The sequence below is a fragment of the Lontra canadensis genome, unplaced genomic scaffold (assembly GCF_010015895.1).
Source record: "Lontra canadensis isolate GAN:19392208 unplaced genomic scaffold, GSC_riverotter_1.0 scaffold36, whole genome shotgun sequence".
NCBI lineage: Eukaryota > Metazoa > Chordata > Mammalia > Carnivora > Mustelidae > Lontra > Lontra canadensis.
The window spans coordinates 9,105,744-9,177,832 of record NW_022631030.1 but is presented as its reverse complement, the minus strand read 5'-3'; the positions used below and the strand labels follow the sequence as shown (position 1 = coordinate 9,177,832).

At 43.1% G+C, this 72,089-nt stretch overlaps 1 protein-coding gene across 9 annotated transcripts; it reads left to right on the top strand.

Moving 5' to 3' along the window:
• Nucleotides 1–36,656: 36,656 nt before the first annotated feature.
• Nucleotides 36,657–68,410, top strand: MSANTD2 (Myb/SANT DNA binding domain containing 2). 9 transcript variants are annotated; one of them, XM_032868814.1, is made up of 5 exons: nucleotides 52,568–52,674; nucleotides 52,845–53,323; nucleotides 56,743–60,833; nucleotides 62,418–62,478; nucleotides 66,869–68,410. In XM_032868814.1, the coding sequence occupies exons 3-5, from the start codon at nucleotides 60,758–60,760 to the stop codon at nucleotides 67,719–67,721; spliced, it is 990 nt and encodes a 329-aa protein (XP_032724705.1). In that variant the 5' UTR covers nucleotides 52,568–52,674; nucleotides 52,845–53,323; nucleotides 56,743–60,757; the 3' UTR covers nucleotides 67,722–68,410. The 9 variants fall into 9 exon arrangements, with proteins under 9 accessions (XP_032724711.1, XP_032724710.1, XP_032724703.1 ...); XM_032868812.1 differs by lacking the exons at nucleotides 52,568–52,674; nucleotides 52,845–53,323 and adding an exon at nucleotides 36,698–37,584 and having other exon boundaries at nucleotides 60,734–60,833; XM_032868811.1 differs by lacking the exons at nucleotides 52,568–52,674; nucleotides 52,845–53,323 and adding an exon at nucleotides 36,698–37,584 and having other exon boundaries at nucleotides 60,578–60,833.
• Nucleotides 68,411–72,089: the final 3,679 nt, after the last annotated feature.

Genomic DNA, 72,089 nt, shown 5'->3' with positions numbered 1-72,089 from the left:
GGGAGAGTGGTTCAGATTCAACAATAAAGAGGAAGGAGTAGACTTATCCCCCTTTAGGACCAGTGGTACAGGTTTGTGGAGGAAAATCCAGCCTCGTTTTTAGGTCCTCTAGTAATTTTAAAGTTTTCATCATGTAGATCACAAATGATCCTTGTTTGTTGATTCCAATGTTTATTATCGTCATGTTACAAATGTACACAGGGTCTTTCTTTTGGACCCTTCTCTTCTCCATATCCCCCTTGAACTCTAAGCTGAGTGTGCCCCTCCTGTGAGTTTCTGAGAGGTATAGCCTCAGCTCTGCACCTCCTGCCCTGCTTGCATGCCATTACCTTACCATCCCTCATTCTGGCAACGGCAAACCAATTCCCTCATCCGGTCTTGCACTGAGAATCCGTTCTCCACACTGCTGCACACTCCTATGGTTGTTCAACCTCCATTTAATAAGCGCCTACAAAGCACTGAGTTACATGCTCTACTCTAATGTTCGAATCTGATCATATCCCTCACTCACTTAGACATTATAATGGCCCCTCAATTCCTACAGGATAGATCCCACACAAGTGGCACTGAGGTGTGGCCATAAACCGGATGCTGTCTGCCTTTCCAAGATCTGCTCCATCACCCCAACACTTAGCCCCTCCTTGCTGGCCATCCATATCCCACCCCCAACTTACCTTACTTACCTTACTTCTGTCAAGTGTGGTGTTTCCCATCGCCTATTCCTGAAAAGGCCTCTCCCCTCCATTCTCCACCTGCTGGGTCCCTTTCATCCCCGCTATCCAGCTTTAGTCACCGGATTAATGAAGTCTTCTCGGCTCTCCCATATAGATTGCAGTGTCCTCCCAAACCACTTGGTTTATTCCCCTACTGTATCACTTAACCTACAATGTTTTAATTATTTGCTTATATTCCCACAAGGTCCAAGTTCCCCTTAGAGAGAGGGACTCTGTCATCTCTTTTTGTATTGCTGGTGTCTAACTTAATGGGCAGTGTGTAGTCAGTGCTCATCTAACGTTAAAGAAAACATGAATTACGGTAGATAGCATTTACTGTAAACGTACCATTGCTAGGGCTGTTCTCAGTGCTTTACTCGTGCAATTCTTCTAAAACTCTATGAACAGGTACTGTTGTTACCCTCATTTTACAGATGGGGAGACTTAGGCACAGAGTGATCAGATAACTTGCCTAAAGTTACTTGGTTAGTAGAGGATCCAGTATTCCAACTTGGGCCAAACCTACACCTGTCTGCTTAGTCCATCACATTTCTATAAAAGACCTGCATCTGGGGCGCCTGGGTGGCTCAGTGGGTTAAAGCCTCTGCCTTTGGCTCAGCTCATGGTCCCAGGGTCCTGGGATCGAGCCCCGCATCGGGCTCTCTGCTTGGCGGGGAGCCCACTTCCCCCCTCTCTGCCTGCCTCTCTGCCTGCTTGTGATCTCTGTCTGTCAAATAAATAAATAAAGTCTTAAAAAAAAAAAAAAGACCTGCATCTGAGGACAGCAGAAGGAAGACTCCCCCTGTTCCTCCCCGCAAAATTCTACTCTTCTATATAATTCTAGTAACAGAGTAACTTCTACAGTCACATTATTTGAGTATAATCCATTAAGACATCCAGGTCTTTTTCTCCCATTCTGTTTTTAGTTCCTAAATTCCTTAGTCCCTGTTACCTACCATTATCAAACATACCACTCTTTATATTTGCTCACTTCTCTAATTCCTTTTTTAAAAAAATATATTTATTTATTTGAGAGAGAGAGAAGGAGAGCACAGAGGGAGAGGGAGAAGCAGGCTCCCCGCTGAGCAGAGAGCCTGCCCTGGGGCTCAATCCCAGGACCCTGAGATCATGACCTGAGCTGAAGGCTGACACTGAACCAGTTAACAGACTGAGCCACTCAGGAGTTCCTCATTTCTGTAATTCCTGATACTTTTACAATTCCAGGGAAGTCAGAAATGGACTCTGTTCTTTATCTCTCAATCTATACATGAACATTAAATTCATAAAGGAAGAGACTAATTAAGATCTTCAAATCCCCTGCGCCCAACAGAGGATGTTCCATTTTTCAATTAAAGAGGACTGTTCCCTTGCCTCTAATGATTTACATTCAGAGGGAAATACTTTTTGCGTTAAATATATATGTGAACGGTTTCCCACCTTACTTTAGTCTTTATTTTTCATGTTTCTTTGGTTGCATTCATAGACTTGTATTCATAGACTTGTCTATGTTTACCTTGAATACTAGACCCATCTCCTTTACTTGCAGGGATCGCTCTGCTCTGGATTCCTTCCTTCCACTGTTCTATACTGATCCTTGGTTTTCCGTACCATAAGGGGCGCCTTTTCGTGACATATCCTGGAGCTCAATTCCTTGGAGGGGAATGACCAAGATCTCTTTGGGCTCCCACAGAAGGACAGTCTGACCTAGAAAAGTTCAACCTCATTGTGACCTCATTCCCCATCTAGATGATGAGTAGAGATTTGACTAGATTTTAAGAAGCAGCAGAGAAGTCACTATTCTTTCTTTTTTTTTTAAATAAGATTTTATTTATTTATTTGACAGACAGAGATCACAAGTAGGCAGAGAGGCAGGCAGAGAGAGAGAGGAGGAAGCGGGCTCCCCGCAGAGCAGAGAGCCCAATGCGGGCTCTATCCCAGGACCCTGCAACCATGACCTGAGCTGAAGGCAGAGGCTTTAACCCACTGACCCACCCAGGTGCCCTGAGAAGTCACCATTCTGACCAGTAATGGGAACCGAGGCTGCCTTTCCTTCCTTCTTTTCATGTGGCCCTCTCCTTTTCCCATGTTTCTCTCCCTTTCTGTCCTCCCTACTCCCCTCCTACTGCCTGTCTAGGTCCTGATTGCATAGCTTATAAATATTCAACATTTCCTAGAAGCAACCATTGAATGATATTTCACTGCTCAGTGTTATTCCTTCATCTAATCAGAAATGGGGCTAGACTTTTCATAGGGTCACTTGCCTCCGCCCCTAAGCCCTGCACTTATCAGCATGGGGGGCCTTATCTTCCTCTCCATGATCTTAATCATAAAGGGATTGCCCACTGTAACTTTGGAGCCCCTCATGGGCTCCAACCTTGATAGACCCTGAGACTCCTATGTCTAAATGTGAGAATTCTCAAATATTCCACGATGAGAAGTTTTGCCTATTCTAGGGCAATAGTGGAGGAGAAGATAATGAGTTATGACCAGGGTAGAAAAATTAAAAGCACAGTGCTTGGCAAATATTTTCATTGTGTTGAATTATTTCCTATATGCATACGGAAAGGAAAGAAAAATAAGGCACAATATAAGGAATGTTTGGTTAGGTGTGAAGGGCATATATATGATTTTTCCATCTTTTCTCCTTTTAAAAATATTTTGTTCACTAACAGTGGAAAATATAAAATTATCATTTCAAAGGTGCTAAACAGAGGAAGGAGGCAGGTAGATTATGGGTCCAGGACTGTCCTCAGGACAAAAACTCCCACTTCCGGGGGCACTCAAGAGCAGCCCAAGCCCAAGGCAGCAGCCAGTCTCACCTCTCCTCCACTGGCTTGGAAAAAGGATCAGCAAAGCCACCACTCTTTGTCTTGGGGCGAAGGAGGCAACAGAGACACAGGAATAGGAAATAAATGCAGGGAATCAAAGAATGGTAGGTCCTTTTGCAAATATCCTCCCCAAACCTCCCTTTATGACATCTTAAACAGATCTCATCCAGTCCCGGCTTGAATCCTTCCAGAGACACAGGGCTCAAAACCTGGTGGGGAAGCCAAGTCTGAGTGGAAACAGCTCCAACAAAGAAAAGAGGTCTTGCCGGTGGGTATCTGCCACAGTTCTAGCTCCCAAAATAATTGGTTGGGAAGTGGTTCAGAAGACAAATAGGATCGAGAAACAGATGGCATCAACCCAAGAATCAAGGAAAAGAAATCTCTAGCTAAGGTTCTAATATTAGTTGAGACATTGGAGACTCAGGGACAAGCTCACCTTTTTTTTTTATTCCTCCAAAGATTTTATTTATCTATTTGACAGAGATCACAAGTAGGCAGAAAGGAAGGCAGAGAGAGGGGGAAGCAGGGTCCCTGCTGAGCAGAGAGCCCGAAGTGGGGGCTCGATCCCAGGACCCTGAGATCATGACTGGAGCCGAAGGCAGAGACTTAACACACTGAGCCACCCAGGCGCCCCATCCAAGCCCACCTTATAATGGTCTGCCCAAAACACGCAAGAGGACCTATGTTGGCAGAGCAATGGCTTGGCCCAGTGTCCAAAGAAGCAGCTTCATGGCCCCCACTTGGGTCCTATTTTGGCACAGCTTAGGTTGGAGAAGGGAGTGGGAAATATTCTAGGGCTATTTCAAAAGGCTAGGGCTGCTGTCAGAGGAGAGCTGTAAAAAAAGTGTGTGTGTGTGAGGGGGGAGGGTCGGTGTGGGGACAGGGCCCATGTGTTTTGGGCTCTATTAACTAACTCCCTCCCATCCATCACAGCCTCCCCCCGGGGCCGCTGCAGCCCTGGCAGCTGGGTCACCCCGGGGAGGCTGGGCTGGGGGTCCCTAAAGGGAGCCAGGCTTCAGGCAGAGCAGCGGAGACACATGTGTGCCTGACTGGGTTGGGGCTGGCGCCTCATTGAGAAGGGGGCTCTCCAAGCTGGGCTTCATTAGGGCAGTGGCACTAATAGGGGAGGGGGTGCAGGGGGCTGGGCTGACAGCCAATTACTTGCTCGTCTGCATTATGGATTAACCCATCTGGGCCTGGGAGATTGGCTCTGAAAGGGGCACAAAAGGGGGGGAGTGACCACAATCACACACTGAATTATCCCGTCTGAGCACAATTGTCCACCCACAAACGGGGCCTCAGGATGGGTGACCCCCTTGGGTTCTCTCCATCCCCCACCCCTCGCCTCACAGGAAGAGCCAGAGATAAACGGCTACCTGGTTAAAAGGCAGGGTCTGGGACAAGGAGTAAAGGGATGCCATTCCAGAGAAGCAGGGAATTTACGGGAGGAGGCTGGGTTTGAGAGGAAGTCAGAGAAGCCAGGAGCCAAGCAAAAGTTCCCTCAACAGACTTTTCTGCTTCACTCCTCCGCCTCGGAGGAAAAGCCTGACAGAAGAAACTCACCTATCTGAAATACTGAGCAGAATCAGAGGGCCTCAGCAGAGGCTAGGGGCCAGGGATGAAAGCAAGGACCCTCAGAATCAGGTGTCTTGTACTCACCCGTCACCCCTTCTAAGGTTAATTGATTCCAGACATAAGGGGCCCTCAGATGGGGTCTTGGAGGACCCCTGCCCTGCTCTGGCATCTCTGATGCTCTCCCAGTGGGAGTGCCCGTACCCTCCCCCACACCCTCTTTTTCCAGGAATAAGCACGCTTGCTGGGTGATGGAGAAAAGAATGGGAGGGGGCAGCAGGCAGGGGGGCTCTCTCTGGCTAATCCCCTCATTACCATCTCATAATCAGAATCACGCTTTCAATGTAAATGGGGATGTTAAATATTGGTTTCTCTAGACACAAGCTCCTTTGGAGAAAATTACTGATGCTCCCCCTTTTGCCAGTGCTGGCCCACTCCCACAGTGAGGGGGGTGGTGTGAAGTATGAGTGAGGGCTGGGGGCTTGAGTCCAGGGGTTGGTGGGGAAGGTGGAGGGGTCTGACAAGAGGGGACAGATTGATTTGTTTTTAGTTGGCCTGGCTAGCCTCCATTTTCCCGACTCTGCAGAAGAAACTCATCCAGAGGAAACTGCTTGTTTCAAACTCACCAAGACTTTGTTGGAGCTGACTGACTTCTGGTCTCAAATCACTCTTGACTGGAGATCAGTATGTAATTGTAGAGCCCAAAGTCAGATTACTGGGGTAAGGGAGGGGTATTCATTAGGGAGCTCGGGCGCTGTTGTCCGTTACTGGAAACTCCTGGCAAACCCCTGGGAAGGGACCTGGACTTTCCTTCCAACCATTTCCAGATAGAGAGCACATCAAGTTACAAGGGCTCTTCAAGGCAGAGCTTCGTGACTGTCCTTTCCCATCAGCCCCATGAAATAGGTATGGCAGTTATCATTCCCAGTGGGCAGACCTGGAGTCCTCAAGCAACCCAGCCAAGTCCACATGGCTGGTCAAGGGCAAATCCGTGTTGGAACATGGTTCTTCTGAGTCCAGCCCCCTCTGCTCTGTGCTCTACCCTTGAAAAGTGAGGCCACTATTCCTATGCCACTAGTGGGGACACAGAGAACACTTGGTGTGGGGACACAGAGAACACTTCTGGTGACCACAGAAGGGTGTGCATGGAGGGTAGGTATGGGGGTTCAGGCAGAGGTCATTTTCTGCTCCTCTCTATCTGTGTATGTTAGGACACAAGGCCACAGACTGCTGGGGAGACCATCATACCGTCTGTTCTCTCTCTGTGTCAGGGGCTCCGTCCCTCACTGCTTCCTCTCCACCCTGGGTTCAAAACTGGGAACGAAAAAATTCATATCAATCATAGTGGCTTCTTCTCAGTTTTGCTTAGCATTTCACAGTTTTCAAAGTCCTTCCCGGAGTCAGAGGATTAGATCCTTACAACCACCCTGTGAACTTGCAATATCACTTCGTGCTTCAGGACACAGGTTCCCAAGTCCCACGGTAGATTTACTCGCCAGCCCTACTGTTCAGTAGGACGGTGACCTTGGGCCAGTGGTGTTGTATTTCCTGCCTTGGTGTCCTTATCTGTGGAACGCAGATGATTATAACAGAGTCTACTTCCTAGAGTTGCTGGGAACCATAAATGGGATTAGACATGCCAAACGCTTAGACTAGGGTCTGGCTTATACAAAGTTCTCAGTCGAGGTCAGCCATTTGGGGGGTGGGGTGGGTAAGGAGCGTGACCCAATTTGACAGACGCAGCAACTGAGGCCCAAATGACTAGGAATTCATTTAAGGTCCCTCGGTTGGTAAGGGCAGAGCTGGCTCTGCGTGCCGGGTGGGAACGAAGTCTGCAGGTGCTCTGGGACTTCTGCTCGACGACGTTCCTCAACGTGAAAAGAAAAGGTTGATCTTCCGAGGTCCTCTGTTGTGCTGTAGACGGCGAGGGCAGGCTCTCTTTCTGTTTAGCCAGGGTAGGCCCACGCAGAGGAAGGAGAAGCGAGCTCCCCACTGCGGCCAGCACGCGGCGGCGGTGGTGGCGACCCCTCCTCTCCCCCGGCCGGAGGCGCTGGCGGGAGCCAGGGACACCATGTGGCTTGCGCTAAGCCTCTCCCGAAAAGAGAGGGCGGGAGATGCCTTCGGAGAGACCCCTCCAGGGCCTCCGAGACGGCTTCCGCTGCTCCGCTCTCTCCGTTTAGCTTTCTCCTCATTAACTCCCCGGCCTCATTAATCAGCCCCGATGAAATGCGCCCCCGGGAACGCTGCCCGCCAGCTTCACCGTTTGGCGCTTTAATTATCCTCCCAGCGGGAGGAGGCGGGGTGGGCGACGTGCGCGCGGGGGCACGCGCGCTCTCGCACACACACTGCCCCGCGGTGTGCGCACCACACACACACACACACACACACACACCCCACACTCCCCCCCCGCCCCAGCCCGAGAATGGCCAAGCCCAGGCAGGTCCTGGGTCGTGACCCAGCCAGGGCAGCAGATACCGGGCTCCGTGCCTAGGATGCTGCATCGGCCCCAGGTAGCAGCCAGCGTCTCCGCGGCATCTGTCCAGTGAGTCTACTACGGACCTGTCATTCGCATGAAGTTCCCTCCCTAGGACAGAAGGGGGAACTTCTGCCCCCCAAACCCCACCAACCTTCATCTCTCTCGTTTAATTTCATTTACTCATCACATCCTCGCTGAGCGCCCGCAGTGTGCTGTGGTTTGGGACGTTGGACACATAGACGCAGTGACTTCAGGGACTTCCCAAACCATCCAGGAGGGACAAAAGAAAAAAAAACCCAGTCCAACTTGAAAAAGCAACACCAAAAACCCACCATGGCAACGGGAGGTTCTTAAAGGGAGCACAGGACACCACATTAGAGCAGAGCGGGACAATGGAATGCAGCTGTGGCCTGCCTGGAAAGGTTTTCCTAAGAGGATCAAAGCTTGAAGCGGGACTTCAACTCTAAGTGGGAGTTAGCTGGTGAAGGAGTGGTGCCTAAAGAAGCAAACGGCAAATACAGAGGACCAAAGCTAGACTGCACTGTGTGTGTGCAGAGCTCTGCGTGTGGGTAATTTGATCCGGCTGAAAGACAGGGTCCAGACCAGGGGACAGCAGGAGGAAAGGAGGCAGATGTGGTAAGACCCAGGTGAATAGGGGCCTTGTATGCTACGGAGAGAAGGTAGATTTGTTTTAACCTAAAGGCAATGAGGAGTTACAGAAGCATTTTACAGCCAGATGGGGACATGGTTAGACTCCTGCTTTGGAAAACCTCTTTTCCAGCGAGGAAGATGATTTGGAGGGAGACAGGAATGGAGGCAGGAAGGCCAATTAGCAAGCAAGGGGACTGAGTGGGCGTGGGAGGAGAAATGGCAGGGGGAGTTCAAATATTTCCCAAGTTTCCTCTGCAAAGGTTTTGGGAATTGGGAGGAAGATGATACTGAGATATTCCAAGGTGTCTGACTCATTTCAGATCGGAGGGAAGTCAGAGTCTAGATACTTCTCCCCTCATGGGAAGCTTATCTGCTAGTCCCAGGTAAATAATTTACTTCATCAGTTCCCTCATCTGTAAGATGAAACATGAGTTCAATCAGGCTTACAAACTCATACCTACAGGGTCCAGGAAGATTAAAAAAAAAAAAGATCTAAGAAGACCAGGGTGAGAACAAATGCCCACTGAAGGCAGTCCCCTTCAACCACAGGCTACTCCAGCCAGGCCGGAAAGGGTCTCCGGCTTGACAGATCATCTACAGGACAAGCCAGAGCTCAGTATTTTTAATATGGTATCTCCTAATTTAAAAACACCCATGCAATCAAAACATAGTTGGTGTAAAATACATCACATGTATTGAAATCCATGAAATCATAATGATATATATATATAAATTTTAAGTCATTGCTCCCCTTTAGAGCACGCTAAGTAATCAACTTTCTTTAGAGAAGTATTCCAGATAATAAATGAAGAGGGAATCACAGAATTATTGCCAAATCACAATTTGGCAAAGCCTAATGAAATAATGGGTCTAAGCAATGATCATTGCTGGTTGTTAAATATAACAACAACAACAACACGACAGACAAGGAGCTATTTACTCTGGGCACAAACAGTATTGCCTATGAAGAATTTGTGCAAAAAAAATCAGACATTAATTGATCTAGCTTCTATATCTAGCAACCAATTTACAGAAAATATAGGGGCAGAAGAACATGTTAAATGGCACCATGGGGATACATTCAACAAAATCCAGACTGTGGAAAATTCTACAGAACAAATGACCCAGTTTTTCAACAAACAAATTGCAAGGGGGGAAAAGAGATTAAGTAGAGAACATCAGATTAAAAGAGTCATTGCCCTGGACAGATTCATTTGGATTCTAATCTGAAAAACAATACCAAGAAGACAAAAAATTGAGACAATTGAGGAAGTTTGAACATTGATTATATATAATGATACATGGTTGATAATGGTATTGTCATTACACTACTAAATGAGTCGTTACTTTTTAGAACTATATTGAAATATTTACAGAAGAAATATGATTTCCAAGATTTGCTTCCAAATCCTGAGTGGAGAATGGGGGTATAAATGACAGGAGATTGCCTTTGAATGTTAAGTGCTCAGTCTGGGTGATGGATACACTGGGCTTCATTCTATTATTCTTTCTAATTTTGGATGTGTTTATTATCCACAATATACTCTTATCCACAATAGAATGTTATATATCTATAAAATAGACTATATATATGTGCACACACACACACACACACACACATGCATACATATACATACACACTGTTTTAAAAATACTTTCTGGGCCAAAAGGTGTCTGTTGCCTCCCCTGGGTTCGTGGGCAGCCAGGTTGTGGTTCCATTCACCTGTAAACTGCCCATGATCAAAACCATCAGTGGTGAGAACCCTTATTACTAGACCTCATTTTCCCAAACCTTTTCCTGGTTTTCAGTTCCTTTCCCAGAGGTGCCCATCTCCCAGAGAAGACGTGATGGTGTTTAGAGAGGAACATTAAAGAGAGCCATAAACACTAGGGCGAGTTCCCTGGGACGGAAGACACACGGGATGAGGATGTGTGGAGCTGGAAGTTAGGAGCTGTCACACTCTAGCAGGCTTCCTTAAAACCCCTGCCAGCGCCCTTCTATCCTTGCCTCTTCCCCCTGTTTCACCTCAACCTTAAAGGTGCACACAACATCCGGCCGACCTCCCACCTTCTACCTCTGCGTTCCAGAACCCAGACAAAGGCATCCACTGCCCAGGAAAAAATAAAAATAAAAGGCGGGAGTCTCCCCGGAGCAGTTCGGGTTAGAGAAGAGGGCTGTCAATGTGGGGAGTGAAGGAAGACCCCTTATCCACCGACACGCGTGAGGGACAGTGTTGGACCCAGGCTGTGTGTGTGTGCGTGTGTGTGTGCGCGTGCAGTCTCTTCTGGCTGCATCCCCTCCTGCCTCCACCCCCACTTCTCCCTCCGCAGTGGACGACCCTTCCCCCGGCACGTGTGTGCGGCGCTAACTGCTCATTTAGAGCCGAAGGGGCGGGCTGGGAGAATGAATTACGCGAGCCGGGAGCAAGGGGAGGCTGCGGGGCCGGGACGCTGGGCGCCAGGCTGGGGTGGAGGGGCGACGGACAATAGGCAATCAGCGGACCCGTGCGCGGCGGGTTGGGGGTGGGGGGGAGACGCCTACAGGGAGCGTGCTCCCAGAAGAGTCCCGGCCCTCCGCAGCCCGCAGGCCTCTTTTTGTCCCTTGGCTCCTCCTCCCGCCCTGCCCTGGGGGCCCAGCTTGGCACCCTCTGTAGGCGTTCGGCGAGGGTCGCTCCAGGCCGCCGCTAGACCAGCGTCCTCGGTGCAGACCTCGCCCCTCCGCCCTCGCGAGCGCGCAGCGGTCTGCGCGCAGTGGTCGGGCAGCCGTCCTCCCCTGCTCCCGCCTCTTTCATCAGCCGCTCCCCGGCCGGTCCCGGTAATGAGCTCCTGGCCCCCGCGCCATTGTGTGCACGTTAGAGTGAGGTCGGGTCTCCGCGGTGCGGTGGAGGGTGACCGCGCGCGCGGCTGCGACCTCCGCTTCACACCTGCTCCCCGCCCCCAGCCCGGGGCCGGCGCGGGTGTGTCCTCGCCCTCCCCGCGGGAGGGGTCTCAGCTGGGGCTGCACTTGGTAAAGAGGCCGTGGAGAGGACGGCGGCGGCCGGAGGAGCAGCTATAAATTTGGAGCAGATGTGGCCTGACAGTCACCCAGCCTGGGGAGGTGGGCGGGGCGGGGTGTGGGGGGCTCCGTGCCCCTCCCAGGCCCCATCTTCCAGTGTGCAGCTGAGTTACCAGCACCTGGCCCGAGGTGACCCGGGACTGCGGACACACGGAGCCTGTCCCCCGACTCACACCGGCGATTGGGCTCTTTGTGTGCCCACGTGTGGGGAGGAATGGAGGTCAGGGAGATGCCCTAATCAGCTTATTCCTTTTTCCCCTTAAAGAAAAAAAAAAAAAAGTGTTTTTTGTTTTGTTTTGTTTCTTTTTCTTTCTTTCTTTCTTTTTTTTTTTTTTTTTCATAAGAGACAAGCAAAGTCTGCACCCCTGGCTCTGAGCTGCCACTTTTATGCCAGCAGCTCCAGGAAAATGAGGAAAAATAGCAGAAGCAGGCTTCAGTTGTTCTTTCTACTCTTTTTAATCAAGTGCCCATTTTGTGCAGGAAATACCAGGTCAGGAGGCACAGGCAGACAGGATGGTGGTGGGGTCGGTGGGGAGACTGGGAAAAGATAGCAACACACACCCACAGAGTTAAGGGCCAACGCCTGCCCTGGGTACTATATTTACAGCAGTACTGTACCTTTAAATAGCACTTCCGTTAGTAGGTAGTATTCTCTCCATCCAACATAGGGAGCAGCCTGCAGAGTGTCCCCGGGAGTGTGGTGGAGTTAGCATTCAATGCAGGCATCCCCACACTAGTGTGTCTGTGTGTTGGGACGGGAGGAGTTGCCGGAGAGGGCGCACCACTATACCACACTGCCACGGAGCTACCCAACGGGGCTTCCGTGGACCTGGGAGAGTGAAGAGACTTGGAGCTGAGCCTGGGTAGGGGTGGGCGCATTCTTGGGTCAGCCTGCCTGGCCCAACACTGTCTGGGCTCCCTCTCTAAAGCAGCACGAATGGAAGGAGGAGTCCATGAAGTTTACAGCATGAAGGTCATGGTACCATAACCAATCTGACATAGAGTAAATTTGGGGGTTAGTGTCCACAACACAGACTCCAACCTGAGTTGGCAGAAACCTCTACAATGACTCTGTGGTCCCTCCTTGTGGCTGCCCCTCTGCCTCCTCTAACCCTGTGGGGCTCATTCTGTGTGGCTTGTAGGATCCATTGCTCTTTCCCTCCCTTCCACTCTCACTGGTCTCCCTGGTCCACGCCCAGATGGTTTACTAGACCGGTGGTTCTCAGACTTTAACTTGCATCAGAATGCCCAGAGGGCTCGTTAAAACACTCCCAGCTTCTCTGGTTCTTTGAAAGAATTAATAAGATTGATAAACCCCTGGCCAGACTTATCAAAAAGAAAAGAGAAAGGACCCAAATAAATAAAATCATGAATGAAAGAGGAGAGATCACAACTAACACCAAAGAAATACAGACAATTATAAGAACATACTATGAGCAACTCTACGCCAACAAATTTGACAATCTGGAAGAAATGGATGCATTCCTAGAGACATATAAACTACCGCAACTGAACCAGGAAGAAAGAGAAAGCCTGAACAGACCCATAACCAGTAAGGAGATTGAAGCAGTCATCAAAAATCTCCAAACAAACAAAAGCCCAGGGCCAGACGGCTTCCCGGGGGAATTCTACCAAACATTTAAAGAAGAACTAATTCCTATTCTCCTGAAACTGTTCCAAAAAGTAGAAATGGAAGGAAAACTTCCAAACTCATTTTATGAGGCCAGCATCACCTTGATCCCAAAACCAGACAAGGATCCCATCAAAAAAGAGAACTACAGACCAATATCCTTGATGAACACAGATGTGAAAATTCTCACCAAAATATTAGCCAATAAGATTCAACAGTACATTAAAAGGATTATTCACCACGACCAAGTGGGATTTATTCCAGGGCTGCAAGGTTGGTTCAACATCCGCAAATCAATCAATCTGATACAACATATTAATAAAAGAAAGAACAAGAACCATATGATACTCTCCATAGATGCGGAAAAAGCATTTGACAAAGTACAGCATCCTTTCCTGATCAAAACTCTTCAAAGTGTAGGGATAGAGGGCACATACCTCAATATTATTAAAGCCATCTATGAAAAACCCACCGCAAATATTCTCAATGGAGAAAAACTGAAAGCTTTTCCACTAAGGTCAGGAACACGGCAGGGATGTCCATTATCACCACTGCTATTCAACATAGTGCTAGAAGTCCTAGCCTCAGCAATCAGACAACAAAAGGAAATTAAAGGCATCCAAATCGGCAAAGAAGAAGTCAAACTATCACTCTTCGCAGATGATATGATACTATGTGGAAAACCCAAAAGACTGCACTCCAAAACTGCTAGAACTTGTACAGGAATTCAGTAAGGTATCAGGATATAAAATCAATGCACAGAAATCAGTTGCATTTCTCTACACCAACAACAAGACAGAAGAAAGAGAAATTAAGGAGTCAATCCCATTTACAACTGCACCCAAAACTATAAGATACCTAGGAATAAACCTAACCAAAGAGACTAAGAATCTATACACAGAAAACTATAAAGTACTCATGAAAGAAATTGAGGAAGACACAAAGAAATGGAAAAATGTTCCATGCTCATGGATTGGAAGAATAAATATTGTGAAAATGTCTATGCTACCTAAAGCAACCTACACATATAATGCAATTCCTATCATAGTACCATCCATTTTTTTCAAAGAAATGGAACAAATAATCCTAAAATTTATATGGAACCAGAAAAGACCTCGAATAGCCAAAGGAATATTGAAAAAGAAAGCCAAAGTTGGTGGCATCACAATTCCGGACTTCAAGCTCTATTACAAAGCTGTCATCATCAAGACAGCATGGTACTGGCACAAAAACAGACACATAGATCAATGGAACAGAATAGAGAGCCCAGAAATAGACCCTCAACTCTATGGTCAACTAATCTTTGACAAAGCAGGAAAGAATGTGTCCAATGGAAAAAAGACAGCCTCTTCAATAAATGGTGTTGGGAAAATTGGACAGCCACATGCAGAAAAATGAAATTGGATCATTTCCTTATACCACACACGAAAATAGACTCAAAATGGATGAAGGACCTCAATGTGAGAAAGGAATCCATCAAAATCCTTGAGGAGAACACAGGCAGCAACCTGTTCGACCTCAGCCGCAGCAACATCTTCCTAGGAACATCGCCAAAGGCAAGGGAAGTAAGGGCAAAAATGAACTATTGGGATTTTATCAAGATCAAAAGCTTTTGCACAGCAAAGGAAACAGTTCACAAAACCAAAAGACAACTGACAGAATGGGAGAAGATATTTGCAAACGACATATCAGATAAAGGGCTAGTGTCCAAAATCTATAAAGAACTTAGCAAACTCAACACCCAAAGAACAAATAATCCAATCAAGAAATGGGCAGAAGACATGAACAGACATTTCTGCAAAGAAGACATCCAGATGGCCAACAGACACATGAAAAACTGCTCCACATCACTCGGCATCAGGGAAATACAAATCAAAACCACAATGAGATATCACCTCACACCAGTCAGAATGGCTAAAATTAACAAGTCAGGAAATGACAGATGCTGGCGAGGATGCGGAGAAAGGGGAACCCTCCTACACTGTTGGTGGCAATGCAAGCTGGTGCAACCACTCTGGAAAACAGCATGGAGGTTCCTCAAAATGTTGAAAATAGAACTACCCTATGACCCAGCAATTGCACTGCTGGGTATTTACCCTAAAGATACAAACGTAGTGGTCCGAAGGGGCATGTGCACCCGAATGTTTATAGCAGCAATGTCTACAATAACCAAACTATGGAAAGAACCTAGATGTCCATCAACAGATGAATGGATAAAGAAGATGTGGTATATATACACAATGGAATACTATGCAGCCATCAAAAGAAATGAAATCTTGCCATTTGCGACGACATGGATGGAACTAGAGGGTATCGTGCTTAGCGAAATAAGTCAGTCAGAGAAAGACAACTATCATATGATCTCCCTGATATGAGGGAGAGGAGATGCAACATGGGGGGTTAAGGGGGTAGGAGAAGAGTAAATGAAACAAGATGGGATTGGGAGGGAGACAAACCATAAGTGACTCTTAATCTCACAAAACAAACTGAGGGTTGATGGGGGGAGGGGGGTGAAGGGGGTGGGGTTATGGACATTGGGGAGGGTATGTGCTATGGTGAGTGCTGTGAAATGTGTAAACCTGGCGATTCACAGACCTGTACTCCTGGGGATAAAAATATATTATATGTTTATAAAAAATAAAATTTAAAAAAAAAAAACACTCCCAGCTTCTGATTCAGTGGGTCTGTGGTAGGGTATGAGAATCTGCATTTCTAGAAGTTTCCCAGGTGATGACACTGCCAATGCTTGGGACCATACTTTGAGACAAGAAGATGGGAAGCAAAAGTAGGAGCTGAATACTGACGTACGTGTAGTACTGGAAATGGTTACTGGCAGTTCAAGCTCCCAAGGGTACTGGGGTCTCCTTTCTCTGTAAGGGAGAGATAGGCTAAGTCCCCAAGGAATTGTGGGCATGGTTTGGAATTAGCCCAGTGCCTGTGACTTTCCTGGGGACTTAGCACTCCCCCTAATGGACTGCAAGGATTCTGCGCTTTCTTCCACCTTAAAAATGGAAGCAAGAATGACCCTAATTTATTTTCCCAACCTAGTTTGTTCATCTCTTTGTCATTAGAGGAGCAGGGGTGCTGTCATATACGTTTCTGTTTGCAAACTAATTAGCACAGGTTTTTGGTACTCAGTAGTGAATCAATGAATGTGTATGAATAAATCAATTATGCTTTTTTTCTCTCTTTAGGAGAAACTTAACACTTATAAGTCCCCTCCTCTTCACTCTGCTCCTCCCAGCTGTTCTGAAACAATTTAAAGGTGATTTAAGGTGGTCAAATTCCAGATATTTGCCCCCAAAATTCTCTTTGAGGTGTCAGTATCTTTATCATCAGTTAGAAGCCTTTGGCACGTGGCAAGCAAGCAAGACTTAAGCCAGAAACTGAGCATGGATTTGCAAAAATTGAATTGACAGAGAGAGGGAGGGAAGGATGGACAGAGTGGGAGTAGGGAGGGAAGCAGGGAGGGAAGAAGGGAGTGAAGGAGAGGATAAGGGAGAAGGAAAGAGGGAGGGAAGGGGGAAGGGAGGGAGATTGGAGGAGTCGAGCAAGTGGCTTTTCACTTCTTACCACCAGGTGGCAGACCTTTCCTCAGGAATGTGAATAACCCTACATTTATTTGAAGCCCGGCCTAAACAAACTTTTTTCAAATCAGAGCTAGGACAAAAAGGGTGTTTCTCTACTTAGAAGACTTGGGAATTGAGGCAGGAGAGCAGTTGCTTGTAAACACCTTTGTAACTGCAGCCAGGGTACTTGAGTGATTCCCTGAGGTTCTTTAACAGTCAGAAAGGGATCAATGAGACGTTCCAGTTTTTCCTTCTGGGAAAGATGTACACCCTGTTGCAGATGTAAGAAAATGAGTTATTTAACTAAGAAAAATACAAAGAATGTGTTGTTGTTGTTGTTGTTGTTGTTGTTGTTTTTTTAGAGGAAATGAGGTTTTTTAGAAGAATGAGGTTTCTGGTGCCATAAAGACATGTGGCAGCCCTAAACCACTTTATAGGCACATTGTTTGGCTTCCTTCTCCTGGCCATTGTTGGGGAGGTACCCCTCTATTTCCTACCATCCGAGAGTGCTTTATTCTGTTGCTCATACTGAACTTTTTTCAAACAAACAAACAAACAAGCAAAAAAAAAAAGAAAACAAGTTTTATTCTAACTCTAGAATCCGCTCAGGGGCCCTCTTATGAAATTCCAGCTTGCAATCTAATGGACACTTGCATGGTCTCTCTTACACCCCAAATGATCGTGAGCCTCAGATGATACTCAATAGTCAACAAAACCTAAATCCTACAATAACTAAAGCAAGAGATACACACTTACAACAAGAATATATGTATGGGGGCACCTGGGTGGCTCAGTGGGTTAAGCCTCTGCCTTCGGCTCAGGTCATGATACCAGGGTCCTGGGATCGAGCCCCGCGTCGGGCTCTCTGCTCAGCAGGGAGCCTGCTTCCCTCTCACTCTCTCTGCCTGCCTCTTTGCCTACTTGTGATCTCTGTCGAATAAATAAATAAAATCTTTAAAAAAAAAAAGAATATATGTATGTGGGGAGTCTGGGTGGTTCAGTGGATTAAATGTCTACCTTCGGCTCAGGTCATGAACCCAGGGTCTTGGGATGGAGCCCCTCATAGGGCTCACTGATCAGTGGGAAGCCTGCTTCTCCCTCTCCCTCTGCCCCTCCCCCTGCTTGTGCTCTCCTTTGCTCTCTCAAATAAATAAATAAAATCTTAAAAAAAAGAAAGGATATATGTATGTATCTCTTACAGCAGAACCCAATGAAAGTTTTGAGAGAAAGTAAGGTGAAGATTTCTGTTTTATACATCTTATCTCCTGTGTAGGAACAGCAGATACTGAGAATATAGTAGTATCCACCCCAATGCCAAAGTCAGAGCAAATCTACTGCTTACATAGAAAACAGGAAACTGTATATACCAGTATCAGGCTCTCCAACACAGGTGGGATATTATCCTGTTAGCCTGCAGGGGTCCTTAAGTCTCTCAGTTGATCAACATGAGGCCTTCTCCCCCATTTGGGAGTGCTCAGATCCCAGGTGCACACTGAGGGTCTCAAACTAAGCAAAGCTCCCCTGCCCAGAGTCCTTCACTAGTCAGTTCTCTGCCGCGGGGTCAGCTCCCTTGCTCACCCTCAATATTTATGGATATGGGTGGTAAATACAGAGGCTACGGAGAAAAAGCATTATTTAAATAGTACACATTTGGGGGTGTGTGTGTGTGTGTGTGTGTGTTCTATGTAGGTGAACAGAGTCACTCAAAACATATTTATGGACTGCCTTCGGGGCACATTGCATGGCACTTCACCCTTCATTGAAAATCCATTAAAACAATTACCAGGTCATGCTTGGAAACTTTTTTCCACAAAGGAATTTGCTTTAGTTGCTCAGTTAGCAGAAACTAATTTGAGATGCAAATTTAACAACCCCGTTTGCACTAAGAAGTCCTTACGTAAACCATCACACAGTGAAAGAATATATGTGAATTTATTCACACCTGTATCTGAGCATATGGACTTAAAAGCTACAAATCAGGGGCGGCTGGGTGGCTCAGTGGGCTAAGCCTCTGCCTTTGGCTCAGGTCATGATCTCAGGGTCCTGGGATTGAGCCCCACATCGGGCTCTCTGCTCCGCGGGGGGCCTGCTTCCTCCTCTCTCTGCCAGCATCTCTGCCTACTCGTGATCTGTCAAATAAATAAATAAATAAATAAATCTTTAAAAAAAAAAAAAAGGCGCTACAAATCTAACGCGGTAGTGTTCATGTGAGGGAAGAATAACTTTAGAAGTTAGCAAAGCATCTTCTACTAATTCCCCAAAGTTAAATGTTTACCTGGAAGGTTATGCCCTGGTTATAGGCCATCTAAGGCCACCAATAAATGGAAGTGGGTTCACATCTGTAACACTTACGGAATGTCCTATCTTCTTGACTCTCATACCAGGAAACTAGACTCAAAAAAACAAAAGAAAACAGACCAAAACCCCTAATTTTTACCGAGCTAGTGTTGATCAAGGCAAATATCTAGACTCATTCAAACCAACATTTGGTCTTTGAAATTAATTTATAATTGTTTTTTCCCATTGCTCCCTTTAACAGCCTTTATTAGCATAATACACCAACGTGGTTCTGTCTTCTTTCAATTACTCATTTAAAGGAATTTCCACTGCCTACATAAGGGACGAAAATGGAGCTTTCCCCCACATCTTGAAAAGCCTAAGTTATCCAGCAGAGAGATGCAGTTTGAAGGAGTTGTGGGAACTTGTTAACGGTTCCCAGTTGCAGTAGGACCTCCTGCCATTCTATTCCTGGCCCTTGTTTCTTGTCCCAAATCTCTGCCACCAGTGCTTAATCCAGTGTCTAGTCCTTTTTAAGGCAGGAGGAGAGACAAAGAGTGGAGGTGGGCAGAGGGTCTTACTCTGCCTTGAAAAGATACATTTTCTAGCAAATGGCGGAACTGACATAAGGGAACTGAAATAAGGAAAACAGTACAGGCATAAGCTGGCATCAGACAGTCTCTGGTCTAGGGTGGAGATCCACCACTTACCAGTGATAAGATTTGGGGCAAGGAACTTGTCTGAGAGTTGGCTAACTTCATTGTAAAGTGAGGCTTTACATTTACATTATCTTTACATTATTACATTTACATTATCTTTAAAAAAGATAATGCATAGGAAATGCTTCATATTCTGTCTACTAGAAAGCATCAGCGAATGAAAGCTCTTCGTATCTCCAGACCCGAAGCTCCATGATGATAGAAGCCTATGTAGTTCACTCCTGTGGCTTCAGATGGTTCTGGCAAAGCTTCACCTGATAGAGTATGAATGGACCAGCAGAACAGCAGAAAGCCCACTGAACCGTCAGGAAACCAGGGTCTTGCATTATAGGAACTTTCTATTCTGGAAAAAAGCTCTGTTCTGAGAAAGAGTCAAAGATGTTCTGAATTGTTGGTCTGTTAGGTGGGGTCCTTCCAGAGGTAGATACTGAGACAAAGATTAGAGGGCAAGGAGCTCATTTCAGAGATAGAATTACCAGTAGGAAACTAGAAGTGTGGGAGAGAAAGGAAGGAAGTCTGTAAACGGTGGGTTGTGGGCAACAGAGTGTAAGCCCATCAGGGAGCTCTGGGAGATGGCACAGGACACATCTCAGAGTTATACCATGTGAGGAGCAAGGAAGCCAGGATATTTATTTACCAATTCTCTATCCAGCATTGGTTAAGATCTGCTGCTGGGAACATTAAAAAGAATGGACGTGCAGCAGAGCCCTTAAAGGTCTATAGGGCAGATTTCCTAATGGAGCTTGCCAGACACTGCGTGGCACGGACACCCATGATAAACAAAACCAGCACCCTGGAATCTACTAGTCCTGTGACCCAAGCAGCAAGGCCACCTAAACTGCAACCAGAACCTGTTGCAGCGTCTAGTCTTTCTCTGGCTCCCCTTCAAAACTTGTTACTATAAAGATGGGAGCAGTATTCCTAAATGTGTATCACCAAAGTCTGAAGAGGCCTACCCAGTACTGGATCTCTGAGTGGTAGGAAAAGCAAGGTACTTGTCCCCAAACATGGTGTGGATGTCTTGGGATTCTTCAGACAACTGGTCTCCTAAAACCTTCACTGATATAGTAGACTCCCCCCACCACCCCGCCCCAATCATTTAGGATTTATTCGTTCCCCTTTGGTATTCCAGTGATCCAATTAACATAGTGCCATCAAAATAGGGGAGCTTCATGGTGTTCTGTGTTATATATATGGTCTTTTTAGCAAAGATTTGAGGCTGCTGTGGGAAAATATCCTTAAGATCTCAAAAGCTCTACTTGAAACAGTCCTTTAGGCATTACTTAAATCATTCAGGGGTCTGAACAAGGGTCCTTACAGCCATACCCCTGGTTTATTTTTCGCTTCAAGAAATTTTTACCAGATGGGAGAACTGGGGCAAGAGTTATATTTTCCAAACCAGCAAATCCTTGGGCTTCTAGATGTGCTCTAGAATCTTCTTCTAAGTTTCATAGTTCCTTCTGTTGCTCATCTCTCTCTTCTTGTCCATTGTCACGCAGCTAGAAGAAGCCAAAATGGCACTTTTAACATCCTGTCTGGAAATCTCCTGAATCATATTTTTAAAAAGGCTATGAGGTACATTTTCTAGCTTTCAAGTTTTCACAGGCGACATTTTGCCAATGATTGCATCACCACATAACATGAGTCGTCTCCCCCTTCGGCCTCTGATAACGATTTTTTCACTGCATTCCCAGCCTCCAGCAACTGTTTGTCCACCATTCCTCCAGTCTTTGCTAACAGCCTTTTTGGGGTTTTTCCAGCTTCTAACCACCAACTGGTCCAAGGGCAGAATTCCAAGAGCATGAGAGTAGAAGTTACAAGCCTCTTGAGGTTAGGCTCTGGAACAGCATCACTTCTGCTACACTTTACTGTAGCAAGCCACAGGACCATCCCAGATGTAAGGAGTCCAGGAAAGACTCATCTCTTAATGGAAAGAGCTATGAAATATTGTGACAATGCTTTTCAGCCTACAGCAGACATCTTCACAGTTAACACGTGGATACATCTTTAGAATTCCTAAAAGTGAACTTGCTGAGTCAAATGCAAATACCTATTGGTGAAATATTGCCAAATCACCCTTCCCAGAGGTGAGACAAATTTTTAACCTCACCAGCACTGTATGGTGCCGGATGAGGGTTCTCCAGATTGTACAACACAATGTATTTTCCAAATTATTTTTTTCTGCCAACCTGACAGGTAAAAATGAAATCTTCTTGTAGTTTTAATTTGTATTTGGCGTATGATGAGTGAGATTGGACATATTTTCCTGAGAGCCAATTGTATTTTCTTGAGAGCAGCTAGTCATATGTTTGCCATTTGGTTTGTAGGCATGACTTATCATCTTTCAAAGCCTTTGAGAACTTGCATATGTTAGTAGTTGGAGACTTGGATACCAACTCTGGGACAGGTTCTCTTAAGTCTCTGAAATAAAAGATTCCTGACATACTCAATTTGGGTTTTTCTGACGGTAACAAATTTTCTCTCTTGGGGAGGGCCATTCATAGGAGGAGATCAATATGTCATTGTCTAACTGGAGAAGACCCAGGTTTCTAGATATTTTCTCCTAAATCTCACTGTCCCCAAAGGAGAAGATCACATAGGTGGGAGAGAATCCTGAGTCCTAAGTCTAGAGGGACCCAGTTGCCTTGTTTCCTGCAAGGTGTTAAAGCAGAACTGATCATAAAGATACCCCCCTGTGCAAGTGATGTAACCCACTTCTGCAGTTTGTGGGTCCTGGTGTGAAGAGCTCTGCAATGAAGCAGAACACCTGTGTTTGAGTCTAATGACTTTGGGCGAGTATCTCCCCCTCCACTTCAGTTTCTTCACCTGTAAAAGGAGGGTGACACTACCTGTTTTGAGGCTCAAAGATGAAAGCAATTTGCAAAGGTAAGATATAAAAATATATGGTGTTATGATGTTTACCTAGAGGTTCTAGATGCCATCCAGGATCTAACGCAGGATGTGGAAACTCAGTAAACTAAACCACTGTTGCCTGTAGGACACCACTATCTTTCCCAAGCCGAGATACTGATACTCCTGCCTAACCTCTTCTAACACCACCATGAGTAGCCAAACTTGAGGTTAAGCGTACAGTCCTCCAGGCTGCCAAGTGTGTCCAAGAATCCAGGTACTTGCTGCAACTTTGGGGACACCTAGGTCCACCTTTACTTCAGATTGGCTGGCTACAAATTAGGGGGATCTCATGACCACCATCAGGTTCAATAATTTGCTAGAATGATTCCCAGAACCCAAGACTTATGATTGTAGTTTTATTATAATGAAAGGATACAAATTAGAGCCAGTCAGAGGAAGAGACGCATATGGCAGAAGCTAGAAGTGAGAGGGTTCCAAATACAACCTTTAGTATCTTCAAGAATACGTTTCACTCCTGGCATTAATGTGTGGTAATAGGCAAGCTACTGACAACCCCATTCACTCACCCACATGCTTTGTATATTCTAGAAACAGCAAGGAAGCCAGTGTGACTGGAGCTGGAGGCTGCAAAAAGAGATGAGGTCAGACAGGTAATGGAATGGAAGCAGGAAGACCATGCAAACAGTTCTTGAAATCACCTACGCAAGAGATACTAGTGGCTCGGAACACTGGTGGAAGCTGCAGGAAGTCATATTTTGAGTAATTTTGAAGGTAGACCTAACAAGACTGGTGGATAGCTTGCACACAGAGTGAGAAAGAGTCAATGACAGTATCATCCTTTTGAGGCTGAGCAACTGGGATGATGAGGAAAACACTGTGTGTTTTGTACACACAGTGTGAGAAGCCCATCAGGTGACCGCATGGAAATGTCAGGCAGGCAGCGCATTACATGAGTGTGTGGCTTGGAAGAGAGGCCTGGCCTGGAGATGCTACTTTTGAGAGCCACCAGCCTATGGAGAATTACTGAAAACTGTGAGACTGAAGGAGATCACGAAGGAAATGAGTGCAGATAAGAAGGACAAGCAATCTAAGGACTGGTTCTGAGACACCAGCAAAGGAGACCGAGGAGGAACAGTGAAGGTGGTGGGAGGAAAACCGGGAAGCAGGGGAGTGTCGTGTTCTGAAAACAAAGTGATGAAAACATCCAAAGGTGGGAGACGGGATCAACTGTGTCAAATACTGCTGGCAGGTCAAGTAGGATGAAAATGAGACTCCACCTACAGGATATAGCAACAAGGAGGGCAACGGTGACCTTGACAAGAGTGGTTTCATTGAGTCCGTGGAACATCAGAGCCTGCTTAGAGTTGGTTCAAGAAAGAGGTTGGCAGGGAGCAGGAGGAAGGAGACAGGAGTTGAACAGGAAGTACTGACAACACTTTTGAGAAACTTTGTGTAAGAGGGAAGGAGAGAGAGGATGGTTTCTGGAATGGTAGTGTGAGGAACTCTGTGGATCTTCTCTCCCACAAAATAGCCATAACCAGTGAAAATTATTTCTTAAAAAAAAAAACAAAACTTTCAGTTTCTGGAGATTGTCCCAAGGGCAAATAGCAAAAGAAGAAATATTTATTCAAGAACAATTTATTAGATCTGTTTGAACGAGAGTCTGTGGTACCTCAGCTACAACCCCCTGCCTCTCTTGACCACTCTCCCATCTCAGCTTGATAGAAACTCAGCATGGCAGCAGTGGCCTTGAAGACAAGGCCCAAACCTCCCAAACCCCAGGTCCCCATCATAGACTGTGTTATTTCCCTGCGCATGGTGGCCACCAGAATGTTCCAGACCTCCCAGCTCTGGGTTGCAGACATTAAATGCCAGGGATATGTTGCCAAAAGGTTGGAATCTCTCTTCTTTTCCTGAGCCCCCATTCATAGGTCAGAGGCTTTACCCAGGCATGACAGGCCTAGAATACTGGGGGCCCAATCTCTCTCAGCTCAGTTCACTCATAGAACAGAGGCTCCACATGGCCAGAGGCAAGCCAAGAAGACCAGATGGTTATGACCCTGACCCTGTGCCCTGGAGAGGCAGGTCACTCTGAGACACTTGGACCACTGTCCCTGCCACCAGCTCTAACGCATAAGTGCAAAGATTTGGCCCAGGGAGAAAGGTAGCCATAGAGTGCCAAGGCCTTCACCAAGCGAACTGACTTTATATGGAACAGAGTGTGGGAAGTTCAAGCCTAAAGGCACTCTTGAAAACAATGGAGGTTTAGGTGGTAAGCAATGAAAAAGTTGGTAGCTCCATGAGGACAAGAAGCTAAACTGTAGGCCGATAAGTTTACCAGAGAGACGTGGGGAAAGAGTCAGCTAAGAATAGCACTCCTGGGGGGAGGACAAACCTCCAAAGCTTACTTCAGAAACTACCCCTGCAGGGGTCCCCAGCTCTAGAGGCGCCTGGGTGTAGAGATTATTCAATAAAATCTTAAAAAACAAAACAAACAAACAAAAACCACAAAAAACCAGCTACACCTGCAAAGAGGACCAGACTTAACTGGTTCCCACTGTGGGGCAATTTGGGCCTCACTTCATAATAGAAAACAGAGAGAAATCAGCTGGTGATCAGTGAAGCCTAACTGTCCAGTGTGAATATAGATGTAAAAATCCTAAAAAAAAAACAAAAAACAAACAAACAAAAACCTAATAAACTGAATCCAACAACATATAGAAGGAATTACAACTCATAACCAAGGGATTTATTCCCCCAAAGGCAAAGTTGTTCAAAGACCTGTAGTCAATTAACATAATTCACTATATCAATAGAGAAAAGACAAAAATCACATACAGGATCATCTCGATAGAGGCTGAAAAAGTTCTTTGACAATATTCAACACTCCAGCATCCTTTCATGATAAAAACACTCAACAAACTAGGAATAGTACAGAATGTCCTTAACTCGATAAAGGACATCTACCAAAAACTCAGAGCTAACATCATTATTAATGGTGGAAGACTGAATGCTTTTCCCCTTGTGATCACAAATGAAACAAGGATAGCCACTCTAGCCCCTTCCACACTGTACTGGAGGTTCTAGCCAAAGTAATTCGGTGAGAAAATGAAGCAAAATACATTCAGATTGGAAAGGAAGAAGTGAAAACATCTCTGTTTTGTTTTTTTTTTTTTAAAGATTTTATTTATTTATTTATTTGACAGAGATCACAAATAGGCAGAGAGACAGGTGAGGGGGTGGGGAGCAGGCTCCCTGCGGAGCAGAGAGCCCGATGTGGGGCTTGATTCCAGGACCCTGGGATCATGACTGGAGCTGAAGACAGAGGCTTAACCCACTGAGCCACCCAGGCGCCCCCTCTATTTTTTTTTTTTAATGATTTTTAAGATTTTATTTATTTATTTGCCAGACAGAGATCACAGGCAGGCGGAGAGGCAGACAGAGAGAGAGAGGAGGAAGCAGGCTCCCCGCCCAGCAGAGAGCCCGATGCGGGGCTCAATCCTAGGACCCCAAGACCATGACCTGAGGCAAAGGCAAAGGCCTTTACCCACTGAGCTACCCAGGTATCCTTTTTAAAGATTTTATTTATTTACTTGACAGAGAGATAGAGAGAGAGAGTCCAAGCAGTTAGAGAGGCAGGCAGAGAGAGAGGGAGAAGCAGGCTCTCCACTGAGCAGACAGCCCGATGTGGGGCTCGATTCCAGGACTCTGGGATCATGACCTGAGCTGAAGGCAGCTGCTTAACTGACTGAGCCACCCAGGCACCCCTAAATATTTTTTTAAAATAATCTCCACATCCAATGTAGGACTCGAACTCACAACCTCAAGATCAAGAGTTGCATGTTCCAGTGACTGAGCCAGCTGTGTACCGCCAAATATCTATTTTTAGATGACACGACCTTGTTTGTGGAAAACCATAAAGAATTCACTAAAAAATTATCAGACTAAACAAGTTCAACAAGGTTGCCAGCTACAAAATCAATCACATACATCAATAGAATTTCTAGATACTGGCAATGAACAATTTGAAAATGAAATTAAGAAAACAATCCTAGGGGCGCCTGGGTGGCTCAGTGGGTTAAAGCCTCTTCCTTTGGCTCAGGTCATGATCCCGGGGGTCCTGGGATCGAGCCCCACGTCGGGCTCTCTGCTCAGCAGGGAGCCTGCTTCCCTTCCTCTCTCTCTGCCTGCCTCTCTGCCTACTTGTGATCTCTGTCGAATAAATAAATAAAATCTTGAAAAAAAAAAAAAGAAAACAATCCTATTTGGAGTAGCATCAAAAAGAATAAACTACTAGGGTATATTTAACCCCAAAATGTGTAAAACTTATACTCTGAAAACCACATTGTTGAAAGGAATTAAAGAAGACTTCGATAAATGGAAAGATATTCTTTATTCATTGATTGGAAGATTTAATGTTGCTAAGATGGCAAAATGATGTACAGACCAATGCAATCCCTATCAAATCTTTGCTGGGTTTTTTTTGGGGGGGGCGGGGAGCACAAATTAACAAGCTGATGCTAAAATTCATATGGACACAAGGGGCCCAGAGTAGCCAAAACAATCTCGAATGAGACTAAAATTGGAAGACTCACTCTTCACAATTTCAAAACTTATTATAAAGCTACAATAATGAAGACAGAGTGCTTATGTCAAAGTGATTGACAGGTAGATCAGTGGAGTAGAATTGAGAGTCTAGAAATAAATCTCACATTTACAGTCAATTGATATTCGACAGGGGGTAGGCAAGACAATTCAATTGGGAGCAAATAGTAGTTCCCACAGATAGTGCTGAGACAAATGGATATCCAGATGCAAAAAAAAAAAAAAAAAAGGGAGGGAATTGGATCCCTTCCTCACAAATATTTAATATGAGACAAACAAAGACATTGCATAATGTAGTCATACAGGAGAGTGAGAGAATGAATGAGAGAAATGAAATGATTGCTCAAGCATATCAAGGGGCCACTTGAAGTCAGCAATCAGCATTTGATTGAGAAGCAAACCAGTCAGCCTGATTGGTGTATTTCTCCAACCACCGGCAGTGGTTATATGGTTATACGGTGCAAGGTGCATAGGCAGACAGTTGGATTTAAACAGGATTGTGATTTTGACAATGAGTACTATAAAGACAGAAAGTAATAAGTGAATGGAAAGGAACAGCCCTCACTTAAAGGGCTGAAGTGGGAAGCTATGGACAGCCACGGTTGAGTTAGAGCAAGAAGGTATAAAGAAGGTTCAGAGAGGAAACCAAGGACATTAGGGAGTTTTTCTTACCACTGATCACAAACACCAGAGGACACAGGAGTTTGAAGGGGTGGGTAACAAAATCAGAGAAGAGAATTTACAGAATCCCAGCGTTATTAATTTCGAATGCATTTAAGATGACCTTGTATTCCTGGGCTTCCCATGTGGAGTGACTTAAACAGGGAAAAGGGCATGAGGTTAGTCCCTATAGTCTCGAGTCAGGTAGAGATGGCAAGGCTGTCACTGCTGGTCTGGGTCAGGGCTGGGGATTGGGAGACCTTCCTTAGCAGCTATCTTTCATTAAGGGAACTTCATCATTATCTTACCTATGCTCCAGAATTTCCTAAGAGCTAGGCCTTCTGTCCCCATTTGGAAACAAATTGACACAGTCCGCCTTCAGTGTTACCGTGTCCCACAAGTGCTATAGCAATGGGAGGGAGGGAAAATGGTTGCATCACTTCTTCAAATATTTCTTTTTAAAATAACTGGGTCTTAAAAGGAAGAAAGAACAAAGAACAGCTTGATCATTGCCAGAGGGGAGGAGGGGTAGAAGGATGGGCAAAATGAGGGAAGTGGAATGGGGAATACAGGCTTCTAGGTACGGAATGAGTAAATTATGGGAATAAGAGACACAGCATAAGGAATATAGTCAATCGTATTGTAACAGTGTTGTTTGGCAACAGATGGTAGCTACACTTGTGGTGAGCAGAGCATAATGCTTAAGCTTGTGGAATCACTCCTTTGTACCTCTGAAACTAATGTAACATTCTGTGTCGACCACACTCAAATAAACAAATTCTTTAAAAAATAACAAAGATAAAATAACTGAATTTTTTTGTTTTCTCAAATATCACAAAACCATCATTTCTTTTTGAGAAGACAAAGATCAACAACAAAATGAAAACCAGAATTAGATATTACCAGTATTAAAACCTGTTGTGTATTTTTTCAGCCCCTTAAAAAATTAATATATTGCAATGGAAGCTTATTTTTCAACAAATTACTAAGAAACCTTTTTTCTTAGAGCAGGTTTAGGTTCATAGAAAAAGTGAACAGAAAGTATGGAGACCTTCCCACCCTGCAGCTGCTCCTATTACCAACACCTTATTTTCCTGTGGTATATTTGTTACAACTGAGCAACTGCTACTGATACATTATTATTATTATTTATTTACTTGAGAGAGAGAGAGAGAAAGGGAATGCACAGAGGGAGAGTGAGAAGCATACTCCCCACCACCCCAGCAGGAAATCTGCTGGGGCGGAGGCTCGATCCCAGGACCCTGAGATCATGACCTGAGCCGAAGGCAGATGCTTAATGGACTACGTAAGCCACCCAGGCACCCTTGATATGTTATTATTAATTAAAGTCCATAGTTCACATTCGCATCTGCTCTTTTTGTTGTCGAGCTGTAGGGATTTTGACAAATGAATTAAGGTCAGTATCTCTCTACGTGTATGTCAGTATCATACAGAGTATTTTCATGGCTCTAAAAATTTGTGCTCCACCTCTCTCTTCCTCCCTCCCTCCCTCCTTCCTGCCCAGCCTCTGGCAACCACTGTTCTTTCTGTATGTCTCCATAGCTTTGCCTTTTCCAAAACATCATATAGTTGGAATCATGTAGCTTTTCAGACTGGCTTCTCTCACTTAGCAATACACATTCCTCTGTGTCTTTCCATGGCTTGATAGCTCATTTCCTTTATTCGCTGTGTAGTTTTCCATTCACCCGTTGAAGGACTTCTTGGTTGCTTCCTTATTTGGGCAATTATGACTAAAGCTGTCATAAGCATTCATATGACGATTTTTGTTAGATTTGTAAGTGGTTGCACCATTGTCTTGAAATCCATTATTTCATATATTTTGTCTAGTTTTCTAGCTATTTAAGATAGGAGGATTTTAGTCTCTGTTACTCCATCTTCATTGATGGTGAAAGCCTGCCTGGCACCATTCTATGTGCTGGCTCTATTAGAAGCAAATAAATTGGACACTACTTGGATTCAAACAGCTTACATTTGGGGTGGGGGGACAGATGATAAATACATGAAAGAAAAGCGTGCATAAATAAATGATTTTGGAAAATGTGTATTGATAAAATAAAATGGTAATGTCATAGAGAGGCACTAATGGCTTCTCTGGAGAGGTGACATCTGAGGAGATGGATTATAAGAAGGAGGCTGTCACTTGAAGAGTTAAAATTGTTCTAAGACAAGGATCTCTGATAACTCCAAAGGCCCCCAAACAGAAATAAGCTTGACTTGTTTGATAGCACACATATAAGGCTGGTGTGGTTGGAATGTGCCTGAGGTGGGAGATGAGGTTGGTGCAGAAGGTAGGCTGAGCTTCGAGTAAAAAGGGCCTTGGAGACCATTGTTCTCATTATCTATCACTGCTTAACAAAACACCCTAAAAATCAATGGCACAGACCAACAATTATGAATTTTGCCCATGAATCTGGGCATTCTGGGGTCAGCAAGGCAGCTCTTGCAAAGGCTCTCGCATGTGTAAACAGTCAGATGGTGGCTGAGACAAGGATTATTTCAAAGCTTCTTCATTCACATGTCTGGCTATGTGGACTATCAACTGGAGGCTGGAACATTTCTGGCCCCTTGGCTTTCGCTCTATAGATACATGGTTTCTACGTGGGTGTAGGGTAGCCAATTTCTTACAAGGTGGCTACAGGTTTTCAGAGCAAGTATATCCAGAGAAACTGGGAGAAGCTTCAGGGTATCTTGAAACCTTGAAAAGCCTTGAAAAATCACGCAGTGTCACTTCCACCATGTCTGATTCATTGAGGGAGTCACAAAGATTCACCCAGGTCAAAGGGAGGGAACATAGACTCAGCTTCTTGTTGGACGATGTCAAATAATGTGTGAATATGTTTTAAAATCATCACGGTCGCTGCAATGAGTTTGGATTATATTTCTACAATAGGAAGCCATTGGTGAGTTTTTAGCAAAGAAATGATGTGCCGTCATTTACAATTTTAAAAGACTGTTCCAGCAAAATTACTAGATACAAAATAAACATGCAAGAATCAGTTGTATTTTTTTATACCAGCAAAAACAATTAGAAAATAAAATGTAGGAGACGACACCATTTACAAGAGTATTAAAAAAATACACCAACTACCTATGGATAAGTGCAATAAAATGTGTAAGATCTTTTTGTAGAAAACTATAAAACCTTGAAGAGAAACTAAAGACTAACGAAGGGGTACCATCCCAAGGAAATATTCCAAGAGATATCATTTCCAAGTACTGTAAGACTTATAAAGATGTCAGTTTTTCTCATGGTGGCCCACAGATTCAGTGCAATACCAATCAAAATACCCACAGCTTTTTCTGTAGAACCTGACAAGCTAATTCTAAAATATATATGGAAATATTAAGGATCAAGAATAGCAAGTCACTCTTGAGAAAGGAGGAGGAAGAGGAGGAGGAAGGACTTTCTCTACTTGACATAAGACTTATTATAAAGCCAGGGTGACTCATTATTGTGCTGCAAGGAACACAGAAAAATAGACAAATAGACCAATGTAACTAAAGAGCCCAGAAACAGACCCATGCACATATGGACACTTGCTTTATGTCAAAGATAGCATTGCAAGAGAAGGAGGAAAAGGATGGTCTTTTCAGAAAATGGAGTTGGAATAATTGGGTATCCACATGGAAAGAAGGAAGACAAGAAGGGAAGGAGGGAGGGAGAGAGAGAGAGAGGGAGGAAGGCATATACTCTTGCACATATGCGCTGGGAGACATGTACAAGAATGTTTGTAGCAGCATTATTCATAATATCCTAAATTAGAGACAACCCAAAAATTCAACAGGAGGATGGATAAATAAAATGTGACATAGTCATAAAATAAGAGTATTTTACAACAACAAAGATGAATAAACTGTAGCTTCATATGGAATAGATGAATCTTAATTAAAAACATAATATTGAATGAAAGAAGGGAGATACAGACTACATGCGATTTCGCTTACCAAAAAAAATCAAAACCAGGGAAAACTTTTAGCAAAGCATGATACCGTGATAACACTATAAAGAAAGACAAGTCAGTATAGTGGTTATCATTAAAAGGGAGATAGGAATTAACACAGGGCAGGGATTATGGGGCAGAGCTTCTGGAGTGTTTCTATTTCCCTGACCTGGAGGGTGACTATGTAGTATTTGCTTTCTAAATAACCATATAATAAACCATATAATAATAAACCATACAATAAATAAAACATATAGTAATTGTACATTATAATAAGCCATATAATAGTTGTACACATATGTTACATGTACTCCTCTATGTTCATGTTATATTTCACAAGCAAAAGGTTGTATAAAACCAAATTCACCTTGTCTACCATGTCAGTGGGCAAGTATGCAAGCAGGAAGTCCAGTTGTCCAGTAAAGACACGACGGAGGCTTGGACTAGAGCTGAGAAGTAGTCAGATTTAGGAAATATTTCGGAGGTGGAGGTAATAGGACTTGATGTGGAACGTGAAGGGGGAAAAAAGCTGAAGCAACAAACACACCGACAGTCATAAAAACACAGCAAGAGAGTGTACAACAGAATTAACGAAGCTTTGGAAACAGAACACATTAAAGTAGAGCGCTAAATTGTAGGAGTGGGTAATAGACAGAGGGCTTCTGTCCAGCTGGTTAAGAGACGCTTCCTAGAAAAGTTGGCAATACAAGCACTGGACACAGAAGATATGCACAGTTTCTTCAACAAATGGTGCTGGGAAAACAGGACAGACACATGCAAAAGACAGAAACGGGACCACTTTCTTTCACCGTACACAAAAATAAACTCAAAATGGATGAAGGACCTAAATGTGAGACCATCAAACTCCTAGTATAGAACACAGGCAGTAATCTCTCTGACATCAGCCACAACATTTTTCTAGATATATCTCCAAAGGTAAGAGAAACAAAAGCAAAAATAAACTCCTGGGACTACATCAAAATAAAAAGCTTTTGCACAGTGAAGGAAACCATCAATAAAATAAAAAGGGAACCTACCCAGTGGGAGAAGATATTTGCAAATGATATATCCGATAAAGAGTTAATATCCAGATCATAAAGAACTTCTACAACTCAACACCAAAAAAAACACAAATAACCCCATTAAAATATGGGTAGAGGAAGGGCCCCTCAGTGGCTCAGTCATTTGAGTCTCTGACTCTTGATTTTGGCTCAAGTCATGATCTTGGGGTTGTGAGATTGAGCCCTGCTATAGGCTCTGTGTTCAGCGGGTGGCCTGCTTGGGATTCTCTCCTTTCTACTCCCTCTGCCCCTCCCCCTGCTCTGGCATGCTCTCTCTCTCCCTCAAATATATTTTTTTTAAATTGTGCAAAGAACCTGAATAGACATTTTTCCAAAGAAGACATACAGATGGCCAACAGACATACGAAAGGATGTTTAACATCACTCACCATCAGGGAAATGGAAATCAAAACCACGATGAGATAACACCTTACACCTGCCTGGATGGCTAAAAAAAAAAAGACAAGAAATAAGTGTTGGTGGGGATGTGGAGAAAAAGGAACCCTCATACACTATTGGTGGAACTTAAATTGGTATAACCACTGTGAAAAACAGTGTGGAGTTTCCTCAAATAATTAAAAATAGAAATGCCATATGATCCAGTAATTCTACATAGGATGTTTACCCAAAGAGAAAATGAAACACTAATTTGAAGGATATACACCTCTATGTTTATTGAAGCATTATTTACAATAGCCAAGATATGGAAGCAACCTGAGGTACCATCAACAGTGAATGGATAAAGAAGAGGTGGTAAATATATATAAAATGGACATTACTCAGCCAAAAAAAAAAAAAAAAGAGAGAGAGATCGTGCCCTTTGTGACAACATGGATGGATCTAGACAGTCTCATGCTAAGTGAAATAAGTCAGAGAATGACAAATGGCATATGATTTCATATATATGTGGAAGCCAAGAAACAAAGCAAACAAACAAACAAAAAGCAGAAGCAGACTTGTCAATACAGAAAACAAAGTGATGCTTGCCAGAGGGGAGGGAGGTGGGGAAATGGGCAAAACAGGTGAAGGTGGAGTGGAAGAGGCTTCCAGTTATGGGATGAATAAGTCATGGGAATAAAAGATACAGCATGGGGAAGAAAATCAATGAAGGGAAAAAAGGAGAGAAAAGCTGAGAAATTCTGGGCACAGATTGTGGAGGAAGTGGAAAAGGGAGGTATACAATTAAAGGGAGGACTTGACAGTTTTGTTTTGTTTTTTAAGATTTTATTTATTTATTTGTCAGATAGAGTGAGCACAGGCAGACAGAGTGGCAGGCAGAGGCAGAGGAAGAAGCAGGCTCCCTGCTGAGCAAGGAGCCCGATGTGGGACTGGATCCCAGGATGCCGGGATCATGACCTGAGCCCAAGGCAGCCGCCCAACCAACTGAACCACCCAGGTGTCCCAAGGACTTGACAGTTCATAGGTCAATTACCATGTATTATTCTGTATTCCTTTGCACATTATTTTGAGACATTGTACACATTATCTCTCAAGTAGGTTTTAATCTACTTATGCTATCATTTGAATCCACAACAAAAGGTACAGTACTTCAAACACATTCCATACATTCTGATTGAACTATGAAGCCTTGAACAAGCCCATCACACAGCCCCTGGAATCCAGGATCAGCCATGGTAAGCCAACAAGACAAGCACGTGATTCAGGTTGCCTATATAGCAATGTCTCCACACTGTGTAGTACATATTAGTAGCTTTTATGTTATTGAATTAATTTTAACCTCAGGATGTTACTGGAAATTTTATTTTTGATACTTTTTCTCATTGGATAGACTGATGAGTGTGGGAATAAAGGGGGGGTATAGAGAAATAATGTCTAGAAACAGAAGTTTGTGGGAAGGGAGACTTCCCAGTCAACCCACTTTATCTAGGAAAGCTTCCTGCATGAGTCAGAGTTGATTTGAGAATCATCCAGAATTAACAATAGGAGGAGGGAGGATCTTTTTCAGGCTTGTGGGAAAATGAGAGCAGGATAAGCAGAGATATTAAAACTCTTCAGAGTCTCTGATCTTATTAAAAGAAAAAAAAAAAACCTTACTGAATGAGAGTGAATTGTGCTTTGACAGGTGTTTGAGATGCCACCAGAGCCCTTAAAAAAACTTGACAGTGAAGACACTGGAAACTAGTGATGGAAAGCGACAAAGGAAAGATTCTCTATTAACTAAAAGTACAATAGTCCTCCTTATCCATAGGGGATTGTTCCAAGACCCCCGCGGATGCCTGAAAGTGCACCCAGTCCCCAACTCTACATGTACTATGCTCTGTCCTATGCATACATAGATATGATAAAGTTTAATTTACAAATTAGGCGTGTTTAGAGATTAATGACAATAATAAGAGACCACTTATAGCAATGTGTTGTAATGAAAGTTACATGAATGTGGTTCCTCTCTACCAAAATATATTATTGTACTGTACTCACCCTTCTTGGGATGACATGGGATGATAAATTGCCTATATGATGAGATGATGAGAGCCGAATGACAGAGGCATGGTGAAGTAGCCTCAGGCTGCTGTTGACCTTCTAGACCGTAGGTCAGAGAATTATTTGCTTTCGAGACTGTCTTTGGCACTGGTAATTGAAACCCTGAAAGTGAAACCGCACAGAAGATGGGACTACTGCATAGCCAAAATGAGGTAATAGCTCATACAGTGTTTACTATGAAACAAACACCATTCTAAGAGAATTAACTGTATTAACCCATTTACTCACAACAATGCTGTCAGGTCATCCTCATTTTATAGATGAAAAAACCAAGGTACTGAGAGATTGCTTAAGTAAATTGGCTGAGGTTGCTGATCTGGAATTTGAAGCTAGGCATCGACTCTAGAATCCATACTTTCCTTTTTTTTTTTTTTTTTAAAGATTTTATTTATTTATTTGAGAGAGAGCGAGAGAGCAGGAGAGGCAGGGAGGGGCAGAGAGTGAAGGAGAAGCAGACTCCTGCTGAGCAGGGAGCCAGATGTGGGACTCCATCCGGGACTCAGGGGTCATTGAGCTGAGCTGAAGGCAGCCAAGTAACCCACTGAGCCACCCAGGCAACCCTAGAATCCATACTCTTAACTAAGGTGCTGACTGTATCTTCTTAGAAAAAGAGGAAACGATGGCATAAATTCTGGAACTTCTTTGATTCCTCATACTGGTAATTTAAAACTATGGTGGCATTGTAATGTGAAATACGGAACCTCTACTTCATCCCTATTGCTTATTCTTTTTGGCTTTCTAACCATCTCTCTCTCTCTCTCTCTCTCTCTCTCGGGTGATTCCGAGTTTAAATGTAGCTGACCTCAGATCTATTAAAAAAAAAAAAACAGACTAATGTATATTTGCTTTAAAAAAAATCGCATGGTTTATTCATCTTTGAAAGAAGGTCCACTGAGGCTTTTAAGTTAAGAATCCAAGATAAACAGAGTTTTGGCTTTCAAGAGTATTGAAATACCTTTCAGCTATGTATTGGATTTGGCGGGCTAATGTTGATTAAATTGCAGCATTTGGAAGAGTATTCAGTAACGGTTAATAAACTAATTACTAGAGGTCACAAGAATTGCCAGAGACAGTCTTTTTTTCAATCTCCTTATACTCCAGAGTGTGAAATACAGTAGGAAAATGATGCAACTTCCAAATTAGGAGGATGGGGAATGGTACCGGAAAGTAACTTTTCTGCCGGGCTCCAGAGTTTGTAGCATATTTAAGCTACAAATTAGAAACGCGATAATGACATCTCATTCTTCTACAGACCGTCAGAGTTACCCAGGCTAACTGGAAAACAGATCTTAACTGGAGTCAGAGTTGCTGTTCTTCAAATAATGCACATGGGTTTCTTGAAAAGCCACAGCTACCATCTCTAACCCCGATCCACAACTGCTTTTTTAAAGCCTCCCCCAGGAATGCACTCCTTCAGCCTTGGCCCTTCCTGGATATACCCTCCGCAGCTTTCCCCAGTCCCCGCCCTGGACTTCAGCCTCAGCACCCCGAGGCCAGCCTGGTGGGAGGAGACGCAGAGAGGAGGGAGAGAGGAGAGCGAGCGAGAGAGCAAAATGGTCAAGTCCTCCTTAACTCCGGGCCCCCTCGCGGGCCTCACCCCTCCTCCCGGGGGCTGAGATTGGAGAGGAAGTGGGAAGGCTCCAATCTGTTCCTCACACCAGCGCCCTCATGCCCCCACCCTTCTCCTCCGCTCGGGGCTTCGGCGCGCCTCACCCCCGCCCCTCGCCCCGGGAGAGGAGCGCGCGGCGCGGTAGGGCTCGCGGAGAGAGGCCTGGGGGAGCCGACAGCTCCCACTCGGCAGCAGGAGCCCGGAGCCGCCCGCCCACAGGCGAGACAGGCCCCAGGGCAGCCCCGGAGACCGCGGCGGCCGGATGCGCGGGCGCGTCACTTCCGGGCGGTGCAGCGGCGGCCGCTTGGAAGATGGCTGCGCCCTGTGGCTCGGAGCTGCCCGCCAACTCGCCGCTAAAAATCCCGAAGATGGAGGTGCTCTCCCCGGCTTCTCCTGGTGGCCTGAGCGACGGAAATCCATCGCTGTCCGACCCTTCCACGCCTCGGGGTGCCTCCCCGCTCGGGCCGGGCAGTGCAGCGGGCTCGGGGGCAGCGGCGTCCGGGGGTCTCGGGCTGGGGCTGGGGGGCCGCAGCGCCGCCTCGTCCTCGGTCTCCTTCTCCCCTGGTGGCGGCGGTGGCGGGGCTGCGGCAGCCGCCGCCGCCGCCTGCCGGGGCATGTCGTGGACGCCGGCCGAGACGAACGCGCTCATCGCAGTATGGGGCAACGAGCGGCTGGTGGAGGCGCGGTACCAGCAGCTGGAGGGAGCCGGCACGGTGTTCGGCAGCAAGGCCCCTGGGCCAGCCATGTACGAGCGCGTGTCCCGGGCCCTGGCTGAGCTGGGCTACGAGCGGACCCCGTCCCAGTGCCGGGAGCGCATCAAGGTAACCGGCCGCCCGGCCTGGGGCAGCGAACCAGAGGCAGAGAGAAGGCGGGGAAGCGGGCCTCGGGGGCGGGGGCCGGTCTGAGCGCAGGGCTCCCCTCCGGGGCCCGGTGGGTGATTCGCATCTCCTCCGCCTTTTTCTTCTCTCCCTGGGAAGGGGGCTTTTTTCCAGATGGCCGCCAGCCCGTAGGTTTCCTGAGTTTGAAGTTGGGCGTGCCTGCCGCCGCCCCTCTTTCTTGCCAATTGAGGATGTTCCTGCGCTCTGAAGTTGGTAGTTTCTCATTGTGCGCTGTGCGGCAGTCCCCGTGTCACTGGCGCCTCTCGCCCCCACCGCCGGGGCCCCTCGCTTTGTTCCAGGCCGAGGGGCTTCCAGGCAGAGGCTTACCAGCCGGGGCGGGATTGAGGAAGGATAGAAGAGGTGGGCCGGTGAGCCCCCAGTTTAGGAATTTTCAAATGAGTGGCTGTGCAGAGCCATGCAAAAAGCGCCTTTGGACGACTGGCCTTTGTGTCAGTCGCCTTGCTTCTAACTTGAGCTTCGAAGGACGAATAAGACTTGAGATGCTTTGGAGAATTGGAAAGGTTTGATTGCAGTCAGATACTGTATTGTTATCGTGGAGTTAGGGGCGCAATTAAAGTTAGCCTGGCTGAGAGTTGGTCTGGAATTTGTGGAGTGTCGATGCCTCCAGAGTTAGATTGGCTTGAGGCCCTGCTATGTTTCTGACTAAGCTCCTTCACGAAAGCCAGTTTTTCCCTGCTTTAGTTATTTTGCCGGATGTGGTGACAAGTACAGCTCTCATTGTGCATCTGGCTATCTTTGTGTATCTGAATGTTTAACTACAGAGGCTTAATTCGGACTAGAAATTTTTATCAACAGCCAGGTTATCTTTTCGCTGTTTCTACTGACTTTTAATCTAGGCTTTCAGATTTGTATTATTGGCAGCTAGGGAGTGGTTTTATAGGTAAGCTAGTTCCCTCATCATAGTGTCTGCTAAAACATTCTGTTAGGATTCTTTCTCCCAGTTTTCAATGAACTACTTCTTGTTAAAAGTCAAAGTTATGTGTGTACTTCTTTTCTGGTAGGGATGACACTTTTTCAGAGCTCTTTGGGGGTAAAAATCCAGTGAGAACAATCGCAATCACACTGAAATCAGAGATTGCTCCCAAGTTGAGGAGATCTTGGCTCAAGTAGTGTTCATCCTGGGGTAATGTTTCTTAGAAAATTTGGGTCAGAAACAGATATTTCAAACTTACTATTGTTCAAGGAATTTGGCACCCATTTCTCAATTACAAAATTGAGTTGGTTTACTTGATAACATGTACCTTTAGGTCTTCTTTTGTCCCCTCTTCCCTGCCCCTCCTCCCCACTTAATAAGATGTCATTAAAATGATTGTTTAGCGACAGGACTAAAATAGTACCTAATAGTAGCCACTGTTTCATTTTTCTATTAAAGAATAGTTATAAGTTCAATTTCAAGGTCATCAAGGTTAAATTTCTGGGAGGGTTTTTGCACTGTGCTGATTAGCATCCACCCATCAGCTTTTCTTGACTTTAGAAGTGTACTTAGGCATTTGTAACGGTTTCAGCTTGATCGATTTTGCCCATAGAAATTTCCCAAATGGAAAAAGTGTTGTGCTGTCAAAACCTCACTGAATAGAAATCCCTCCATAAAATTGTTTCTCAAGTAACCAGGAAATATCTAGTTGGGTTGCATCTTTGTCTCGTTATGAGAAGCATAACCTAAAGCAAGAACAGGAGATTAGGCTTCTCTGAAGAATTTTTAAAAGAGGGTCAGTTGCCTGTTTTCAAACAGGTAAGACCAAATTGACCTCAACCTCTTAGAATATTTGGAAAATATGTTGATGATAATGGATTCTCTGATCAACAGTTGTAGTTGATGAAGGGGACAGATAACTGTGTGTGTGTGTGTGTGTGTTTTCTGTACTTGTTAAGTGATTTCAACCAAGGAACCGGATTACTTCATTATAAGAATGTTGGTCTTTCCTGCTAGAATTATAAGTACCATAAGGCAAGTTCTGGTTTCTCTTATTCAGTAATGTATCTCCAGGGTCTAGCACATAATAGTAACTGGATACGTATTTATTAAATTTACCAAATAAAGTCTAAAAGGAGAATTTTGGAACGTATAGAAATCTAGATTAGTGTTACTCAAGCTTTAATCCAAAAATAGACTTTGAAACCCCGTTTGAAAAATTTTGCATTGAAAACTAAGCTCTGTCCCTCCAGAAGACTTAGGTTAAATGTAATGTTAAGCATAGAAGCAAATGTTGTCACTGAAATCATAGCCTTACCCAGTTATGAGGTGGATGTCCAAGTAATCCAGAATATGTTTATGAAAATAACACAACCTTAAAAATATCGTCAGGGAATCTCAAATCCCTGAAAACAAATCTTTAGATCCCAGTTTCAAAAATGCCATGTGTGGTTCAGAAATCTCTTCTTTAACTTTATTGCCTTGATGAGAACTGCAAAAAGAAATTCAACCATCCTCTTTGCTTTATTTAGATTTTGTAAAATAGAAAAGAAGTACAGGAAGATACGGACCTTGAGGAACTTACTAAACAGACTAATGTGCTCACTTAAATGTGAGCTCATGTCAGAGGTTCTCAGGGAAGGAATATCATTTGTGTCAATTAAATTTCTGGCTGAATGTATCTGAAATATTTATTAAAACTCAATTATGAAAACTCCGTAAATGATTTCTTGTAAATTTGAAAGGAGGGAAGAGATATACAGTAACTTCGGTTTTTCCATGAAACTTTCCTTTAATCCTAGTTTCAGCGTGTTAATGTAACAGCTTTCCATCTCATCACAAGAAAGCATCAAAAAGCTGAGTGGTAGCCCAGCCTCTTCCCTAGACATCTTCCTTAATAAACTGAAAGCATATCACTTCCCTTTTCTGGACTGTGTTTTAGATTTCCTGTCTATTAAAATTGTAAATTTTGAAATTAATAACTCTTGGATTTTGCTACCAGAGTACTATTTTTGAATACCATCCAAGTGAGAATGTGTATTTCTAAGTGCACAGGGTTTTAGCTTAAAGTCACGTAGAAACATTGCTTATTGCTGTAAAGGGCTTCATTCTGAAGTCTGACATGGCCAGTTACTGGTATTTATTCAGTCCTTTAGATGAAATGGGTGTGTTTGAGACTGCCTTAATCCACAGACTGGTTCTGAAGTTTTGTTGCTTTTTTTGTTTGCCAGAGGGAAATTTGTCCACTAACAATTCCATTGACCACTCTAATTTTAGAGTCAGATAAACACATAATAAGGTGGTTTTCTGTCTGGTCCTTGCATGATTTTTCTCTTCCTCTAGAGTACTTTTCTCCTTCTCTCCATCCACAAATACTTGAGTGCTTTCTATGTGCAGGGCTGTATGCTAGATGTTAGGATAAATTTTTAAAAATTGTAATATACAGCCCAAGAGCTTCCAGTGCAGTTGAAGTCTGTGTACACACAGCAAAGAGTTAAAAAGCTCTACAACACAAGAGCTGGTATGTGATACAGTATTTGATTAAGTGTCATATGACTAAAGCAGACAATAAATGTGATGACTTCAAAGGAGGGAGAGATCTCATCACAGTCCATACTGTAGTAGTTGAAAGATCTATCTAGACTTGGCATTCATGAAAGCATTCACTTTGGGGCCAGATGCTGTATTCACACTTCAGTCAGTTAATCTGATGCACTGCAAAACTCATTCTCAAGTCCCATATTTTTGGGTGTTCTCCAAAAATTTGCCTCTTGAGAGTTGGCTTTATGTCTTTGAAACAGATGTGTACTTCTAGCTCTGCCTCAAGATGAAATGCAAGGTGTTGTATGACCTAAAAAGCTTTTTTTTTTTTGCTGGATCAGTACTGGTTGCTCATAAGACAAATTTAAAAGTGGTTGGGAGTCTTCTGCCTAGCCAATAAAATGATCAGTTTCTTTAGGGATATTTCTTAGATTTATTCATCAGTCATTGTCATAACCTTTAGAACAAATTTCGTACTTTAGCAGACAAATAACATATAGTACATTTGGTCTTTCACTTCTGGCTCTCAAGCTTTGTCATTATTTGTTTGCGAGAACCACTAGAGTAAAGTGACATGGAGCCAGAAGATATCTTTGTCCCTGTATAAGCATTGTAATAGCCTCTACCCATCTCTGAGGACTTTCCTCTGATGTTTGCAGCCAAGATGGTACCTCTGTACTATCATTGAAAGATTTCCAAGAAATACGGAATATGGCTCAAATAGTTTGTAAGAAGGATTTAGTCAGATTTGTTTGCTTCCATTTTTTGACATATTCCTTTTTTGTTGTTCCCTTGCCACTGTCACCCAGAAGCTTGTGTGTTCCAGAATGCTTGCCTGCATGTGAATCTGATACAGGCTTGATGTGTATCTTTAGAGAATAGACCATCATAGACTACTGAACGTACTCTTACAGTCTTTCCGTTTAGGAGGTAAGCATCTAACAAGCACATGTTAAAACTTAGGAGGAAGAGGCTTCCAAGCTTATTTCTTGGCATTTTGGGAAATCTAGTGAAGACTGGAGTGAAATTATTATGGGTCCTTCATTAAGAGGATGTGTAAAAGGAAAAAAGAACTTCAAAAGCACATAGTACAGTGCTATTTAATAAAACTTTCCGTGATGATGGAAATGTTCTATGTCTAACACAGTTCACTGTGATAGCCACCAGTCACTTGTGGCTCTTGAGACTTTGCAATGTGATTTGTGTGCCAGAGGAAGGAATTTTAAGTTATATTTTGTTTTAAATAATTTAATCTTTTTAAAAATATTTTGATCATTTTAGAGATCGAGTGAGTGGGGCAGGAACAGAAGGGGATAGACAAACAGTCTCCACGCTGAGCACAGAGCTTGACATGGCCCTCGATCTCACGACCTTGAGATCATGACCTGAGCCGAAATTAAGAGTCAGACGCTTAACCGACTGAGCCATCCAGGCACCCCTTAAATTATTTTAATTTTAAATTATAAATGCCACATGTGGTTAGTGGCTACCATATTGAACAGTGTAGGTAAAAAGTTGTTATTTGGAGTCCTAAAGAAGTCTATTTTATGAAACAGTTCTCTTAGCTACATACTCAAACTTTTAGGGGAAGCACAGAGTTCGTTTTTCTTGTCCTCCCTGTTACTTTACTTCTGCTCAGAAGTAAAGTAACTTCTATCAAGAAGTCAAGAAAAATGGTCCACTGTACTAGGGAGGAAAAGCTTTTAGTGCAAGAAATAATGTGTTTTAACCTCAGGTGGCCTAGGCAAAGTTTGTCCTATTCTTGGTTCTCTGGGATGATACCGTCTGATAGAACTTTCTGTGATATGAGTGTCTTATTGTCTGCACTGTCCGTCAGTCACTATGCAGTAGCCACTACCCACAGCTGGTTATGGAATACTTGAAATGTGGCTACTGTGACTGAATTTTAAATTTTGTTTGATTATTAATTATTTTAATTAATTTAAATAGCCTTATGTGTGTGGCCACTGGCTATTGTATTGGCCAGAACAGCTTTGGAACAATGGTATTTAAGCTTTTTTGTTTATGTACTCCCAAGAATTTTAAAGCTGACATTAAAATTTTTTCATTCTATATGAAAGTCTACAGAAGATAATAGGATATAGGAAATAGGAAGTCTAGTATGAGGTGACTAAGATGCAGATTTGCTATAAATTTACTCAGTAATGTACTCTGAATCAAAAAAATCCACACAAAATTCATATCTGTAGATTTTTATCAAACGCATCTTGAAAATGATGATCAGACAATATTCCGCTTATATTTAAAGATGTAAAGGTATATGTAAAGATACAGTATCACTAACCTATTTTGCTTTGGTTATTCTAAATTAAGGGGCCAAGCTTTACACCTAAGAAATAAAGACCTAGACTGGGAATGCCAGGAATCCCTAAGGTTTTAAGGGGCCTTCATTAATCATTTAAGAAAGAGTAGAAGATACCCCAGTGGGAGGCCATTGCTTTAGAACTCTGAGCATCTTTCTGATATCTTTCTTGGCAGATATAGTGGGACTGGGCCCTTGGAGTCCACTGCCCTTAGGAAACGGGAGGAACTTTTGGAGCTTAACTCTTGGCTAGAATGCAAGAATCCGTGGGAAGATTTAGAGATCTTGCCCATTCTCTTTCATCAGACTCAACTGACAGGTCACAGGGTTTCTTCAAATACTAAAGTCTGAACTAGGCACTTAACTTTTTTTTTTTTTTATTATTCACTCACAAATATTTGAGTACCTTGCATGGAAGGTTCTAGATGTGCAGCAGGGTACTATCCACCATCAAGTGTCACCTTCCAGTGAAGGAGTCAGACTACGAAAGCACAGTGACGGTGTTGTGAGTAAGGTCTGTGCAGCACATTGGCATTATGGTCACGGTGCTTTGGACTCACACAGGAAAGGCATGTCATCATAGACTCTCAGGAGGTGGCTCTTGGAGGTAAAGTGGGACCAGACTGAGCAGAAGAAAGTAGAGAGAGATGAGCGGTTGGGGTAAAAGGCAGAAACAGCAGAACCTAGGACAGTGCAAACTGCAAATACAGTAAAATATATTTTGTTCATGAATCCTAAACTGGAAACATCTAAATGCTGTAGTTCCAAAAACATTTTTAAGTGGTAAGTTGTTAAGAAAAAATGCATGGCTTTCAGGTGCCTCGTTAGCGCAGTGGATAGTGCGTCAGTCTCATAAAAAGTCATGCCTTTCAGTTGAGGAACAGTTTGCCAAAGGGCATGGTATTGGTGAAGGTAGGACTTAGAATGTACAGATGACTAGTTGGTGGTATTCTAAAGAACCAAGAAAAGTGCAGTGCAGGTAGTTTTGGAATAACAGTAGTTTGCACATACCAATTCTAGACAATTTTATGTGTTGATGAGTAACCTTTTTATAGTGTTGGATTATAGTTGTGCAAATGTCTGTTATATACCTAATTCTTTTTTTTTTTTTTTAAGATTTTATTTATTTATTTGACACAGATAGAGAGAGATCACAGGTAGGTAGAGAGGCAGGTAGAGGGGGAGGGGGAAGCAAGCTCCCTGTGGAGCAGAGAGCCCGATGTGGGGCTCCATCCCAGGACCCTGGGATCATGACCTGAGCCGAAGGCAGAGGCTTAACCCACTGCGCCACCCAGGCGCCCCATGTTATATATCTCATTCTTATATACTGGAAAGAAAAACCAAAGCAGTACATCTTCTTTTCTTTTTTTAATTAATTTTTTAAAAAGATTTTATTTATTTATTTGACAGACAGAGATCACAAGTAGGCAGAGAGGCAGGCAGAGAGAGAGAGAGAGAGAGAGAGGAGGAAGCAGACTCCCTGCTGAACAAAGAGCCTGGTGCGGGCTCCATCCCAGGACCCTGGGATCATGGCCTGAGCTGAAGGCAGAGGCTTTAACCCACTGAGCCACCCAGATGCTCCCAAAGCAGTACATCTTCTGAACATACAATAAGAAGGCAAATATTTTACCCTGTGGCCTAATATTCCCATGATACATATGTGTAACTGAAACACTTTCACAAAATTATAATGATTATAGCTAAGATTTATATAACATTTGCCACGTGCTATTCACTGTTGAAACTGTTTCACAGACATTCCTTTATTTAATTCACAAAATGACTCTCTAGTTAACGATGTATAGTACACTCTGGTATGTTCTGTTAAATGTGAGCACAAGTAACCTAGCTCCGAATCCACTAGGCCTTATGTCCTCTTGAGTGTGACAAGTATACAGTATCTGAAAGCACCCAACACGTTGTCGTCTGGTAGGCTCCCTTTCTCCAGTCCACTCCCTGCATCGTCCTCCTCCTCTACCACCGCTACTTTGCAGCACAGCCTCCCTTTTCACCCCAGTCCCTTTGGTGCCTCTCATCTTTCCCTCCCCCAGCCACAGCCTCAAGTCCCCTCACCTAAAACTGGTGCAGAGAAAACCTGGGCGGATGGGGGTGCCCACTCCCACTGGTACTGGGCAGCTGGCTTACTCCTTGGGGACTGGCAGCTCAGGGTCACATTGGTCCCCACATGGGGCACACCCGGGAGACCACAGGATGGAGATGCTGGAGGAACTAAAGCAGGGAGACAGGTTAAAAGCTCAACCCCAGGGGACAAACAGATCCCTCCCACCCACCCTCAACACACCCTCCCTCCTTCTGTCACTCTGTCTGCCCTCCTCTAATGTTTACACTCAGCCCTTTGGGAGACAGACCTGCCTGGGCTCCCGTGGGACTGGGGAAGGTGTTGCCAAGTGTGTGCTGCTCACTCACCCAGCACACTGAGTTCTAAAATTTTGCTGCTGTGGCTCTTTCTGATGCCTTGGTGGTTTTTTTGTTTTGTTTTGTTAAAGATTTATTTATTTATTTGACAGATCACAAGTAGGCAGAGAAGCAGGCAGAGAGAGGAAGGGAAGCAGGCTCCCTGCTGAAGGGAAGCAGGCTCCCCCCTAGATGTGGGGCTCTATCCTAGGACCCTGGGATCATGACCTGAGCCAAAGGCAGAGGCTTTAACCCACTGAGCCCCCAGGCGCCCCAGAAATAGCAGAAAGGTGATCACAACCTACTGAAATTCGGATTTCCCAACCCAGTCCATTAATGAGCTATAACCTGCAGTTAGATAAAAGATGAGAAGATACTGAGGTGAGATCAAGATATTTCCAGTCATTGTGCTCTTAGATTAAAGGTATCAGAACTTCAGAAACATCATAATTTGGAACAGGTCACATCCCAGATATTCTGGTGAAATGTGAGCCTAGGGTTCGTGGAAAGAGGGTGGAAGGATGTGGGCAGTGATAAGAAACGAGACTGGAGACATAAACCAGAAGCACAGATCATTCAGAGGCTTTTTGCAGTAAGCTGGACAAGAAGTGCAATAAAACAGTGGTTATGAAAACAGAGAAGACAGTAGATTTCAGTCAGCAGGGCTTGCTTGGGAAATCTGAATATTCTGATCTCTAGGGTTTGATAGATCTTAACCCCGCACACAGCTTCTACCAGCTTACACGGGATCTTTGTCGTAGCCTCAGAGATCATCACAGTGCCTCATAACCTACGTTTTTAGAGTTGGTTCTAGAACCAATGAGATCCAACTAAAACACCATTTTAGCATAGCTCTATGTTACCTTGCAGATATATTCTAGACTCTTTTGGATTCTCATCTCCCTGAGCTTCAGAACTGATGATCCTGCCCTTTTTTTTCCCCTCCTTTTTCTAACATTACCAGAGGGCAACAACTAAAAGTCCCATCTCCAATTTCAGATGTTAATTGTCGTACAGGCCCTCTGAAGTATGCTCATATCAGGTAGAATAGCAGCTCCCCCACCTCCTTTTTGAAGGTTATATCTATGTAATGTTTAAAAAGGTTTAAATATGGGAGGAAAAATGTCTTGACTTTGAAAAACAAAGACCAGTACTACAAAGCTGTAGATTTGAAACAATTGATTGTTAGGATTTCTGTGATTATCAGGTTCTTTTTTATCTTATTTCTGTGGTGGGTTCATGCAGTTTGGTCGTCTGCCTGCTAATGACCATCGCAAAAATTTCATTCAGTGTTCTGGAATGAATGCAAATCTGTGCCTCGTATGCATATGTTACAAATTATCTGGAGTTTGTAATCTATGCGGAGTCTTCCCCCTGCTGTTCTGAATCACTGGAAAATGGGTATTGGAATAAGGCATGTATTTAAATGTTTTAATTCTTACCTATTGTGGCTGAGAGAGTCCTTGAGAGCCAATGGAAATCCTTTTTTTTTTCTTGGCACTAATCAAGCAAGTGTTATCTTGTCACTTAGTGGGATGTATTGTTATTCCTTAGTAAAATACAAATCTGTGTTTATCCTCAGATATTTTAGGAATAACAGCCATTATTTTATTTTTATATATGTGTTCTTGGCTGTATTCATAAATTACGTATTTTGAGCTACCAAGTAATACTTCATTCAATATAAATTGATACAATAGAATGGAAGTTATTTACTTAGATTTGTTTTCTAGTTGCATATTCTCAGCCTATGTAAGACTATTTTGTTGTAATAGCCTGAATTTTTGAAACTCACAATATTGTTTCTCTAATATCTACCTTCAGATTTCATTTATTCGAATAAGTCAATTTTGTTTGTAATCGATATTAATAAAATCAGAATAAAGTTCGTATCTATCAAAAACTGCTTTTATTATTATTATTTTAAATTTACAGATACTTTCTCTAAATGGAAGGAGCTGGTTTATGATTTAGAAAGAAGAGTGTGTGATAGGTCAAAGAGAATCTCACCTTATATTTGATCTCTCAGTCACCATATAAAATACTAAGGAAGTTTTATTCATTCATTCATTCATTCATTTAGCAAAAAATCTGAGCTGCTTCTGCATGCCAGGCATTGATTTAGGTGCTGGAAATGTATCAGTGGACAAAATCGAAGAAAACCCCTTTCAAAGAGCTTACATTCTGATAGAAACCAATATGATATTTAAAATAATGCAATTTTCAAAACAATTAGCACAATAGAAAGAAGGCCGATCAAATATATCAACCTTATTGACCTTACAATGTTTGGGCTTCTTTTCTTTTTCTTTCTTTTTTTTTTAAAGTAGGCTCCATGCCTGACTGGGGCTTGAACTCCCTGAGATCTAGAGTCGCATGCTCTGCTGACTGAGCCAGCCAGGCGCCTTGGAATATTTGACTCTTATCTTTCATTGTATGTTAGTCATAGAGGTTCAGTTTGCCTTTTCTGAATTAAGAATGAGTATATGGTTTTATATTAGACCTTTTTATTGTGATATGTCCAGTTGTCACTGAAGTTTGCCCCATGAAGCAGCAAACTACAACATTGTTCATATTCATTCAGTCATTAGATAATGAACACCCTTACTCAGTCTTTTGCATAACCAGGTAATGTCCCTTCTCTCTTTTGCAAATTAGGAGACATGGGTAATAGTTGGACTTTGAGGGCTCAGAGTTGTGCCTGTTTTTGAACAGTATAAAAGAGTATTTCTCCTTTATATGGTAATATACAACCACAGTATAAAATTAAGAGAAATCAGTGGAGATACTTTAACTTCGTGGTAGCATAATTATATATCTGTGAAATGTTATTTTGCAAAAAGTGGCGAATCTAATTAAAAAAAAATATTTACTTATTGGGGGGGGTGGGGGGGGAGGGCGGGGAAGGCACAGAGGGAGAGAATATCCAAGCAGACTCCCACTGAGCACAGACCCTGAAGCCTGAAGCAGGGCTCCATCTCACAAGGCATGAGATCGGGACCTAGTCAAATCCAAGAGTCGGATGCTTAACCGACTGAGCCACCCAGGTGCTCCATGATTTTAATTCCAGTAAGTTTTCGTGCACCAAAAAAAGAATGAGAGATCCGCATGCTTTTTGTTCCATTAAACTCCAAGAAAATATATGGGTCATTCATACTTATTTGATCATGCTGTTCTGCCTACTGCTTCTTGTGAGCAGGTTGCTCGATGAGTAAGGCCTATTCCTGTAGTTAGTTAGGATTCTTTTTCTCCCCTTTTCTTTATATGTCCGTGTTAGTCACCATATTCTCGCCAAGACTACAGACCTTTGAAAATAGTTATTTGATTGGTTTATATATATAAAGAGGAAAGACAAGCAAAAAGTTGAAGAAGCTATGCTAGTATAGCCTGGTGTTTCTGAAACTTGAATAAAGCATGTTTATGCAACAATGTTACTTAATATGTAACAAACCTAAATCTAGGTATAACACTTGCTGATCTCACATGCTATCAAACAAAAATAACTTTAAAATACTTCTACATACCAATAAAACTAAGAATCAGAAAATCAAGCTAGCATTCCTTTAACCTTGGGTGATGTGGTTTAGCTGAAACTTGCTTTCCAGACAAGATTCTGATACGGACTGCTACGATTTGTTATTCTTAACCATGTGCTTTGTGACAAAACGTTGGGGCTGTCTTTTTCTATTTGAACTAACCTTTATTTATAAGTGGTCTCCATGTGGTGTGACTATCATTTTTGTTAGAATGGCTAACATTTACTGAGGACAAGCTATTCAGTAGATACTATTTTAAGTGCTCTGTATTTTTTCATTGAACACTCACAACAAATCTATGATAGAGGTACTGTTATTAGCCCCACCTAACAGATGGAGAAATTGAGGCACAGTGAGATGAATTCACCTAAAGTTACAAAGCTAGCAGGTGGTGAAGTTGGACTGAGCAGTCTGTATCCATGCTCTTAACCACTTGTTTAAGTTAACCCCTTTATAAATCATCAGCCCACATTTTAAAAAATGTTGACAGTTGAACTAAGTTTTTGGCAACAGTGTGATCATAAACAAATGTAATAGCAAAGACACATAGCAACATGGATGTTATTATGCTCATATATGTTACTTAACATAGAAAACACATGTTTTAAAAATTCTTGCAGGTAATTCATGGTGTCCTAAGATTATAAGCACAGTGAAAAACATTTGACTTGGAAGACCCAAGGAAGAGTTTACAACAGGTGTTGAAACACAAATAGTCTTATTATCAAAGACTCAGTTCACTCAGATCTTTATATAAATGATGGTATTTATTGAACTACCAACTCCTCTTAAAGGAAGTTAAGTTTGAACTGCAGAAGGAATTTACAAAGTAGAATTACTTTTTGGCAGTGAAAGCAGGTAAGGATGTGGGTTACCAAAAGGAGGCCATGGAGTGTTCATTACCTAAGCCTGCCGTCACTCACCTAATGTGTAAATGGTTTAGGTACTCTTCTTAGAGATGATGAGGATGAGATGAGCTGTTTGTAATACATAATGTAAATGGGTCAAAGAAAGTAAATATGCATAGGAAGAAAGCTAAAAATAGAAAATAAGAAATCAGTGCAGGGAGTAACCCAAGTAAATACGGTTACTTCTGCTAAATATTAAAATGAGCTCTGTTATAAACTTCCGGCAACTATGGCAGAAAGGTAAATACAGTGATTTTCTCTACTTTTCAATGTCTGCTGAAGAGAGGAATACCGGGTCCTAGTTTTGAATCCTACATCTGCGTGAAGGAGGCTCTGATAGAGACCTTGGATAAGCTCTTACCTTGCCCTTAGTTCTCTATTCAGTTAAATAGGGATGTATCACGTGTCTTTCATATACTTGTGATACACTCCCCAGACCCTCCTCCAGGAGTGAGACACTAGTCAGTCTACCCCCATCCCCCCACCTCCCCACCCCGCAACCACAGGCTGCTTGGAGCAATGACTGGCCATGGCTTCCTGGTGAATTCCAGGAAGGAAGTTCTCTTTGCCCAAGGGAGCTGTCTCTCCCAAGGTTAGGCTCCCTCTCCAGGGGCAGCCTGAATCCAGTGGCTGGCCAGTGCTGAAATACAAAGGTACAGCCTCCTTGCCCCAGTTCAGGACAACTCTGAAGGCTCATCCCAGTTCCCTCACCTCATTTTAGGTTAGCTGAGGCCTCTGTTACAACCTGTTTGTCTCCCCAACCCTGTTCAGGTCAGTCTCTCATAGGCGTTCTCAAGAGCTCTCCTTCATAAGACTGCTGCCCTGCCTCCTCAGACTGTTTCCTGGGACCCTCTCTTTTAGCATTAAAGTAAACATTAGGAATAATAAATATAAACTGCTTAGCCCAAATCTCAGCATACAGTAGGCACTGAGAAAAATGGTAGTTAATGGTTTTTACCTTCATTGCATGGGACATTGAGCCACATATGGAAAATGTTTGGTTTTTGTAGACTACATTTTTCATATGGCTATTGCTTTTAGCAAGCCTCATAAAGGTAAGAGTAAAATATAAAAATGCTACCAAATGAGCTATAGAAAGTGTTATGATTGCTTGAATTTCTTTCTAACAACTTCCTAAATAAGTTCAGGTTGCCAAAGGACAAATGCATAAACTTAAAACATGCTTATTTTCAGGGCTTTCATTGAAAAGGTATTTGTCAGCATATGAAGATGTGTTCTGTGCATGTGTTTATGATTTGTAGTTTACACCATGGAAATGCAAAAGAAAAACCCCACGTTTTGAAGTACAGTTGACTCCTGAACAACATGGGGATTAGGGACACCAACCCCTTGTGCAGTCAGAAGTCTGGGTATAACTTTTAAATCCCCAAAAACCTAACTACTAATAACTTACTGTTGACCAGAAGACTTGCTGATAATACGAAGTGTCGATTGACATATTTTGTATATGTATTACGTACTGTATTCTTACAATAAAATAAGCTAAAGAAAAATATTAAGACAATCACAAGAAAGAGAAAATACATTTACAGTCATGTATTTGTCAAAAAAAATTCATGTATAAGTGGACCCTTGTAGTTAAAATCCGTGTTACTCGAAGTTCAACTTTAATTCAATATTTACCCCTTTAAAAACAATTGTCTGAATCTTGTCCCAGATTCAGTCAAGACTAATGCTTGTACCCAGATAGCATGATGGGGGATTTCTAATAACCTCGCTTTTTAGATGATTTTGTCTACATGTCACAACCAAATATGCCAAATTAACTAAGGGAAAGAATTTGTAGTATAGATTATCTTTGCATAATAGATAGTAGTTTTGGGTAAGAAAATATGTACAAAACTTTCATGATTCACATGAAAGGAGTAAGGTGGCTTACTGTATTTTTGGTGGGGGGGAGAATTGCTCTGCACCATTTTCCTTTTAAACACTGGTCTCATTACTAGCAGAAAGTACCCTGTGTTTGGGAAGCAGTACAACGTTGTAATGCTAAAGCTGTGTGAGGTGTTTTTGTAATGTGTGTGTGTGTGTGTGTGTGTGTGTGTGTATGCGTGTGTAGTTCTTAATTATGGACCAATTAGTGTGCAATGCAGGATGTTTGTGTGGGAGGCCTTTACAGATAAATGGTTTTCCCCTGCTATCCTAGAAATATTTTAGATAACTCTTGAATATGTTTTTGGTTTTTTTTTTTTAGTTCTCACATATTCACAAAAGTTAACATTTTAAATATCATCCGAATGTCCCTTTGAGGTTCTGCCCCAGGGTGTGAAGTACTGAGAAAAAGATTTAACAGAGATGCTAATACAGCAGCTTCAGAAGTGATGGAGGAGGGCAGGTGAAAATAACCTAATCCAGGTGAATTCTTACCAAACAACTGATTTTCCCCCACTTAGATGGGGAGGAAGTTCTAGACAAAGAGTGGTATGTGACTGTCTTTGATGGCTGTAACTCTGTGGCTGCTTATGTCCAAAAGAGTTCAGTAGTTCAGAAAGCCCTAATTTTTTGACCTGTCTTGTTCTCAATAGAGCAGCACTTGAGGATTTCATGCCTAGAAAGATTCTCGTATCCCAAAGAAGCCCTTAAACATGACCACACTTCCTAGGTCCTCTTGTACGGTGTTGCTGCCAAGATGAGATACTCTATGAACACCCACATGCCTTACCTACAGTATAGGATTGAAAATGGATAGTCCTGTGAACATAGTTCCTTGAGCAATGGAAGATGTGTTTTCAGCAGTTACTATTGCCCTCCTTGAGGGTTTTTCTTCTTCATAATCTGAATGGACAAGACCCTCACCTGCTAGCACGGAGAAACCTAGAAAACGTAGGGGAGTTGATGCTCACTGAGGATTAAAATCTCCTGAAGAGTCTCTCCCTCCTGAAGCCAGGACTGACCAGTTATAGACACAAAAGTGAGTCACTCGTAGCCAGAGTTGGAATGTGGCGCAAGCTGAAAAAATATCCAATCCTGGCCAGCTCCCCACAGAGACTGGGGCTCCAGAGAGGTAAGATCTCTTGGTTTCTGGTGGTCCTTCTTCTGTCTGGCCCTATCAGAATCCAGGAAACAATTGAGTCTTTTTTTTCCTTTTCTATCTTTGACAGAACTGTACTTTATATTCTTGAATATTTTATTTATTTAATGTGTAAGGCATAAGAAATGATCAAATTTGGACAGAGCAACAGAGCCCTATTTGGTGGGTGGACCCCTCCCCCACCCAAAGGAAACCATAACAGCAAGCATGGTAGATATTGTTAAAATAGCCCTTGCCCTCTGCAGCTAGTCCCTTTGTTACAAAGGGAATTTGCTTTGCTAATTATAGCCATATCTATGTGTCATACCCTTTTCTGCTCCCGCTTTTTTCAAGGCGGAGCCTTAGCTACCTTGGATTTATTGATTCTATATATATAATACAAAACCGTGATTATACGTCGAGTTTCCTGATTTTCTCCGCTAAGAAAAAAAATTGCTCTTCTTGCAAGTGATTTACAATGTGAAAATTACCTTAATTCATTTACTTAATAAATATATCTATTGAAGCCTTATGTGATAGGCACTATTCTGGACTCACGGAAACCGTGAACTAGGCAGACATAATTTCTACCTCCCAGAGTTTATGATCTAAGGGAATAGTTCTCTTAGGGAACATTCATATTTGCATTTGGTACCTCCCCTCCCCCCACCCAAATCCCTTTCAAAGGAATACTTACTTGTCTTGGGTCCTTGTCTCCTCAGTTGGTAAGTGAGGAAGGTGGACTACATGATTTCCAAGGTTCTTTTCCATTCAAAACATTCATAATATTTTGGAAGATGGAACCTGGTTTTGCTCTTAGAGCCTTGGGCAGCTCCCCCACTCGCTGTCAATCATTGTATTATAGAAAGTTTTACCAAAGAGATTATCTGGCAAGGATGGTGATATAGACACAAAGTTTCAAGTGTTCACATGACTTAAGGACAAAGTTTGAGGGTCATTCTTTAAGATACTGCCAACCACGATATGAACAATTCCAGCAGAATAATAGATCAGACTTAGTCTCATCGGGTTAAGGACTAATTGGTGTAGACATTGCCAATTTCTTTGAGACCCTTTGGTCTTTAGGCAGTATTAAAATGGGAGGATGCTAGAGCTTAGCCATTATGACTACTAAGGAAAGTAGTCAAGAGTTATTACACTTGTTTCTAGATCTTCCCTGTTGTAAGTTGCTACCTTACGACCTTACTCCCAGTAATTTATCTAGCATCTGTATTGATAAGTGAATCAGATAATGAATAATCACATATTATGTGATTCAATTAATAATCAGTAAAATTTATGAATCGTTTAATATTGCCCAATTACCACCTCGGAAAAAGATTGCTTCCCTAGCAGGTGGGAGAAAAGTACTATATTTTTGTGATGAGTAAATTGATATCCTTGTATGTTTTTACTGCTAGCTATTGCTTCTTTCAAAAAGCAGGGGAATTTGGCTAATTTATCTCTTAAAGGATATATTAATGCTGCTTTATCTAAAGGAGCAGGATACAGAGCAAATTGGTTAAATTGTACTTTAACTGGTTGTCCCAATCTTTCTTGTAATACCTAATACACAAATTATGCCTACCTTATCTTAGGGCTTCTGACTAATACCTGTTCTATTCTTTGATGGAAGAAACAACACCGTGGTATAGAGCAGCTTTTTAACCCAAGATTCTTGTATGGGCTTTCAGAGTCCATGTTCCCCTTGAAATTGTATGGAACAATTTCATATGTGCATTTTTCTGGGGAGGGGATCCATGACCCAAAAAAGTTAAGAACCTCTGTTCTGGAGAGGAAAAGGAAAAGAGAAATTTAAGAATAGAAAGATCTTTCACTTGCCAAAACCTCCTCTGTAGCGCTAAGAAGTGGGAGAGTGTGAAAGTGTTGTATTTTTGGTCTTGGTTTTGATCTGTTGGGGTTTGGGGTTGATTTTAAAGCGTTTGGGTGATTGGCAAATGCACTTGCCAGATTTTGATGGAAAACCTAAAAAAATAGGTAGTAAAACTTCTGCAGGCCCCCAGATGGATTTCACCTTGAGAGACTTCCTAATCATTAGTTACAGTTCTGTGTAATAGATATGCATTTGTAGTAATATATGTTATACTTATAATATCTCTCTTACTGTATGAAGAAATGTGTTTATTTGCTTATGTCTCCTGTTTCGGGTTTTTTTTTTTTTCCCCACCTTTTGTGCTCCCAGTAAGCAACTAAAACAAATTAAATAACTTTTGAGTCTCTCTAAAAGATACTGGAAGAAACTCAGTGGTTTTGTTGTTGCCTCATTAACTAAGAGCAGCTTGCTGTAACAGTTACACTACAGCAATAACTTTTTAAAAAAGATTTTATTTATTTATTTATTTGAGAGAGAGAGTGAGCACAAGGTGGGTGGGGGTGGGGAGGGAGGCGCAAGGGAGAAGCAGACTCCCCGCTAAGCAGGGAGCCCAATGTGGGGCTTGATCCCGGGACCCTCAGGTCATGACTTGAGCCAAAGGCAGACGCTTAACCCACTGAGCCACCCAGGTGCCCTAAAGCAGTAACTTTAAAGGAAGAAGATAGATGTATTTCACAAAGACCTTTTTGCTTCAAAACTCATGTGTGCTTAGGCTGAGGTATTGTTTTTAACACTTTTATAAATGATTAGTTTGGCGATTTGCCCCCAGGATGATTTCCCCTATCTTTTGTGGAATAGAACATGTGATTTTTAAGACTCTGACTGCAAATAAGTATGTTCTTTATGTAATCATTTGGGTTTAAAACATCTCAAATTTATCCTATTTAGTTGCCAGAGGGTTAAGATCAACTATGTAATCCATTTCTAGTGTTCCCAGTTCCACAACTACATTTGAAAATCTGTTTCACTGCTTGTGTTTTCTTATAACATTGTTTCCTGCTATTACAACTAAGCTGTCCTGCCTCGCAGTTTGACTTTGTTTTTCATCTGACATCTTAGATGTATCATTCCAGTGTTTCCTAAACGACACATTTATGTGGCTATTATGCCTTATTTCCATTCCTCCTTATTACAGACCCTGTCCCACCTGTAGTCAGTTCTGTTAGAACAGTGGTTTTGTCATGGTGATTATTTTATGATTGTATGAAATGGGGCAAATTTTGAGACAATGATTGAGCCAATAGCAGAATTGGTTGGCATATGCCCATATGATTATTTAGTTTGCTTCCTGCTTTGCCATAGCAGGGAAGAATTCAATTCCTCCCGCTTCCTGAAAGTCAAAGGAGGAATTGGAGGACACAGAAGTGAAAGACACCTTATTTTTTACCCCCAAAGTAGCTCATGTGATGTCAGGAAGGGCTTTGATGAAACCACTGGCCCTACTTATAGATCTTATTTTCCAAGCCTTTCATTATTTTATTTGCCCTTTTCTGAACTCTACAATTTCCCTCTCTTGTAGCTGGTTCGATGCCCAGAACTGAATGCTGTGCTCCAGCTGTGGCCTCACCGGTGCTGAATAGAGAGGAAGAGCCACCTTCATAGCTTACATGTGATTCCTCTGCTTATACAACCCAATACTGGATTTACTTACTTTGGCAAGATAGCTGCATTGTGCACTGTATTTAATGTTACGTGTACTGTAACCCTGGGTCTTTCTCTGCATTGCTGCCGTTAAACCCCCAATCCTGCCAATCTAGAACTCCTGCCTTTGTTTACCCACACCCCCTCCCCCGTAGACCCTTCTTACATTCATCCACAATGAATGTCATCTTTATTCTCTCATTTCCTTTCACTCCAGTCTTAAACTTTGGCGAAACCTTCCTTCTGTCTATAAATTATCGGTTGTCAGCCATCTTACTTTCCTCCTTGCTTTGGTAATGGGACAATCTTTCAAGCCTTTTCTCTGGTTCTTTTCCTGTTGGAGTCATTAACCACGTGGTGTTTCTTCCAAACCGAATACCTCCAGACTCTTCTGATTTGACCACCTGATCAAGTTGTTACCTCTCCTTTAGTTCTTCTTTCCAGATTTTCTTGACTCCTCCTGACCTCTATTCCTCTGACTTCGTTCAAGATACAGTATTATCTCACTCCTCTTCCCCAGAGGGGAGATTGTATATTGATTTACCAGGAAATTTCTAGTAATAAGGAAAGTGTTACTCTTCTCCATTGTGAATAGACTGGTCTTTAATAATTTTAAGCAAATTCTTTCCCTGTCCCTACCCCCTCCCTGAGATCATAATTAAAAAAAAAAAAAAGTTAGAGGTTAATTTTCCATACATTTCTAAGACTAGTGAGCTAAAGAAAGAAGGAAGGGCAGTGAGGTGGGTATTTGCGTTGGGTAGGAAATGGCCTTTCAAGAAGGCTAAACTGAGATTCTTGTTGGGTTTGGCATGGCTGTCTGAAATGGGAGGTGAGACTTTGTTTTTCCTAGATTCTGGAGCATTCTCTTAATCTCAGATTTAGAGTAGGTTTTTAAGTTGGCTTATTTAGGACTGTTGACACAGACACACAGTTATTTAATTGCCTGCTTTGGTTCATCATTTAGAGTGTGGGAAGTGTAACTTTTTCTGATTGGAAGGTCTCCATATGCTCCTTTTATCCATTTCTTAAGTCCCTGCAGTTCCACTGAATTCCAGTGTCTCCTGTAGTGGTGGTCAAGTTCATGTTTGAGTTCTCACCTTTTTTTTTTTTTCTATCTTAGTTGATGTGTCCCTATTCAAACAGCCTCTCCTTGGATCTGTGGATCTTTTACTGAACTCAGAAGGTACCTCTTATGTGTACTTATGTCTTGAGAGAGTTAAAGTCCATCTGGAAATCTTTTTAACATTATTTCAACATATCAAATTCCTATCGTATGGATTTACGAATTACCAAACATTTTTCCTGCAGACCCCTGATAGATATTTTACATATCAGCACATTACACTATTAAAGTGTATTACAGAAGTACACTATGAAGAAAGATGTGGCAAGATCTCTTAGCCTTTTTTGATGAAATATAGAATGTATCCTGACTATTCTTCGGTCTCTAAAATCATTAGATATTACTAGTTTCCTTATTCACAGTTACATAAGCCAAGTAAAATTGTAAGCTCAATTTGGTGGTTTCAAAGAAAGCCAATCTTTTCTGTGGTTTTCTATCATGTATATAGTCAATGATTTGTGGCTTTGCTTTATGCCCATATCACATCCTGAGAAGGCTGGCACCTTTCTTCAAAGGAACATCAGTTTTATTCCTTGTCTTCTGAAATAACCCTCAGTGACAGATCCCACTGGGCTCTTCTGTGTGCTGCATGCTTTTCTCTAGGCAGCCAGTAAGGAGTGAGTGGTGGCATCTCCATTTATGGCCTTGGAAGGGTGAAAGGGACATGGCCGGGACTCTCCATGTATGGTCCTTGGAGGAGTTGAAAAGAGTGGTTGGGGTGTTCTTGGAGGCAGAAACTAGACATTGTGAGATAAAAATAAATTGGCAGGAGATGTTTGCAATTCAAATTCCAATCCCTGCAAGGAGCGCAGAGGGCACTGGGAAAGGGGAGTATATAGAAAGTCAAATGAGATCTGCTGCAGGCATTTGTCTCCTTCCATTGGAAGGGTTGCCCTGTGACACATTTCCCAAGTTCCTGCCCGATTTTTCTCTAGAAAGTTCTGTGTTATGTAGTTGTGACTATCTTTTACAAAGAGAAAGAGAGGGAACACTTTTTTAAAGAGTGTATTAATCAGAAACCTCAGTTCTTTAAGGCATCGTTGGAGGCATCAGAAGAGATTTCTAGAAAGAGGCAGGGAGAGGCAGGGGCGTATGCAGGGGGTAGGCTGGCTGGTTTTCTGACGGGAGCCTGCTCACTGCTCTGTTTATGTCTGAGGAAGATCATCCTGTGTGTCCTGCTTGGATTATTCCTTTTGCCCATCTGGATTTCTGGTCTCAAAGGACAGATCTGCAAAATATTTGACGGTGTCTTGTCGTTTGTCAACTGTGATTTAAAGATGCGGAACTTTCGTGGAGGTTTTGTAAAGATTATTAAGAGTTGTTTCAGTTTGGTGAGAATATGTGATATATTGGCTTATGGAAAGTAATCTCACATTTAGGAGAAACCTACAGTCTGGCTAACATGTATACATTAAGTCTGAGGTGAACAGGTTTTGTAGAGTTGTGTCAGAAAGTATTTGAGAGCCATCAGGGAAAAAGGGTCTTGTTTCTCTCAAGAAAATTCTGAGTGAAATCCAGTCAAGGAGAAGGGAGCTTCAAAGGAACAAAAGCAGCAGAGATGGGATAGACACTGGATAGCACTGAACTAAATGTGGATGCTGGGACTAAGTCCTTGATTTATCCTTTAAAACATGTAAGACAGTTAAAGAAGCAGGGCGAATGATCGGAAGTATGCATTGAAAGACCATGAAGAAAATGGAAGTGTTGTGCAAGATAATAAAATTGTCCGCGTTTTCTCTGTGGACTCACATAGTGATTTTTATTTGCTGTGTGGCACAAGGCAGAGAAGGAAGTAAGATGATACCCTGTCCACCTCACTTCCCTCCCCGCCCCCCCCCAAAAGAAATTATTGGCCTTCTTTGTTGGTTTTAGCTGGCAATTTGTGTTGGTTGAATTGATGAGTACTGGCTAATCTTTTGATGTAGGAATGAGTATATTGTTTCTGGATGGTTGGTGTTTGAGACTGGGGATCTGTAGCATAATCCGTTTGACCTCTTTCAAATTTTAGCAACCTCCCTAAAGATAGAGTAAGTTAGTTAAGGACTATGGACTTCGTAAGTAATATGTTTTATTAGCTGATTCATTTAGACAATTGTTTTGACCCTGTTTTCCTTCTTAGGAGTAAGGAAGGTTATATTCTTTGCTTTGGGAAATTCTTCTTTCTGTCCTCCCTTCCCTCACTTTTTCCAAATTCTGGGCACAATAGCAGCTCTTTTCTCTTCTGTGGCAGGTGTGCATCCTATTGGCTGGCTGGTATTTCTTGTTTTCTTTTTTTTTTTTCTTATTCTTTTTAAAGGGGGGGTGGGGGTATAAAAATATATGTATGGGATACATGCAATAATGTTGTAATGTTTCTTGTTGTTTAATGGATGATTAATTGCAAAATAATTGTTTGAATTATAACATGTTTGAGTAAATGCTAAATTAGTTTTTTTTTCTAATATAATAATGAATTTGAAATCTAGCATTCCTGTAACAATGTGTCTATGTTTGTCTGTCTGTGTCTGTCTAATAGTAATTAATATCTGTGGTCCGTACCTGGAAGAGGAAGTACAGCTTTAAAGGAATAACAAAAGACTTTGTGTCTTAGACCCTTCGCAGGTGTTACAGTCGGGTGAAAGAACATGGTGTTGGGAAAAGAAAGAGCAGTTACACATTTGAACAGTTGGAACAGGTGTTTGGTCAGGGAGGATGGGATGCTCAGCCCTGCCAGCCTGTACTTATTAACAGTAGTGGCTTGTACCAGGAGCTGGAGTCAGATGGCAGCACTATGGAGGACTATTCACAGGAGGACTGGGGAAACCACAGTCAGGATCTCCATGGCTATCCAACAGATCAGGAATTGGGTAAGAAAGCCAATACATATGATATTTAACGTGTGTGTGTGTGTGTGTGTGTGTACCCCTTCATATGTGCACTCACCCTTAGTCGCTGTCTCAGCCTCTGGTGCTGCTCCCACTGTCCACACGAGGCACATGGCCAACCTCCTTGGGGCAACGTGGGCATCGTTGTTTTGGCCCTAAATTGCCAGCTAGAGCTTGGTGTGAGTCATTTGGATGCGGCTACGAACAAAATTCCTAAAGATGCAGAATTCCTAATCAGGGACAAGTGAAATCCTATGCAATTTAAAATATCCTGCACCTCCTGAGTTCTAAGACAGCTGCCAGGAGTGTTAACTCTTGGTGCAATTTCTCTGGACATGACTATCTTTTCCTTGCTTTATCCCAAATACTTTTCTGTTTATGAATTGGAAAAGGTCCCCAGCCAGACTTTAGTCTGAACAACAACAACAAAAAAGAAGACTCAGTTTACATTGAAAAGAGCTGATGTTTGAATTTTATCAGTGATCATACTCCTTCAGAATTCACTAAGGATCCCATCCAAGCAGTAGCTGGAATGATTTAGATTAGCATTAAAAATGGAAAACAAAACTCTTGGCCATCGATTTCAAACTGGGATGGCCTAATTGAAAAAGAGGTATATGTAGTTGTTTTTGTTTGTTTTTGCAAAAATTGCTCCAGTTTGGGCTTTCATAATTTGGAAGTCCGAACCCAGTGTCTGGTGCAGGCAGTGTGGTTCAGTAACAAGTTGTGTGATGAGTGTTCACTTCTAAGTAAACGTTCTGACTCCCCAGTGAGCTGCTCAGGCAGCCTCCAAGGAAGCGTAAGTAGGATTGGCACTGTAAATGTGCTTCCTTAGCTCACGATAAAAGTCCACAGGCCTGGTGTTACAGAATTCCTGATGATAGAGAAATGCTAATTTCAAAAGAAAAAGGATTAAATGCTAATATCTCTTACAAATGCTATATTTTTTTAATCTCTCAAATATTAGAAGGGAAAAGGAGAGAAGAAAGAGGCTGTAAAACTATAAGATTAACACAATGTGAGAAACTTAAAGATTGGGAGACTAAAAAGGGCTGATGCCAAGTGATCGCTACCCTTTAATTTCTAAATGGTAATAAGGTCTAAATGGCTTTGGCATCCCATTACTCGGGTTTTACCCTAGAGAGTTAAGTTCCACCCAAACCTTTGGGAAAAAATAACATGCAGAGTATATTGATCGTGATATTGGGGGAATAATTGCTCTGTAAAACCTACATAGAAAATCTGAGTAGGAGAGAATCATTTTTCATTCTCGTTTCTTTAAAAATCATGTTTGCCGTGAAATTAAGCTTTAAGCTCCTAGCTAGAAATCCACTGGTGACCTTGAAGAATTTTATACTTGTAGAGCTGGTTTCTGATCTTGCATATAAATGTATGCATCTCATTATATAAGAGTTATATTTATAAATCTGGCATTGGACAGTGTTTGACACTAGAATTACAGCCTTGCATTCAAAGTATGAAATGAACAGTAAACACAGTTACTTCTCTACCTAAATGTATGCTACTTAGAAAAATATAATTTGTTTCAAAACCCTTGCTTTTCAGATGAAATACCTCTCACAAAGAGAACATTAAAAATAAAACAAGAATCTTCTGAAGAGGCACAGTAAGTAGATGCTTCTTTCTACAAAGTATATTAACCTAAATTTAATGACCATTGGGAAGACATAGAAAGTCACTGCTGTCATTAGACATGTATGGAAAATACAGCCATACCATTGAGGGAGCAGTTGTATTCACAGTGTCTCATCTGTTTAGCTTACATTTGCCAGTAGTTAATCTACATTGAGAATTTTGTATATGACATGAAGAAATAAATGTGTTAACACAAAAACAAGTGTGTTGATGGTGTTTGCCTATACTCAAATGTGACTATGTAGGTGTCTCATTACGGTACAGAGATGACTTACAGGGCCCTGAGTTAATCTGGGGTTGGCTGCGATGCCAGAAAGGCTAGAGGGGCACTTGCATGCCTTATGATATTACTCTGCAGGGATCAAGAAGCAAGCTCCTAGGTGGCCTTTTTATCCATTTGGAAAAGAAAGACATTGACAGACGAAAGATGGAATCCCGGGCTGGGGTCCTTCAGCTGGCTACGTCACCTGAGTTCAGTTCTCTCTTCTGTAAGGAGACCACAGGACTCTGAGTTTCAGTGAAGCTATGTTTGTAGTTCTTTTATTTATTTATTTTTAAAGATTTTATTTATTTATTTGACAGAGAAAGAGACAGCAAGAGAGGGAACACAAGCAAGGGGAGTGGGAGAGGGAGAAGCAGGCTTCCTGCTGAGCAAGCAGCCCAATGTGGGGCTCGATCCCAGAACCCTGGGATCATGACCTGAGCCGAAGGCAGACGCTTAATGGCTGAGCCACCCAGGCGTCCCTGTGGTTCTTTTAATTAACTTTAAGGAAGTCCCTCACTAAGTCTATGAAATAAATATATTAAAAGATCAATTTAGGGGGAAAGTAGAGGAACGCCATTTTTTTTTTCAATCTGGTCATCCGGAAACCCTGATAGCACCTATTTTTTTCCTTCTGTACTTCATTGTGCGCATGTGAGCTTGATGTTTGAGGGGACGGTGGACAAAGGGGGAACAGGCGAGATGGAAAGAGCTGTGACAAGCAACAAGCAATATAAAAAGGAAACTTGTTTTCACTGAGCCAACCACCACTACCATCACCCACTTTGCAAATGCTCCTGTCTTTTTCAGAGTATCTGTAGAACAAAAGAATTCCCAGTATCAGCTGCTCCCCTATCGGGGCAAAGGGTAAAAGTTTAGGGATCAAGAATTATTTCTCAAAATTATAACCACTCCCCACGCCTCAACAAAGAAGTTTATGACTCAAGTCAGTAAGCTTGAGGCTGTTTCTTGTTGGGAAGTAGATCTGTTTTCCAGTTGGGACATCAGAATGTCCCAAAGGAAGGGAAATTCTGATGATGAATATTTTTTAAAAATGCATTATTACTAGTCCATCCCTTCAGGCCCTGAGTCTCCAAAAAGGCCATCGTCTCTCCTTTACTAAAATGTCCCATCTCTCCCTTTCAACTGCTTGGGACCTTGAGGAGAGGCCCAGGTGACCTAACTGGAGATGAACTCAGATCTCACAGAATGGGTGTCCCTACCATCTGCACTTTTCCCGTGGTTGGAATTTCAGAAATCAGGAACTAAAATAGACCCTTCTCTGGAGCCATTTAAATAACGGGGTCTCATTTTTACTGTGCTCCATAGTTTTGAAAATGTGTTGAGTTTTAGGCCCAGGGATCTCCAGACAGACATCAGATCAGCAGGTTCCGTAGAAACGGACCGCTTTGCTGCCTCTGCTCCAGGTTTTAGCTCACACAGTGAGAAGCTTTAAAGTGGTTCCTAATAGGCCATTTATTTTCCAGTGCAAGTTTCCTCAGAACTATTCCTTATGGATGATTTAAGGCTAAGACAATGCTGAATAAAATAACTTCATCTGGGCATTGGATATGTTTTTCTCCAAGTATAAGTGGGATGAGCCTAAGATAGCAGACATAGTGTGTAGTTAAAACGTACCAACCTTCAGGACGCCTGGGTGGCTCAGTTGGTTAAGCAACTGCCTTCAGCTCAGGTCATGATCCTGGGTTCCTGGGATCGAGCCCCGTGTCAGGCTCCCTAATCCTTGGGGAGCCTGCTTCTCCCTCTCCCTGTGCCTGCTGCTCCCCTTGCTTGGGCTTTCTCTCTCTGTCTCTCTCTGTGTCAAATAAATTAATAAATAATCTTTAAAAAAAAAATCTCAAAAAAAAAATATATATATATGCCATCCTTCATCCATAAAGTAGAGTCACCTAACCTGCTCATTTAGTTGACAGTTATTTGCCAAGTGCCTACTTCATGGCAGGCACTGGGATGTTGATCAGTGAGCAGAATCGATGAAAATCTCTGCCTTCCACCATCCCAACTCCTTAACCTGGTCCTTGAGATCATTGTAGCATTTCAAAAGAGGACAAGGAAGGATGGTGGCTGTATACGAGAGCTTTTCTTTCAGCATTCATGCAGACACACAGTCCTCTATCTTTACCTCCTGAGCACCAAGCTGAGTATGACTGATCACTGAGTGCCTTTGTGTACTCTGAGAAGGAGCAGTTCTCCAGCAATGCAGTGATTTTATCGAGATGGCCACTCCAGTACTTGAGAATTTCTGTGACAAACTAAAGAGTGGAAGATAAGTCTAGGGCAGTCTCTGGCTTCGAGAAGCAGCAGGCGACAAATCTTAGCATTTTGTCATCTTGCAGAGAAAGCCAAAGAGAGTAAGAGGACAGACTGAGAATGAGTACATGGGAGGTTCCCCAGTTTGTTCCCCAAACTCTTCCCCTAGAAGATACAAGGATTTAATAGGAAACTTTCAAGCATTGTTTCCTTCCAAGAAGCTATACACCCTCTTCTCTTTGCCTGCGTTTGATCGTACATAAGGGTGGTCATTGAGTATTTTTGTAGCTTAAACCTATGACCGATGTAGACTGTAATAGATTGTTATTAAGTTAACATTTAACAGACTTCCATCTTTCAATGTCAAAGTCTTTGCCATACCTGAGAAACAAACTTGTAATTACATATGCTCATATATAGTGCATGAATTATAGTAAAGTATCAGTTACGGTTTTAGGAGTTAAGCAGCATTTAACAAAAACTTCCCAGCACATTCAGCCTTACTCTGTTAACTCTCCAAATCCAAATTGAAATAATTTCTATACTTTTGCTCCCCTTTAGCAATAGCCCCATTCATTTTTCCCTTCTAAGCTTGATGTAGACTTTTTCCATCTGAATTCTCAGATCTTAATTCTGTGCTTAACTGACAATTCTTCGACATTTGTGAGTAGTAGGAGTTTCAGACAACCAGAAGAAAATACCGTTTTGTTTCTGCATCAGGCCATTAGACATAATTGGTTGTGCATTTCCTACAGCAAACACGTATGGGCCAAAATTACTGAACTCTAAGAACTTCCAGGTTAGAAATTAAGCTCTTCATTATTTTAAGTGATGCAGGATGCCATTTTGAATAGAGCACCCTTCACCTGCCTTTGGTATTAGATTGGAAAGCCACTCTATGCATTATAATAGCCACTTTATAAACCAGCCAGAGAAAGAGAGATACCATACGATTTCACTCATCTGTGGAATTTAAGAATCGAAACAAGCAAAGGGAAAAGAGAGAGACAAAGCAAGAAACAGACTCTTTAACTATAGAGAACAAACTGATGACTCCCAGAGGGGGAAAAGGGGGCCAGAGATGGAGGAGTGCACCTGTCGTGAGGAGCACTGAGTGTCGTGTGGAGGTGTTGAGCCCCAGGATGGTATGTCTGAAACCAATATAACACTGTGCGTTCACTATACTGGAATTGATTAATAAATTAAAAAATTCTAAATTCTTGATTTGGGTTTCTAAAACCCCAGGGGCTTACATATCAATAGTTACTAAGTTTAATATAGCCAGACTATAGAAGTAATGGAAAGCACTTTATCATTAATTGCTAGAAATCTCCTAGGAAAGAGTGTTTCTCAGATTTTAATACTATGTTCATCTTGGCCTGCACTGTCCAGTATGGTAGCCACTAGTCACATGTGGCTATTTATTTATTTATTTATTTATTTATAAGTTTTTATTTATTTATTTGACAGAGAAAGAGACTGCGATAGAGGGAGCACCAGAAGGGGGAGTGGACAGAGAGAGAAGCAGGCTTCCTGCTGAGCAGGGAGCCCAGTATGGGGCTTGTTCCCAGAACTCTGGGATCGTGACCTGAGCCGAAGGCAGAGGCTTAATGCCTGAGCCACCCAGGAGCCCCGACATGGCTATTTAAACATAATTTCAAATTATGACTAAAAATTTCATATGTCACTCACACTGATCACATCTTAAGTGCTAATGGCCACCATATTGGACAGCACAGATTAGAACATTTGCATCATGGCAGAAAGTGCTGGTGCACCGTGCTGAGCTAGACACCTGAAGAATTTGACTTTGTATTTCTCTTTCTAGGAAGAGAGACATCATGCAAAATATCGTCCAGATTTTGGAATCAGTACAATTGAAATGGGAACTGTTTCAGAGCTGGACGGACTTTTCAAGGCTTCATCTTTCTAACAAACTGGCCATTTTTGGAATCGGTTATAACACCCGTTGGAAAGAGGATATTCGTTACCATTATGCTGAGATCAGCTCCCAGGTGCCCCTCGGCAAGCGACTGCGGGAATACTTCAACTCCGAGAAGCCCGAGGGACGGATCATTATGACCCGCGTGCAGAAAATGAACTGGAAAAATGTTTACTACAAGTTTTTAGAGATCACCATTAGCGAAGCTCGGTGCTTGGAGCTGCACATGGAGATTGACTGGATACCCATTGCCCATTCCAAACCAACCGGGGGGAACGTGGTTCAGTATTTATTACCGGGAGGCATTCCCAAAAGTCCAGGCCTTTATGCCATTGGCTACGAAGAATGTATGGAGAGGCCCCCGTCTCCACACCTGGAGCGACATTCTCTGGACCCGGGAAAGGAGGGCCGGGTTGACTTGGAGACCCTCTCAGCACAAGCCTCGTTACAGGTGGAAATCGAGCCCACCCGAATAATCTATTGCTACCTCGGGATTGCTGAGGTCAGGACTCTCCAGCAATGCTTATTTTTACATTTCCAAGCAAATACCAAAACCTTCAGCAAAGATTGGGTTGGTATTAATGGGTTTTTGTCCCAGAACTGTATTGTGGATCCCGGAGTCTCCCCCAAATCTATCTATATCAAATTTGTAGAAGTAGAGAGGGATTTTCTTTCCGCCGGCTCTTTAGTTGAGTGCCTGGAAAAAGCCATTGGATACCCCTTAAAATTTAACAACTGAACGTCATCCTTCATAAGGATTTGGGCTCTTAACCTCCCTTCTCTACTCTCTCTGCATTCCCGAGACTGCCCCCTTATCCAGATGCTGCCATCAGACTCTTCACAGAAACTCGTTCCACAGTTGGGCCAGTACAACTTCAACTGAATTATACCAGACTTTGGGCAGAAAAAGCAGACCTCACCTGAAAATGCTCATTTTGAGCAAACAAGATTCACAGCGAACTTGCATGGTGGGTCAGCTGTTCTTTTTTTAAAAACAAAAAGATAATTTTTAAATGGATTTTAGAGCCCTAATATAAACAAATGTAGGTACATTCCATATTGGACAAAACTTACACTTTTGAGTTTCATATGAAATTGAAAAATTGTATTTTTTTCACAATGTTTCATTTTTACACATCTCTATGTCTCTATATAAGTATTATTTACAACCCTGAATAAATAAGCAATAGATAATGGCAAGTTAAATCGCGAGTCACAGTAAATAAGACTGTTTTTCAATATCACCCTTAGCTACTATTGTATATAATTTAGAGTTTCATTTTTTTCACCAGCCAAGTGTTTTGCTATTCCCAATCAGTGTTGCCTGCAAAGACCTTTGTTTCTGTGATGTACCAACTTTATGGTTGTGTTGCCATTTGAACTTTTTAAAAAAAAAAAAATTATTAAAGTAATTCTTGGCCTCTTGGAGCACTGTGCGAGCTTTTTCGTAGCAGGGCGTAGGCGCACCGGTGGTATGACCTATGCAGACTTCGCTGCTCCCAACATACAGAACAAAGGGAGCAGGATATCTTCACTCTCTCCACCCCACTGACCAATGTCATTATTTGTCAGAGCACCAAAGTCACTGGATGCTGCATTTTATATTTCTTTCTGAAAAATGGGATATTCTTTCTGACCCTACGTACGTGAATTTGCAAGAGATTCTCCTTCTTCATCTTAATGCTCAGTCGGCAGGGGCCACTCTCTCCAAGAGTGTAAGTGGGGAATTATTGTCATCATGCTGTTTATAAAACAGAAAATATAACAGAAACATCCAAAAACTTTTTTTAAGTGATCCACAATAAAGCTTCCTATCTGTCCATTAGGAAGCCAGCTATCCCATTTAGAGCTTTCAGGGATTTCTTGGCATCAACTAACGAACACTCCACTTAGAGGTTAGCTTGGCTAACAACTGGTTTACTGGAAGGGCAGGCAAAGATCACTTTGGTCTCATGGCCGGGGCTTGTTAGCTTGATGGTATATCTTCAGTGATTCCCCCAACATGTCTCAGGTGCTCTCCTTTAGATGGACTGCAAATCCAGGTAATTTTGCCCATCTTTTTTATACTATTGAAGATAAAATTGCATATTGATAAAAAAAAAATAGTCATCTTCTTCCTACAACCTGAATGGCCTTAAATCAGTGATTTTCTCATCCTGATACCTCTTGGTTGGCTGACGCTTATATTCTGATGGCTAGAGAGCTTATAATCAATGGGATGAGTTTTATTAATATCTTACTTAATGTATTTTAGTCTAAGTTTAAGGAGTTGGCTGTTTTCTGATATGAGCTGCTAAAAATGGATGCTAGTTGGGGCCCCTGGCTGGCTCACTTGGTAGAGCATGTGACTCTCGATCTCAGGGTTGTGAGTTCACGTTCCATATTGGGTGTAGAGCTTACTTAATAAAACAAACAAACAAAAATATAAGTGGATGCTAGTTCAGGGAGAATATAAATATTCTTGGAATTTAAGAGTAGCACCTCTTTTCTCTGGGCACAGTTGATCCTTAGGAAATTCTAATGACTTTGCTCTTCTTTGGAACTTGGAATTACAGACCTAAAGGCTGAGGCTCCATTGACCATCTTTTAGCAGTAATTTCTTAACATTCAGTGCTAAGTGCTGCAGGAAAAAGTATTACCAGGAGTAGCATATGGCATTCTCCAAACTTTGCCGCCAACCAAACCCAAAACCAACATGCTTCGTGCATTTTTTTCTATCCCGCTTTCTGTTGCTGTTGAGTTACTTAAGCTGGGGGACCATTTAGTGAGGGTATTTCGGATCTACCCAACATTACTGAGAAGGGGGCATTACTAGAGCACCGTGGGCAGCATGGAGAAGAGGACCAAGGCTGGCTGGATCCAAGAACCACTCAGTGTGGGATGAGTGAGAGTAGGGGCAAGAGGACAAAACAGCACTGGGAAATGGAAGCTTGGAAAGGAAAGAAAGCAGCTTGCTGATAACTGAATATCCAGTTTCTCTGGCCAGAACAATCTTGAGGAGAGGGTAGCAGGGTATCATGTAACTAATTTGAGCATTATTAAAGATAAAAAAACAAACAAACCATGGACCTTAATGAAGCCTTAGAACTGAGTCAAGGGGGATGGAGACACTATGTTCATGCTTTGAGAAATGAGATGAAGTACGATTGGAAGAAACACTAGTGACCTGCATGTCTCCTAACATAGGAAACCACGAACTTAGCTCTCTCATTCAATCCATTTATGGAAGCAGTCCCCAGGCCACTCACGGGTTATCTGCTAACATTCTCATTTTACACAAGGGTAGACAGCAGTGTTCATCCTAAAAGGCATCCTGGCAAAAACTTGCAGAAAGGGAACGGAGCCACTCTGCTAATTTCTGTCACTTTGACTGACCCGGGGTCAGTGGAAAGAAGTGGTTGGAATAGGAGTTAGAATGGGAGATCTTTTGGTTGGGGCGAGGGCATTGAAAGAGTCCTAACGGGATGGCCCCTGTGTTACATGAAGAAGATATTATTTGGGATCTACTTTCCAAAGAAGTTAGCTACAGAGAGTAAGAAAATGTGTGTGTGTGTGTGTGTGTGTGTGTGTGCGTGTGCACGCGCGTACACGCATATGTGTACAGAGAGTGAATATATAGCACTTGGTAGGAGTGAGCACAGCCCATGTAATTAGATGCTTCGGTGCTCCTGGGATACAACCAAGAGACTTGGTACTACCTTTCTTGGAAGGAGTTACCGATTTGGGGTAACTTAACTCTAGTCTGGAAATGAAGGAGGAATGTTTACAGGAGGTGGTTTGCAGCGTAAACTAAAGGAAAATTTGAATGTGACAGAATAGAAAAACTAAACCAACAGCTCCCAAGTACACACACTCTCTCTCTCTCTCCTTGACAATCCAAGTTTGTAGGCCCTTGCATAAGGGTATGAGATTAGCAGTTATCTGTTTCTCTTGCCTTTGCTGCCTCTCAGCTGCTAAGTATTGGATTCCAGGGTTGCATGAGCGGTCTAGTGTTTGCACAGGCATTTCTCGAAGCCACTGCATGGCAGGTATTTGAAGAGCAGTCAGGCAAGTCACACGAGGCAGAGGCATCCGAGAGGGTGTGTGGGGCACTCTGTAGAAAAAGACGTTCCACGCAGGCACCCGGACCACACCCGGTGTTAAAACAGAGCGGGACTGTGTGGAATAAATGGAATCGGAGGCCTGGCTGCTTTTTTCCCAGTCAACTTCCACCCAGAGCAGGCAGCGCCAAGAATTTGTTGTTATGCTTTCTGCCCCCGGTGACCTTTGCTCGGTGGTTAAGCTGTGCCCCAATGTTTGAAGCATCTGTATTTGGGCTGTTGGACTGAGAAGCAAGAACAGGTGCGAGCCCGGCTGTGGGGGAGCTGCGGCCGCCAGAGGGCGCAGAGGTGCCTTTGGACCAACTGGAGGGGGGTGCGGGGGAGACGGTTAAATTAAATTCACAGCGAACGAGAGCTGGTCCCGGGAATTAAAGGATCAGAGCCGGCCTGACGACGGATGGGGGGCAGCGAAGATACGGGGACAAAGAAACGGGGGGCTTTGTCGGGTCTTCCTTCCCACAGCCGCCCCCACCTCCCCAGTCAGCATAAGGCCCATAAGCCATTCTTTTCGCTGGGAGCTGGGCTCCTGTTGCCTCAGTTTCCTGCTTAGCTCCTGGGGCTTTCTTGAGCCGGTCCTTTCCCTGCTCGGGAGCTGAGACACAAGACCCAGTGACCTGGGGCCTGGGTTTTAGGGAGTTTCCGAGGACGTGCTGAGAGCCCCTCTCCGCCGCCCGCAGGTGCAGACGGTCCCCGCACGCCCCGGCCGGCGCAGCTCTGGGCCTTCCCCGGAGCAGACAGTGGGGGCCCCTGCGGGGCTGGACGGAGGCGGGCTGGGCCGCATCTCTTCCCCGTCCGGTTCCGGAGAACCGGGCCCCCCTCCCGCCGCTCCGCCCCACAGCCTGCGGAAGCCCAGTGGCTCCGGGACAACGCAGCCCCCCTCTTCCTCCATCAGGAAGGCCGCCCCGCTTAGGCGGAGGACGCGGTACCCTCAAGCTCGGAGCGGCGGCCAGAGTCTCGGCCGGCTCAGGTGTCAGGGGTGCGGGCGGCTCCTGGACGTCGGAGAGTCC

Bases quoted from the DNA above. Each gene is read 5' to 3' on its own strand.
- MSANTD2 (XM_032868811.1), top strand. From the start codon at position 36,823: ATGCCCCCACCCTTCTCCTCCGCTCGGGGCTTCGGCGCGCCTCACCCC. The intron at 60,834-62,417 runs GTAAGAAAGCCA...CTTGCTTTTCAG, and splicing joins TCCAACAGATCAGGAATTGG to ATGAAATACCTCTCACAAAG. The intron at 62,479-66,868 runs GTAAGTAGATGC...TTCTCTTTCTAG, and splicing joins GAATCTTCTGAAGAGGCACA to GAAGAGAGACATCATGCAAA.